The sequence below is a fragment of the Microtus pennsylvanicus genome, chromosome 5, assembly GCF_037038515.1.
Source record: "Microtus pennsylvanicus isolate mMicPen1 chromosome 5, mMicPen1.hap1, whole genome shotgun sequence".
Lineage (NCBI taxonomy): Eukaryota > Metazoa > Chordata > Mammalia > Rodentia > Cricetidae > Microtus > Microtus pennsylvanicus.
The window spans coordinates 113297674-113361625 of NC_134583.1; the positions used below are offsets into that span (position 1 = coordinate 113297674).

Sequence of the window (63952 nt, forward strand, 5' to 3'; positions counted from 1 at the left end):
ACAAATGGAAACACCAGGACATTTTATTAGAGTTTAGAAGAAAAACCATAGGGTGGGCCAGTAGTAAAACCTCAACTACTTCCCAGAGGAAAAAGGAAGCAAGAAGGGAAAAGCCAGTTACTCAAGCTGGCATGAGAACCATTTGGGAAAGAAGGAAGCTTTAGAGAAAGAATAAGGAAATTCAAACTATTGTGCATGGAGGAGAGAGAGACCAAAGTGCAAAGGAAAGCATGATTTAAAAACAAAGAGGAAAAAAGATAAAGATATGCTTTCTGAATAGTTTGGAAAAGCAAACAGGCAAACCTATATGACCCGGTATGACTTCAACCCTTGAATTTCTACTCTAGGGTTGGGGATTCTGAAAAGGAAACGCCCAGTACCTTGTGGAACACCTAATTTTTCCTCCCATCTCTTTAGCATGCCTTAAGGTGAGCACACCTCCCTTGCCAAAGTGGTTGAACCAGCTCTACTGGAATGTTAGGTCTTCACCCAAGCTAGAGACCCTATTTTCCTCACCAGGAGGTCTCGCCTCCCCAGACTCCAACAGAGGCACTGAACATGGTTTATAAGAATACAGTAAAACCTCATTATCACAGAAACCTGATTAAAGAGTGCTAAGTTAGGAGAATTCCTATTAAAGCAACACAGTGGAGCAAACTATTATTAACAACTCAATGGCTTCCAGCGGCAGAGTTTTTTTTACATGTTTACAAGTCGGTAAGTTTGTCTGCTTCTGGATAAAATCTCTTGGATTTCGGTTCAAAGTCATAGGGTAGGTTCAAGTCTGTTCTGCATATCTTCTTCCTCGAAGGAACAACTCTTGGGATTATTCTTTTCGTGATAAATCCCAGAAGAAAAGAAGGCATAAGCCGCAGTAGCTCACTTAAACCCCTACTGCCTTCACAGGGCTCATTCAGGTCATATGACCAAGCCTAATCCCACAGAATGGGTAGTTGACCTCATCTACCATGGAAGACTGCAAATAACAGGGCACAAAAGTAATTAAGTAGCCAGGAGTGAGCAATTAAGAAAAAGAATTCATTCAACCACACTCAGGTGCAAAAGATAAAATTACAAAATAGACTACAAATTAAATATCTCCTGTACTCTGTTTATATGTTGTTTCTTTCCATGACAACAGCTCTTAGCAATGTGTTTTGTACATCTTTCCATGACTATATCACAAACACCCTTAAAAATTAGGTTATCCACTTAATTTTAATCACCCAATTGTAGCATTCTGTAAATGCTTTTCTTTACCTTCATCTTTGGTCACTAAATTTATCCCAACCAGCTCATCATCCAAAGCATCATTGTAACTACCTCAAATTCATTATTAACAGAGATTTAAATGGGTTAGAATCTTTTGTAATTTTACGTAGTGGAAAATATAAGAATATTGTGTATGTGTCCATGTAGATGTCATTTGTATCTATAATATAAATAAACTATGTAAACATTATTTCTATCTATAGTATAAGTACAATGATGTAGAAATGTTGGTTTAAAGAATACATGAACTTTATAATTCAACTTTATATTGTAGCCATAGGGAGATTTTATTGTTTAGTATGAAGTACCCCTTTAATAGAATTTTGTATATTTTTGAATATTTTGTAAAAACTGACAAATGAGAACATAGTGAGGAATTGAGCTGGAGGTAGAAAGAGAGGCCCAGTTAAGTTTAATGCTGTGTGTATGTAAAGGGTTTTCTTCCTTCGCTGACCTTCCGGGAATTCACTGTATAAATCAGCTTGGCCTCAAATTCAGAAATCCCCTACCTCTGCCCTCCGAATGCTGGAATTAAAGGCCTGCACCACCACTGCCTGGGTTTCCCTTTGTCTTAGAAGCAAGGCAGGAAGGTGCTGAGGGTGTCATCAAAAGGGGACCCGTTCATTAGACTGCTACAAAGGTCACTCTGGTTGCCGCACAGAAAGCGAAGTAAAAAGGACCAACAGCAGATCATGAACAAACATGTACAACTGAGACAGGCCCATCCCTTCTTGCTGCACTCTCTGAAAGAAACCATGCCAGTTCTGGGACCTGCTGGCAAGTCCCCAAGCTGCTGGCTGCTGCAGGCACTCTTCTCTCAAAACCAGCTTTCCAGTCACATTTTTATGAGCACTGAAGTGTGACAGTGATCACCATGAAAATCACATGAAAATGAAACAATGCCTTTTATACAATGGACACGATGAGTATTAGGTCATTTTAGTAAATAAGTTTAAAATATGATTTGGTAAAATAAATACAAAAAAATTCAGGGTTCCATGATAATAACATAATGTCTATTATATTTTACACAATTTTACATGTCTTTATAGATATGGTACAGTTGTCCAGGGGAAGGTGGTTAAAATATTAAATTTAAGAACACATGAAATTAAATGTAACCCATGTATTTTCTTAACTAAATTGTGCATATGGATTATTTGTCTATAGCTAAAATAGTCTTCACTATTAAAACTTCTTTGGTCTTGGCAGCAGTGTATATACATGCTCCATGAGTTTTCCACATAGGGGTTGCCACGTCGTAGTGGGTTAACCTTTTGCAGAGGTCACATAAAAGCATCAGAAAACACAGATACTTACATTACAATTCATAACAGTAGCAAAGTTATATTTATGAAGTGATAACAAAAATAATTTTATGGTTGGGGTCACCACAACATGAGGAACTGTACTAATGGGTCACTGGTATAGGAGGTCCTTCTGTATTTGCGTTGCTTTCATTGGTTATTAAAGAAACTGCCTTGGCCTATCTCAGGGCGGATCTCAGGTAGGCGGGGAAGACAGAACAGAATTCTGGGAAGAAGGACAGAGTGGCAGACACCATGAATCTCTGGCCTGAGACAGACATAGGTTAGAATCTTGCTGGTAAGCCACAGTCACGTGGTGATATAATATTTAATAGAAATGGGTTAATCAAGATGTGAGAGTTAGCCAATAAGAGGCTAGAGCTAATAGGCCAGGCAGTAATTTAATTAATACAATTTCTGTGTGGTTATTTTGGGGGTTAAGCTAGCAGGGCATGATGGAACAAAGGGGCCCCCGTGCTCCATACTACAGGTCACAGTGTTAAGAAGGTTGAGCATCACTGAAGTAAAGAACACTGAAGTCAATCAACCCTTTTTTGTCTAACTACCTTCTACATTTATGTACCATACCATCCTGTGTGTGAATTACTCTGATAACCAAATCAATTGACTAAGACCAGAGAGCTAATTTTATTTTGAAGGGCACCTAATTTTTATATGTTTTACCAATAAGAGCCCTTTTAAAAATCTATCTTTTATGTTTATGAAATTCAACTCTTACCTAAGAGTCTCCTGAAAACTACTAAAGATCACCATCCAATCATGCCTCTGTGAGGTCATGTCAACAGTGTGGGATGCAGAAGTTAGATCACCAAGAACAGAGGGTAATGATAAAGAACTGGGGTGGAGCAGAAGGAAAATTACCATGCAATCCATGAGCTTTGATATGGGGATACATAGAAGCTGAGAATGGCCTTCTGCTTTAATTTTGTTTGGTTTGATTTTGGTTTGAGTCTGGGTTTTCTGAGATTGTCTCTATATGTAGCCCAGGCTGTCCCTAAACACAACCCTCTTGCCTTAGTCTCCCAAAGGTTAAGATTGTGTACATCACCACATTTGGCTTAGGATTTGTATGGTATAATACTGTGGCTACTTTTCTGATAAAATAAGATGCATAAGTGTTAGAGATTATGAAAATGCAAATATTATGAAGATTTGTAACTACAGAGTTCTTAAATTCTCTATGCTAATTTAATACATACCTACATTTCTGTCTTTAGCTTTTACCTTTTATTCCCTGCTATCTTTCCCATATCTCTCAGTCTTTTACATTTTTTGGAGAAGGAAAACGTATTGAATTTTGATAAGTGTATATTCCTGGCACGTCTTTTGGTGCCCAAGTGACAAAACACCTTTTCTTCAGAAGTTGGCAGACTCTCATTTGCCTTCTGGGCTTTGACATTACAGCAAAGAAATCTGAAGTCAGAATTGTTATGAACTCATATTTAGATAACCTGTTGTAATTTTTTAAGAAGTATTATGTATTGGTTTATATGATTGTATATTTTATGTTTTATCATTAAAATTATTATGCATATGCTGTTCAAGTAAACTCCTTGAAATTATATTTTACCATGATCTTTTTCCACCCCACACTAGTAGGTTTTTTCCAACTTACATGGTCTATGTCATGTATTTAAATACCTGTGTGTCCATTCTTCGTTTCAGCCCTTGGATCTCATGTGTCCAAGGAAAATCAGTTCTCTACTTCATTTGCTGAGCATCTGCCATTGGGTTGTCTCTGTGGTTTAGTGATAAACTACTTCTCAGGGTTGCTGGCATTTATTAGGATATTCAGTCATGTGCATGTTAGCTTGTAGTATCTCTATCTGTGTATTACTCTTTCCTGTGTATTTTATCTTGGTCATGTTCTTTCTCTTCCAAACAATGGCATTTTTCATTGCAAAGAAAAGTTATTCTAACATAAAAAACTGTGTAGAAAACAATACAACAAACACCTTCACTAGCTGCCCCGTAAGTGTAAACAGGGTGTTACCAACAGAATTTCTCCCTCTACCACTTCTAGAATATTTTCTGCATCCTTTCATATCAATCTCCATATCTTTCTACTTGTGAATATTCGATTACAAATGCGCTTTCACATCACACATGAGGGTGCATATTGTGTTTACATGTAAAACATTACATATGAAAGGTACCTTTAGACAGTTAGGGGTGCTGAGATGATGAGGTCACCCTATTTTGAGGGATTGGGTTGGGTTTGAGATTACATTGGCCCAGTGTAAGTATAGGAGCCTTAAGAGGTGGAGACAAGAAGATCAAAGCCAGAACTGAAAGATACAATGGAGCCAGGATTGGAGTTGTGGGTTAAGAGCCAGGGAGAGAAAACCATCTCCTAGGAGAAAAAGCTGGAAAAGGGAAGAAAGTAGATTCTCACCTGAAGTCTCCAGATCCCTCTGGTACCTTGATTATAGAACCACAACCTCCACCATGTATCAGAATAAATGTCTGTGCATTTAAATCACATCTGTGGTATTCGTTGCAGCAGCCACAGGAAACTAAACATGTGGAGGTGAATTGTCACGCCATGCAGTCCTATGCTGTCTCGTACCCTGCCCAACACTGCAGTTTAGATCTTGAAGGTCTCTGTGTTCAAGGCTTGGTTACCAGCCGGAGACGGCTTTGGGAATAGACGGCTTTGGGAAAGAATCTTTAAGAGGTAGGACTTGGTAGGAGGAAGTTAGTCACTGGAGCTGTGCCTCTGAAGGAGTCCCTGGATGCCTCACAACTTCCTCTTGTTTCCCAGGGGCATGATGTAAGAATCTCTGCCACACGTTCCTACCATAACGATACACATCACAGAAGTCCCACAAGCGGTGAGGTTAACCAATGACAGAACCTCCCCAAACTGGGAGCTTTTCCCTTCTTGCAAGTTGATCATCACGGGCATTTGTCGCAGTAGCGGAAAGCTGAGTACTGTATTCAGATATCAGCGACAAACCTTCGGAGCCTCAGTGGTGAACACCCTACACATGAAAATTAAACGCTGCTGAGGAGACTGTCTCCGCAGACAGAAATAATGGTCCCAGTCTATTAAAGCAGGCTTAGAGGAATTTTGGCTTGAGGCAGTGAAGCTGTTTGTTATGGCGATGGATGATTGAAGGGAAACGCTGCCCACCCGATGTCCTGAGTCCTCCTTACCTCACTCTGTACTGCAGAAGACTCCACTCCTGAACCAGGCCTTCAGGAACACAGGGACTCTCTGTCAAGGTAGGTTGTGCCTGTACATCCTTCTGCTTCTAGAGAGCCCCATCTCTGTGTAGCCTTTTGACCAATGTGGCTGGCCATCTGTGATTTTTTTCCCCAGTTTTTCGCTGTTTTCCTTTTAAAGATTTCTGCTAACAATGGTGGCTTCTACAATATATTTCTCAACTACAAATATTAGAATTTGGAGGACGTATTTCCAAGTGCCCCATTACAAATATAAAAATATACATTGTGATCCATATTTTTAAGTGAATTAATTGTATATTTGAGAGAATAGAGCAGTAAATAAATGGCAACCTGTTCTGGAGAAAGAAAGAAAACTATGTTGATTTCATACTATGTGGAATAGGTGGCAATGTCTGCCCATTTTCATCTTGTGTCTTGTATTGTATCTGACTGTGTATAGGGGGAGAAGCGGGAAGGAAGCAGGGCTCTTGAACCGGTAAAACTCTTTAAGTAGGCAGAAGAGTGATGAACCTTTCCCCAAGGGGCATTTACATTCACTTAAAGAATTCTACTTTCAGAATGTTCCCATTTGACCAAAATGCAGCGGGTAAACAATCCTCGGCACAGCAAAGTATCTTTGTCTTTTAGAAAACTGTATTGGAACACACAGTCAACACTGGATTAGATGATTTCATCCCTACAGACAAGGGACCTAAGAAGCCAGCCTTGCTCCTCCACACAGATTGCTAAGTGGAGAAATGAGATGCTCACTAGGCCAGGCTGATATCTTAGAAAATAAAACTACTTCAGGCTGTGATCTGTTATTGGGGTCACCTGACCCATTCTCCTTATCATAGCTTATCTGAAATCTAAGGTAGAGAGTGTTGAGCAGTCAGCTTGCTCTTTAATATCCCCCCAGCCCACAGCTGATGCTTCGCCTAATGACAATGACAATAACAACAATGAATGGTAACAACATATAAACTGGCTTCGGTGAACCAGAAACTATGCTGTGCGTCTCTACACACATAATTTCCTTTGGTTTTACAACCATACTATAAAGCCATTGCTTTATATGAATTATATATATATTAAATATATATATATTAAATTATGAATTTAGTACAGTGAAAAATTAACAAATCTTCCAAGAACCCATAACTAGAGGAAGGCGTTTGAACCCAGGTCTATTCAATTTCACTGTCCTCTGTTGTCTCTTCCACGTAGATTTCTTTGATGGAGAATCCTGTGGCTTTAGGCTTCAGTCAGTATTGCCATGTCGTACCAAACATATGCATACTCCTGTGCTTATCCCCCATGTCCATCAATCAAATTTTTTTTAAAGAAACCCAATGATGAGGTTACAGAGATAACTCAGTTGGGAAAGTACTTGCTGTATATCTATGAAGACTTGAGTTTGAGCCCTGGTACCCATATAATATGCCAGTGATTGTAATTCTGAGGGATATTAGGACAGGAGGATCTGTGGGGCTTACTGGCCACCCAAATCAGTAAGTTCCAGACCAAAGAAAGAACCTGTCTCAAAAAGGGGGTGGTGTTGACCTGGCCTGGTCTAGTCTGCTCTACCCACGGACACATATAGAAAGAAAGAAAGAAAGAAAGAAAGAAAGAAAGAAAGAAAGAAAGAAAGAAAGAAAGAAAGAAAGAGGGGGGAGGGAGAGGGAGAGAGAGAGGAGAAAGAAAGAAGGAAAGGAGGGAGGGAGGGAAAGAAAGATCTAGTAACATGCAGCATCTTTTCTATTTCCTGGCCCCTGATACACCATCACTCATTAGGTATAATTACAAGCTTGTAAGATCAACAAGGTGAAGGAGAAATTAGCTTCCCTCCAGATTTTTAAGATCATTGAGGGTGTTTTTTTATTGTTAAAATTTGTGAAATTTTGTGTTTTATTTTTTCTGGGATATATCAATGTGATTAAGAATTTGCTGCATTTTTCTTGGTGTGAAAATATACCAGTCATATTCCAGACAGTAAAACAAGGCCCTTTGAAAAGAGCTTTGGGAAATGGAGTCTGTCGGTGCTAGTGACAGGATGAGGTAGGCAGCCTGCTGATGTGTTCTAGAAGTGGGCGTGCCAGGGCATCAGAAGACAGAGCACACAAGAAGAAAGCAGTCACTGAAGATATACACATTGCTTAGCGCTCTTGGTGTGAGAAAATGAACAGCCTTTGGGAGTCCCTGAACCCTAGGAAAATGAGAGAGCCTTGCTTCCTACTTCTCCATCTTCCCTTTCAGTCCCTCCTTCCCTTTGCTCACACCAGTCTCTCTGCAGCTCAAGCTCCTCATAGTGATTTGGGCAAATGATTTTCCTTTACTTTGCCCAGGGCTCCTCACCTATAAAATGAACTAGTTGCTCTGCCAGGTCCTTGCCAGCCACAGCATTACTCAGTCCTATATCTTCATCTCTTGCAAAATCAGGCTGAAGGCACAGCTGAGTGGCATATATTTCTCTTGCCAGCTAGGAAGATTGCAGTACCTGGCACCGCAGTAACCACCCAGCACCTGGCCCTCTTCCTAAGGATTTGTGATGCCCCGTGCTGCTTTCAGAATTCTCCTACATACTAACTTTGGAAGCCACCTGAGTCTGGCTCTCTTCCCAGAACTAAAATAATCCCTTAACATTGGATACCCCACCTCAAAATGTCCAAAAAAAGCAAAGTGCAGCAAAGAAACCAATATTTTCTAATTTACTAAAGCACTTAGACATAATATCAGAGGAGGATTATAGAAACCATAATCCCCGTTTTCAACATTTTAGAAACAACATTTTCAAATAAAATATTCCACAGCTTTCAGCATGAATAGGACAAGTAAGTAGAAAGCAGCTAATATAAATAAATGCACCATGTAACATCCAAATGCATTACAGTCACACATTAGGAAATATAGTGATAGAGATGACCATTTTAGGAGTAGCCAGAATAAGAGGTGGAGTTCCAAATGATAGCATGCTGCAAACCGCCTGGCACAGACACCAATGGTCCACTTTGTCTGACTGTCTGATATGATACCATCTGCACAAACACAGCTGCAGTCATAGTTGGTTATATTTTTTCAATATTGATTTTACCTTTGATTGATGGATTGGGCTGTGGGTGTGAATTTAATTTCCATGTGAATGCAAAAAGAAACCAGAAGCATAAGGTCCCAAGGAGCTGGAGTCATCGGCACTTGTGAGCTGCCTAGCATGGATGCTGGAAACCATTCTTAGGTTCTCTACAAGAACAGCAAGACCTCCTAACCACCGAGCCACATCTCCAGTCTCTCGTAGTTACTTTTAAATAATTACAATCTTCAAACAACTTGGATTTTACAAGGTAAGAGAGCAAGCATTGCTCTAAGGTTCTTGAAGTTAACAAATTCTTGACCAAAGTTTTCTTGCAGTTAGATGTAATGTGTGTATATGTGTGTTTTTATGTATGTGTGTGCATGTGCGCATGCATGCGCATGCACTGATGTTACATGTAAAGCCTATTCCTATGGGTGAGTGGCATTGGCTGGCAGACAGCACCTTCCAATTGATGATCTCTGTAAACCTAGTTCATGTGATCTGAGTCTTAGGTTTGCATATAAGAATCTTTGAACTATGAACATTTCTGATGGCCACAGGTCCACAGGTACCCACCAGGCACATAAAAAGTTCAGCATTTTTAAAATTGGAAAACAAACAATAGGTCCCAATGACAACTTGAGGAAGATTTGTCAGCAGATACCACTACTGACTGACAAAACTTTACTATAATTTTTAAGTGAAAGCTTATGTTTTTCATACATCTGTAAACAAAGAATGCCATGTCTCCATGGTTTCTCTACTTGTTTGGCATAGTTGACCTTTGGGAGAGCTACACTCTTTGCTGTGGGGCTGCCCTGGGTATTTTAAGGTGCTTAGTGGCATCTCTAGCCTCTACCACTAGATGCCAGCAGCACTCCCCTAGCAATGACAGCCAAATTTCTACAGACCTTGCCAAATATCCTCCCTCTGGAGGGCAAGCAGCTCCAGTTGAGAAAGATTGCTCTTGGAACCTACACGATCTCACCAGAACTACCGGTTTCTGTTACATAAGATGAGGACATACTGGTGACTTTCATCCCAGAGAAATCAGAAAAGTCTTAGAATGTGATATCTGTAAAATTAATGACAAGCTAGAAAAAATAAAGTCAGATTCAATACCACTCTATATTGAAAAGAAAATTTTAATTGGCCTAGAATCAAATGAAAAACTTCTGTGAAAATATTAAAAATATATAAAGCAGAGAATTTAACCTTGGGATGAAAAAGACCAATGTGAGTGAGACAGAGATCCTAGAAGGGAAAACTTTGAGTCACTTAACTTTGAAAGATGCATAACGAAATACTTATGAAATAACTACACATCACAAGCCAAAGTTTAAAAAGAGAAAGCAAATGTGTTAACTAACTTGCAACAAAGTGAAGATCAATATCTATAATAAGGAAAAGGCTCTTTGAAACATTAAAATGTAAGTTTAGTAACTCAAAAGGCAATCCACAAAGGGACACTCAATATTTGAAATATATTAAAACACATAGTCTATGACTGTAGCTCATGAAAATGAAAGCAAAATCACCATGAGGTATTGACCCACAAGACTGACAAAATTAAAGGGACTTTTGAAACATTCATCTGCTGAAGGAAGGGTGGGGTCATGGTCATGTTTCTACCAATCTTTCAGAGAACAATTTGACAGGATCGTACAGGATATAGACTATACATACTTATTACCCAGTGTTCTCTGACTATAAATCTGTCCTATGATGATATTTTATCACATACACAAAATACACATAAAATGCCCTGAAAATATATACCAAATTTGTTAATGAAAATTAATTCCAGGGAAAAATATGCACATCTCAATCTAAGCACATCATGGTGGTCAAAGCTTTACAGAAATATGCAGTCTATAACTTTTACTAAATTATATAATTTAAATAAGGAAATGAAGTAGCATGCTGGAGTAAACGGCTTCTGGAATCTGTGATTTGGGTTCTAAAATACTGTGACTTAAGTCTAGTCACAAATTACAAATAAATTGACAAAGGTAACAAACCATGCTTATGTTTGTATCACAGATTCCTTTAGGAAAAAAGGAGAGAGATCAAGCGTGGTGACACACCTCTGTAGCTCCAGTGCTGGGGAGGTTGAAGAAGAAAACTAGTAGTTCCAGCCCAACCAAGACCACGGGAGACTTTGTCTCAAAAAACAAACAAGCAAACAAACATAACAGAAAGCTAAAATGAAGATGGGTAAAAGAGAAAGGCCAGGCCACTCTGTAAATCCCTCTAAATAGTTGGCTCCTGCCTTATCTGGCTACCCTGGTCCTCACTGCATCGTTAAACGTCAGATGGTCTCTGACTGTGAAAGATTGAGTAACTGACTAAGATCACTGGTCTAGGAAAGGAGGGAGCCAGAAAACACAATTTAATCAATGTATAGGGGAAACGTGACTGCTGTTCTCTCCATCAGAGGTGTCCTAGTACCACAAACTGATGGAGAAATATGACTTTATCTTAGAAGCATTGGGACAGAGAGTGGGAAAACAGCCACCAGGCAGCACAAACCTTCAAACCTGCATGAAACAAAACTACTGGGTGCTTGTTGTGTATCAAGTTCTCTTGCTGTCTGATGTAATCCTCCTGGCAGCCTTAGGAGAAGGCACCATTACTGTCACATCTTGGAAATGAGGACAATGAGGCTCAGGGACCGTGGGAACATGTCCCAAAGCCATCTATGAAGCAAGCATTGACATTGGTTAGATGACTCCAAAACCTGAATTAATTACTGTGTCCTGAACAGTGCTTAAATAATGATGCTTTTAGAAGCTGGCCTATGGGAAGGGAGAACTAAACTAAGACAGCAGGTGAATAGACTCCAAGATCAACGCTAGGATGCAGAGATGAAGCTGCCTATTTGGGGACTATGGAATGGTTCCTAATACCTCCTTACTGCAACAGAGTCTAGGAAAAAACATGGCGCACTGATTGGTACCGCGGAGAAGAGAATGGAAATGTCCGTGGGAACTATGCCCGTACAGGCATGTCTGACAAAACAGGGGACAGATGAGCCTTGCCCATTTGCCTGAGTGCCTCAGTGTCTCCTGAGAAGTGACCCGTGTTCAAAGCAGTGGGCTGTGAGTTTGACTCAACACAAACATCTTAGTCATTTGATCCGTAAGTCATTCGGATTCAGGTGATGCAAGAACTATGACCATGTATCAGTCAAATTGCTTCCTTGTCAAATACCCAACTAGTTTCATGGTTACTTGTAATAGCTGGAAGAATCACTTTAATAAAAGTCAATTGAACACTGATATGAGAGCCCTCTAGCCTGAGCTAAATAGACAGAATAGCTAGAGGAAATTTTGTACACTCACTAAGAAAACCAGAAGGTTGAGGGGTTTTTCTTTTGCTTTGTTTTTCAGTCAGTTTCTTGCCTGAAAGAAACTGTCGTTAGTCTCTACAGAAAGCAGAAACGTACTATTCAAAGGTAAGAATTGGCTTAGTTGAACATGTTGAAGCAAATATGCATGGCTTGTATATTTTTTTAACTAATTTTCTTTTTTTTAATATTTATTTATTATGTATACAATATTCTGTCTGTAAGTATGCCTGCAGGCCAGAAGAGGGCACCAGACCTCATTACAGATGGTTGTGAGCCACCACGTGGTTGCTGGGAATTGAACTCAGGACCTTTGAAAGAGCAAGCAATGCTCTTAACCTCTGAGCCATCTCTCCAGCCCCGGCTTGTATATTTTAAACGTATAAGAAACTCATTTTAAATCCAGAACCCGAAGAAACAACTTACACTGCCTAGCATTCACAGGCTCCTGGGTTCAGTTTTCCCCTGGTAATGAGAAGCAATTCACACAGCATGGCAGAGTTATCTGACTCCATCCTTTCATGTGGAAGGACACACTGAGGGGACTTTCCATAGTGCCGTAATATTAAACAGTGAATTAAGATATCTAGTTTTTTTTAAAGATTTATTTTTTATGTTTTTTACTTTATTTTTATTGAGCTCTACATTTTTCTCTGCTCCCCTCCCTGCCTCTCACCTCCCCTGCAACCCTCTCCCAAGGTCCCCATGCTCCCAATTTGCTCAGGAGATCTTGTCTTTCTCTACTTCCCATGAGGATTAGATCTATGTATGTCTCTTTAAGGGTCCTCATTTTTTTAGGCTCTCTGGGATTGTGATTTGTGGGCTGGTTTTCTTTGCTTTATGTTTAAAAACCACTTATGAACGAGTACATGTGATAATTGTCTTTCTGGGTCTGGGTTACCTCACTCGAAATGATATTTGCTAGCTCCTGTTTTTTATGTTTAATAATGTGCATCCCCGTGCACATGTGTGTGAGTGTGTGCAGACACAGATGCTGAGCATTGGGTAAGGTGCCCGCTAAGACCAAAAGATGGCAGATCCCCTGGAGCTGGAGCTGCAGGCAATTATAGGCCACGGGACCTCTGTACTGAGGACTGAGTTTAGGTCCTCTACAAGAGCAGAATACGCACTTCACCACTGAGGAATCTCCCCAGTCCCAATAGCTAAGTTTTACTTGTGGTGTCTCCACAATCTAGCTTCATAATGCAATCATTTAATCTTGAAATGAAAATGAAAGCCACCTCCTACCCTAAACGCTACACCTAAAATGCTGTATTTAGGTGATACAGCATTTTAAAAACCCTATAATGTCAGCCATGGGAGGTAAAATTCTCTTCTGGGATCTCGTTTTGCACAACTTTAGAGCCAGCTCAGTGCATTCCATGGAGAGGATGTGGAGTGTTGGGGCGACAGTTCTTCATTCTTGCGTTTTCCAATTGGGTCAGATCCCTCCTCTCTAACGTGTAGCAATCAACACTACTGTGGACAAACGCTCAGGCAAACCCAGACAAAGACCCAGGGCTTGCCTCTTCGCGCCTACCCAGCCTGTAAGGATGGGGAAGGATGAGTCATGCAGGCAGACGCGGTCCTACAGAGTCGTCTTTCCAGCTTTACCTTTGGCTTCTTCCCCCACTACATTCCCAGAGTCCACAAATGGGTGTGGCTGCTGTTAAAGCTGAAGACTTGATGTTAAATTAGAGAAGTTACCTTAGTATATTTTTTTTATTAACTTGAAGCACAGTCTTTACTTAAGCTAATAAATCTTCCTTCTCGGCATGCTCAATTAATAGCAGGTCCTGGAGCTGCTCTCATATTATCTCACAGTCTGCTGAACTAGGACACGTAGCTCATAAAAATAACTAGGTGCCACTCATTATTTGGGTAACTTCAGGTGATTTAATTACTAGCTATCACTGTCAACAATAACGAGTAACTACAAGCCAAATTTAAAATTTGGTATATATGTATTAAACTTGAGAGAAACGGCTAAACATAGACTGTTTTCTTATAGTTAATATTTCCACCCAGCACTAAAAATTAGAAATGTTCTTAAAGTTTCTGGCATTTCAAATAAAAGTAATTAGTCCTGCGTTGGATCTTCAGTTACAGGACAGTGATGATTGAGGCCAGCATAGGCAGATACAGAAACTTGCAGTGTGTTCTGCAGGCTCCATGACTTGCTATTCATCAAAGATAAGAACTAAGCATAAGGGGGAGGTGCTTCCTGTGGCCCTTCTTACATGGCGATGACCAACAAGTGTTTGTGAACTATATAGAGCATGCATGAAACTCCCAGTTGCAATAAGGAAAGTTGGACACACCTAGAAGCGGAAGGATTGGTGTTTACAAGATGAGTGAGGGAGGAGCAGGAGGAGCCAGATGGGATTGTGACATTCTAAGCAATGTTTGCAGCCTACACATGTTGTTTCGTTCCTATTCCCAAACCTGCTTTATCTGCTTCAGATTTTTGCCGCTGGAAAACACACAAAAGATGTTTTAAACCTCCAGGTCCTTCCCCTGACTCCAGATGTGGTTGTCACAGCCTTAGGAACAAAGCAAATGCAGATGTTGGACCATGTCAGAAATCTTGTCAAGAGCATGGACTGTTTCACACAGAGTGGAGATATGGCTTCTGATCCTGGTGGCTTATTTACTCCAAAGAAATGTGAACTCGGGACATATGCCAACAAAAGCTGCGGATCCGGAAGCATTCATGAATGTTGTAAGTTGGGGTTTTTCATGTTTGGGGGAAATGAAGAGCTCTGTGTTAGCGTTTGCATCTGTGCTGTAGCTGCATGCTATGTATTTTCATGTGTTGAGATGTTTTATGCTAGAACAGTATGGTGAAAAATAACACACTGAACTGGAAGAAAGCTAAACTAGCTAGCAGTAGGTCTTGGGGTTCCCAATCAAATTCAGTGATTTGGGGTGAATGACTTAATCTCTTCGGGCTTTAAGAACAACTTAATTTTTCCTTAAATTCTCATATTCACCCAATAAACAAGGAAAGAACCAAAACATGTGTGACCTGTCTTAGACCCTTGATGATTTTCATTCTGTCTTTGTTTTCTTTGCTGCTTTGTCCCTGACCTCTTGCTGTGAGAGCATCTGCTTCTAGTAGCTTCTCCTTACATCCTGCTCTGGATGCTAACTCTGTCAAATAGCAACGAGAGGTCCCTGATTGTGTTAGAGGAGATGTGGGAGGACGATGCACAGAGAACAGCACATCTCTTCAAAGTCTTCTGGAGAATTTCTGTGTGTATTCTCAAACCCATAGTTGGTTTACAGTACATGATCGCTGTATATTTATTATAGTGCATTTATTCCATAGGCGATATTGAAATAAAAATGGTAGAGATACAATTTCATTTTAAGTGCTCTGTCCTGAAGATACGATTATCTGTACTGTTCAAATCGGGGCACTAAGATCAAAGAGGCATTTAAACAAGTTAAACGAGCCCCACCGCTGCTACTTGGTAGACCTGCAATTTAAATTCAGGCTCACCTAGACACAGGACTATAATTATAACTACTACGCAATAAACCCTACCATGTGACAGGGTGGAGAGTCGACTTCCAGATGAGTGAGATGACTGTGCTGGATGCTCCTTGGCCTCACCTGATATTTCCATTAAGAGAGGAAACTTAATATTTGGGGACTGAAAACTCTTTCTATACAAATGTTCTTTTCTTCTAGTGCAGCCTATATTGAAGGAGTAGAAAGTTTTTGTTGTTGTTGTTTTGTTTTTTCGTGAATCCCCACGGGACTGTCAGGCTTCATCACCATCATCTGCTATTATAGTTTCTAAAGCTTACACTGTAGAGACACTCTGAGTCGACAGAGTGCAGGTATTCGGCTTCTTTCCACCATCCTACTGGTTACCTCATGTTTGCCCTCCCAGTACATTCCTGCTGATCTTCAGGAATCCTGAAAGACCTACACAAAGTTCTCCAGCATCTGGGGAGTCTCTTTGACAGAGATTGCCTTCCTGGACCAACCACTGCACATGCCCAGGAGCTCCAGCCTGTCAGGATCTCTGGAAAGAGCTGGGGTCCCCCATTGCGGGTGCCTGAAGTTGGGCTATGCACCGAGGCCTCAGAGAAATCCCAGAAAATCAGACGCCCTGGCTTGACTGAGCTGACAATCCAGCACAAAAGGCAAACTCTCAATTACTCATCGCAAGGCTGAGATCCAATGGAGAAAAGCTTAAAATAGAGAAAACTAACCCAGACTTTGGGGAAACGTTTTGTTGCCTGAAGCCAGAAGAATAAATAGGAGGAGGGGGGTTGCTGGCGAAGAGGTTGGCATGTTGAGGAACTGGAGCAGCTGAAAACATGCCATATTCAAGCCATATTCAAGATAAGAGTAACTTATCGTGAGTTGACTTTTAAATCTTAGTATTTTTGTTATAAGAGCAGTATGATTCTCCTGTACAAAACCTAAGAACTTCAGAGCCAATAACGATTAATGTGTTAACACATTCATACACCAAGCTAACCCCAACAGCTTTGTTGTGTCCTGTAATCTTCTTGTAAATTTATGAATTTTCTGAGAAGACTAAGGAACATCGCATACAATTTGCCATTTCCCAACACTTTTTTATTAACAATATACACCATGAAGAATTTCCCAAGCTTTTAAAAAAGAACATTATTCAATTTTCTGTATCACATTCTACTTTGTGGTGTGCCTGTTTCTTTCAGGTGGGATTCTCAGAGAGCACACAGGCTTTGAAGCATAATTCACATGCAAGATGTCTATTAAGAACTCTTATAGCTGGGTATAGTGGCACACACCTGCAGTCACAAGCTTCTAGGGGAAACAGAGGGAACTCTTACCCCACAATATAGCAAGACACATACACACACACAAAACAAACAAAATTGGTAAACATTTTTAAAGTAATGTTTTAATTCATATTACTGATTTTTTCCTTCAGGCAAAATTTTAAAATAGATAATTATGTTGAAATTTAAATATTAAATATGGGTTAGAATTTTTAATTTACACTTAGGAGGGCAGAAGCAGTCCAAGCTCAAGCCCAGCTTGGACTCTACAGTGAGTCTCTGACTCAAAATACATATATATTGTTCATGCTAATATCACACACACATGTATGTATGTACATACACGTTGATAGATATAACTCCAAAATGGCTATGCAGTCAAGCATGGTGGTATATACTTTTAATCCCAACACTCAAAATGCAGAAGCAAATGGATCTCTGTGCTTTCAAGACCAGCCAAGACTGCATAACAAGAACATCCAGGGTTACATAGAGAAAGAGACCTTACCACAAAACAAAAAGGGAAAATGATTGCTAAGACATCTTTGAATATCTTGGATGTGTATTTTTATGTAAACAAATTTATGTTTTAATATTATCCTGTGTAAGTTCTCCTGCCAAATACAGCCTGTTGACCATCTCTTAACAGTGTTTACTAACATATAATCCTTTTTTTTCCCTAAGATGCCCATGTCCCTAAAATCTACCTCCTAGTTTCTCTTAGGTAGTACCTATTCAGTCTTAGACAAACTCAAATTCTCTATCTTCCACAAAATTTTGCCTATCTGGTCTTGTTCATGGATTTCTCCCTGGTCAGAATCCCTCTCTGCCTTCCTTCCCTCACATCCCCCAGTCATTGACACATCACCTGCCCACCCCTATATTACATAAGCTTTCTCAGAAGCTCTCAAACATTTCATGTGTGTATCTTATCTCCCCAAGCTGACCCCAACAGCAACTCTTGAAGGATAGTCTCCAGAACAAGCAGCTTCTTCAGCATCTGAAACTTGATGGAAATTTCAATGCCTAGTCTTACTGCATCTTGATAGGCCAAGTTTACCTTGACATTCTAGGAGGCTCGCTCTTTTTCTGAAGGGAAATGGAGGAGAAGTGGATCTAGGGGAAAAAAAGTTGGGGGAAAGGAACTAAGAAGAGTGTAAAGAGAGAAACAGCAGTTGGGATGCAATGTATGCAAGATGAATTTAAAAAAAAAAAAACAATGCCAGAGATCCAGTCTAGGCTTGAAGGAGTTTGAGAATCTTGAAATTGCATGCCAAAAAATCTTATGTATAACACTTTTATAGTTTTCCCCAAATCCAAGGAGGGCTTTCTGTCTAAAAGCTTAAGAATTACTGCCTGTAAATTTAAAGCTGAAAGAGTCTGAAAGACTGTGGGGCTCAGGAATGTCCCCAAGACACCTCCCAGAACAGACGTGCATTGCAGAACAACGGCCTGATTTCTAACCTGTCCTGAGCCTAAGATTCCATATGTTCAATGGCCCTGAATGGTTCTGAGATACATTCAGGCTTTGGAATCCGTGTTCTGGTTCAGTATTTTTCAAACAGAACTCTGTGAAGACCTTTTGGAAACAAGATTACTGGGATGTAGCTTCAGAGCTCCCAATACAGTGAATTCTATAGCCATGCTCTGCCTTCCTAGAAGGTGCCAGGGGAGATTGACAGAGTTGCCCTTGACTACTGAAAGCCATGATCTGTTCAGTCTCCACATGAACAGCAAAGAAGTGAGAGAGATGGGGTACAGTTCAGTGGTAGAACACTTGCCTAGTGTGTGAGGCCCCAGGTTTGATCACCAGTACTGAAAAATGTAAAAACAAATGAAAGCGACCGATAAGGATCTTGCAACACCAGAGAAGCCACTCTTACTCTTGAGACCTTGGGACAGTGACCACGTAGAGCTGAACGGTAAACCAACTGTAAGGTTTTTGTTTCTTTCCCATAGAGTGAAATCATCAAACACAAGGGTTATCCCAGTGAGGAGTATGAAGTTGTAACTGAAGACGGGTATATCCTTTCTGTGAACAGAATCCCTCAAGGACTGACACAATTCAAAAAGGAAGGTATGGTATCACCCCAGTAGGATAATCTTCTTGCAGCCCAGACTTTCTTGATATGTAGAATTAAATTTGGTTCTTAGGGCAGTCAGTCTGAGGTCTCTTGGTTAGGCTAAAAGATAATATCAGTTCCCCCATATCATATTACATCCCATCCATACCCATATTCAACTATCTCAGACATGTTTTCTTTTCAAAATTATCTTTGATCTAGAGAGGGAGATTAGGGGTAGAACACATGACAAGCATTTGTGGGGCCCTGGGTTCAGTCACACCACGATAGATGATAGATAGATAGATAGATAGATAGATAGATAGATAGATAGATAGATAGATAGATAGATAGATAGATGATAGATAGATAGACAGATAGTAAAACCCACAAACAGAACAAAACAAAGTCTTCAAAAAATCAATTTTAATGGATTTTTAAAAGTTAAAAACACCTTCTGACACTTAATCTATCTCCAAATCCCTCCTACATAGAAATTCTAGAACGTTCCCTGATGATCCCATATCAACCATATCAATAAAGAATGAAAGCTCCAATCAAGCGTCGGAAGCTCGACAGTGTGCAATATATTCCTCACCCAAAGAGTATTTCAGATATGTATGAGGTTGCCGCCTTTTCCACGAAGGAGGAGGAGCCAGGGTCTAGGCACACCGATTTAATTTTCAGCGTGTGTTTGTCAGTTGCTTAGTTTTGTTTTTCTATGAGATTCTCAGTGGATACCGCTTTTAAACTTTCATTCTCATCAACAAAGTATGTGCGTACAGGTTCCCACTGGTCTCCATGCCTTTTATTTTCTAAACAGCAGCTACATTGCTTGTCATGGGTGCCAAAATATACCTTCTCAGGTCCTCTCTGTCTGCCTGCTGTGATACCACGTGCTTCATTTTCTTGGTCTCTCGCGTCATTTTCATTATAAGTCTGTCACACACCACACCAGAAATTCCATTCTAACGCCTGTTTTATATATTATATAAAACAACATAGTCATTAGAGTGCAGCCCATGATTGTTATGGAATATTATTTTAGGATGTGTTGTTACATGTATTTATGCTGTAGAACACTTGTTTTAGGGATGTAATTGTATTCTTTTATGCTGTATTTGTTTAACTCTGTAAAAATGTGCTACTGTACCTGTCTAAAACACCTTATTGGTCTAAAAAAAAGAGCTGAATAGCCAATAGCTAGGCAGAAGAGGGATAAGTGAGCTGCCAGGAGGAGAGATTAAATGAAAGGAAAAAAAGAGAGAAAAGAGGAAGGCGCAAGAACAAGGAAAGGAAGACACTAGGAACCAGCCACCCAGTTACACGGCCAACCATGGAATAAAAGTGAAAGTAAGGTACACAGAAGTAAGAGAAAGATAAAAGTCCGGAGGCAAAAGGTAGAGGGGATAATTTAAGCTAAGAAAAGCTCGCTAGAAATAAGTCAAGCCGTACATTGTAAGTAATAGTAAGACTCCGTGTACAATTTACTTGGAAGCTGGGTGGCAGGTCCCCAAAAAAGCCAAAAGAGAAAGAAAAAACCAACATGTTCTTAACAAATACTGGGCAATCATTATTGGTCTTTGATGTAAAAGTCCAGAATTCTGTTTATCCCAATTTGTCCTGGGATAGCCTTTTGAAAATGACAGCCTATTTACCACATGTTTAACCTGATGCGGCTCTACTTGGGTTCCACCCCACTGCCTTTGAACTTACAATTCTGTCTTTGCAGCTTTCCAAGACCCTTCTTGTTCCCTGACCACCTTAGTCAGAATGCAGCCTCAAACCAGCTGTTAACATCCGGCCTCTCTCCCTCATACTTTCCCTCATAATGCCGAAAGACATTCCATACGGTAGCTACTTTCTAAACAGGTTATTTTCTCCTCTACCAGAGTGGAAACTCAATGAAAGCAGGGACCTCTATTTCATTCAAGGGCTGGGCAACAGCTAACACGATACTGAGACTCAGCTAGGTGCTGAGAAGTTTATTTGTGACATGAGGGAACGAAATGTGCAAATAAATGAATACCCGAGGAACAGACTTTTCACTAAGTTCCACGAATCCTACAGGCTTGGTTCTTCCAGTCAAGTGACTGTATTGATTGATCAGTATGGAAGAGAACATGGGCACCCCTCCAAGGGTCAAGCATTGAAAAAGCCTTTTTGCCCAGTTGGTGTGCAATACAGCCCCCTAGTGGCTGATATTTGTACAGTTCCCTTTACTTCCTAATGGGCTGTAATTGATAACAATTATTTATTTAGGTTTTGACAGTGTCTTGATATGTTGCCCTGACTGACCTCAAAATCATAATCCACCTGAATCCTGTGGATACTGCCTCCGTCCTGGTATTGCATGTGTATGCCACCACACCCTGCTTATATCTTTATTCCGAGAGGCACATTTTTCTGAAACGAGGGTCCTTTTTACATGTAGTAGCCTTAGACCATGATATGTGTGTGTGTGTGTGTGTGTGTGTGTGTGTGTGTGTGTGTGTGTGTGTGTGTGTGTGTGTGTGTGTGTGTGTGTGTGTATGTATGTGTGCTCGTCATTATTTCTTCTGAAACAGCCCAGATATTTTCTGAGGACCTAATACTAACAGTGCTGTAATTAAAGTTCCTTTGATAGGCAGTATGCTGCCTGTTCCCTATGCTGTATCTTATTTATTTATATCAAAAAAAACCTGCTTTCTGGTGGTAAAGAAATTAAAACACAAAATAGCTTTAACAAGTCTAAAGATAATCCAACTAGTAAGCGGCAAAAGAAAGATCTGCACATAGATTTCTGGCATGCAAGTCCTTGTTTGTAGAGAAAGCAAGAAGAACAGAGAACATTTCACCCCAGTTGAAATTTTCTCCTGTCTGCAGGATCCAGGCCAGTGGTGCTACTGCAGCATGGCCTTCTTGGGGATGCTAGCAACTGGATTTCCAACCTGCCCAACAACAGCCTCGGTTTCATTCTGGCGGATGCTGGCTTTGATGTGTGGATGGGAAACAGCAGGGGAAATACCTGGTCTCGGAAACACAAGACTCTCTCTATAGATCAAGATGAGTTCTGGGCTTTCAGGTACAAGAAAACTTTGAGGCTACAGGTGGCCTGGAAGAACTGGGTAAAGAATCATGACTTGTAGCATTTGGATAGCTCATTTAGTTGTATCACCAAAATCCCAACTTGATATTTCCCCGGGTTTTTCTTTTTTACCTATCTTGTGATGCTTTGGGTAAGAATGGAGAAGAATGGGTTTCCCAAGGTCTGGCTAACAGTGGGGTGAGAACAGTGGCTGGTGTCAGATGGTTGAAACTGGAATGAGAAAATTGTAAGTTTATTTTTGTGGGAGTGAGTATCTAGGATTAACTCCCTCCTATGTGTCAACATGGCTGATATCTTCAGGAGAGGAGACCAAGTGTCATTAAATGGGGATGTATTAATCTTCTTATGCCACCAACTTAACTAGTGTCTCTCATAACTTCACTCAAGTTCCTAAGGTCCTCACTTACCACTGATATTCAACCCGTTCTTATCCACTTCATCAGACAAGAGTTCTGTTCCACTTCCAGTATCTGTCCTACAAAGAAATCTGCATCTCTCTGTGCGGTTCTGCTTATGGGGTAGAACACTTCTCACATTAGGAGGTGGCTTGTGTGTCCAAAATGATTTAATAATCATCACTCTATTATAGTATCTAGAGAGAATGACCTTTCTATCAGTGTGTGGCCTCACAGTGTCACTACAGGTTTGGAACAAGTCCATTTTGAGGGTTATGAGGAGCGCAGGAAGAAGCTAGCAGAGCTGACACTAGGGCCCTTGTTGGCAGAACCTGGGCATGGGAAGTGAGTGATTTTGACTGTGCTCTGTTTGTATCATAATTGTCATCTAACTTTGCTTTTTCCCTCTTGTAGTTATGATGAAATGGCTAGGTTTGACCTTCCCGCTGTGATAAACTTTATCTTACAGAAAACAGGGCAGAAAAAGATCTATTATGTTGGCTACTCACAAGGCACCACCATGGGTAGGTTCCCAGGAAAGGTTTGTATCTGCAGAAGTATGAGCCTGTGACCAAAACTGTGGCTGGGCTCAGTCAGTTCCTCCCCTCACCTGGCCTTCTCCTCTTCAGTGGCTCTAAAAGCTTCAGGGAACAGAGGCTGAACTGAAGGAGGCCTGGGATGTGGCAGAAAGAGCAATGGTATGCATGCAAATGCCGTCTCTGCCATGCTTTAGATGATATCCCAAAGCAAATTCTTTAATCATGCTGGTCTCAATTTCATCTTCCGCAAAATGGAGATAAAAATTCTCTCTTAAGGGTATTCTAATTGGACTACTTAATACAATAATGTATGTTAGCTCTGCGAAGGCCAGTATTTTGTCTACAACACAGTTGTAATAGAAGTGTGTCGTCCTGGTATACACTCAATGAATGTGTTCAGTGCTGTTCAGGGCATGAAGTCTTGAGTTCAAAGTTGGCCTCTCTCATCGAGGGACAAACAGAACTGACGGTATTACCTCAAGTTCCTCTCTTCCTGTTAGTATGTAATGCTTTGAGTGAATTTGTGAGAGACGTACCTGACAGTCCCTCAGAACAAGAGGGGACGTGGGGATGGTGACTGTTCTGGTCTCATCAGACCCAAATCAATGAGAAAACACTATTAGGCTTGCACCAGGAGGAAGAGCTGTGTAACAAAAAAAAAAAGGGTTTCAAACCTGGGACTCATCAGGTCTCTTTTTGTTTTGTTTTTTCCTAAGGCTAAATCTGGGTTGAGAGCAGAATTACAGTTTTTCTAGGGAAAAAGATATTTTTTATTTTTATTTTTTTTAGTCAGGGAAGCTGTGTCTAACTACCAAGACAGGGTTATACTCTTTAGAAAGATGAAGCTAAGTGGTTTCAATACCATCTTTGTAATATTTTAGCCTTTTGTAATAATGATAATTGCCTTATAAGAAAGTTTACTAACTGCTTGTCCTTAGAAATGCATCATTTTGCTTCATCTCTGAACAAGAATTTTTGGAAAAAAAATCATATCCCCATTTTCTAGATGAATGAAAGAAGTAGGACTTAACGGTGAACCACTAAGCCAATATCTGCACTTATGCATGTCAAATAACTAACATGCCGTGAGGACAACACATTGAATGGGAAGTACACGTGCACACACACACACACACACACACACACACTCCTCAGCTCCTACAAGAGTCTCACTTCTATCTTCACAACCACTGAGGATTACTAAATCCAATCTGTCAAGGAACCCACATGGATTCCTTTGAAGCCTGCTATCCTACTAAAGCATTATGAACTCAAGCTCATAGACCTCACTCAGCGCTAGCTTAACTCATAGGATTCTTGCTGTTGTCTTAACTCAGCAATATACCACGATGCCAGTAGACCGTGCGGTCACTCTGGCTGTGGGTATTGACTCTCCAGGTGGTCCCTTTCTGAGAACGTTCTCATTGATCATAAATGGTGTCACCAAACTTGTCTTTTCACTAGCTACAATTTTTCCCAATGAATACAAAGGTCATTTACTTTTCTGTCCTCCCTTTACGAAGGCAGAGGTGCCAATGGCAAGGCTAGATGCTGTTTTGAGAGGAATGACAAGAAAGCATGCATTAGTCTAATGGTAAACCATGGGGCTGTCCAAATAAAAACCTCGAACTTGCTTTGCATGATGAGAAGTTTTCCTGGAGAGGTCGTTTAGGGTTCTCAGATCTTAACATTTGAGAGGAGGTCTAATCTGGTCAAAAATAAATCTGTTCAGGATAGGCCATTTGTACCCAGAGCACAGCTGAGCGAGCGAGAGAGGGTAGCAAGTCTCTCTTGTGCTTGCCTTTGTTACAGTTAGCAAACCAATCAGGACTATATAGAAAGATTCTGTCTTCTCTCCAACCCATTCAGTTTCTGGGAACTGAACAGAGGTCACAAGTTGACTTTTTCCTATCCCATCCCTCAACCTGGAGACATCAGCCTAAATACAGAATTCGCATACATACATTATTTCAAATGTGCATATATACATGATTTCATGGGACAACATTTCTCTTCCATAGATTCAGCAGAGGTCTTCGATAAATAACAGTATTTGGGGAAAAATGCTCTTTCTACTCTGGATGTACACACTGAACAATTTAACTCATTGAAAACACACTACCTAAATACAAATATGAAAGGTGTCATGTGAAACACTAGAGTTTTCGCACTGAGCACACACCCTCCCCCCTCCCCCGCACCCCATACACACATTACATCCCTGAATCCTACAAGTGCAACAGAAAAGGTTGAGACATGGTCACACATAATTATTAGAAGATTTTGACAAAAGCAAAATGTACATTTTATGAGTTCTTGGGCATTCCATACCCACAGTGATTAATTTTTCTCTCTTCCAGGCTTTATTGCATTTTCCACGATGCCAGAGCTAGCTCATAAAATCAAAATGTATTTTGCCTTAGCCCCTATAGCCACTGTTAAATATGCAAAAAGTCCTGGCACCAAATTTCTGCTGCTGCCAGATATGATGATCAAGGTATGTGACAGCTCAGCTGTCTGTCTGCAGGGAAATCTTTCAGCCCAGTTTCTTAAAATGCATATTAAATGGAGGCCGTTTTTGTTCCTGGGTATGTTGCCACGGACATTATTTCATCTCTGATCTTTACAGGGATTATTTGGCAGACAAGAATTTCTGTACCAGACTAGATTTTTCAGACAGCTCTTTATCTACCTTTGTGGCCAGATGATTCTTGACCAAATCTGCAGCAACATCATATTACTTCTGGGGGGATTCAACACGAACAATATGAACATGGTGAGTAGGAGCTTCATTTCCTAAGCCAAGTTGAGAGTTCTTAGTCTCAGTCCTTGAAGATGAGCTAACGCCAGCCAAGGGTTGGAGACATGGTGTGTGCAGCATGTAATTTGCGATTTCCTAATTGTAAGAAAGTGTTGGGCAAGCTTGCATTGCCAGACTCTAACTTGACAGATCACAGGCAATGGTTGAAAACCTACAGGAAATAAATGCATGGAGAAAAGTCACCAGGAAGCAGGAAGACAATCAACCTGACATTATTCATCTCTGCCCTCCACGTGAGGACTTTTGATCTGCATTTCTGTGACAGAAATGGGAATTTCAGCTTGCCTTAGGTACAGCTTCAGGTGGCATCACCCAGCGAGTTCTGTAGCATGGATGAATTGAAGATGATGTGACTCTTGAGATAATTCCTAGAGAAGGAAGGGAAAATAGATAAAAAGTGGGGCTATGAAGTAATTTCAAAACAAACTGATGTTGAGTCTCTAGAACAGCGATTCTCAGCCCTTCAGTCATGATCCCCCACAGAGGTCACATATCAGATATTCTGATATTTAGATTATGATTCATAACAATAACTATGAAGTAGCAACAAAATAATTTTATGGCTGCGAATCACCACAACATGAAGAACTGTATTAAAGGGTGTCAGCGTTAGGAAGGCTGAGAACCTCTGCTCTAGGATTTGCAATGGTGGACTAGTTATATAGAGATGATTATGAAGAACCCTTTGGCCACAGCATGGATCATCGGGAGGGAGAGCTGACGAAGGAGGATTGCCCTGCCTGTAGCATCCTCAATGACTGGAATAATGCCCTTCATTCCTAAGAAATTGTCTTTTTAAAGAAAGAAAACAAATAATTAATATATATATATATATAATTATATGCACCATTTAATAGGCATCACTACTGTGCCAATTTAAATTGCTCCTGACAATAAACCCAAGTGTTGCAGGAGGGCCCACTTGTTTGTCCCGGCTGCCCAGCTAGCTTAGCCACAAAATAACCACACAGAAACTGTGTTCATTAAATCACTGTTTGGCCTATTAGGTCTAACATCTTATTGGTTAACTCTTACACCTTGATTTAGTCCATTTTTATTAATCTATGTATTGCCACGTGGCAGTGGATTACCAGGAAAGATTTGGCATGTCTGATTTTGGCGGCTCCAGGGTGCCTCTCCCTCTTGGCTTTCTTCCTCCCAGAATTCAGTTCTGTCTTTTCCGCCTACCTATTAGGCCAAGGCAGTTTCTTTATTCATTAACTAATACAAGCAACACATGGATGGGACTCACCCAAGAAACAAGTGTTATTAATGTCTCCACTGTCCAGGCTAATGTACTGAATTCAGGGTTTAGCTAACTTGCCAGATCCACTGCAAAATCGAATAATAGAGCTAGGGCCAGGACTCCAGTCCTTATTCTAAATTTCTCTAGTAAAGTTACTTATTCATTAGTGTTTGATCTATTTTTGCAGTGCTAGGGCTGAAACTTGTAAGGTCTTTTTACTGAGAACCCATTCTCCAATGAACAACACGGTTTTACCGGAAGGCAGTGGCAGTTGCTGTACACGCTCGTATTTTTCTGTTCAGTAGATTATGGCTGCTGATTTAATGGTGCTCCCATGTCTTAGCCTGACACCATGGAGGTTTGTTCTTGACAAGACTGACATCTGGCCTTAAAGTCATTATGCTTTGTTACAGAGCCGAGCAAATGTCTATGTGGCCCATTCGCCTGCTGGGACATCTGTGCAGAATATTCTTCACTGGAGCCAGGTAAGAGTGTCCAGCTTGCAGCCCTGGGGAAGGACCCTTGCACATTTTGTCTGGGATAATCGTATATCCAGAAGGTTTCTGTTTATCCTGAGTTAGAATCTGGCCACTGATATTAAAATGTGAACTGATTTGAAATTCCCAGTGATAGGAGGCAAGGGCAGAAAGTGGCTTAAGCCTGCCTTTGCTGTATCTTGAGAGCAGTGTGATTCAACTGAGACCCTTCTCTGTCTAGAGTCAAAGTTGCAAAAGTTCTGTTTCTAACTGGCCTTTTCGACTTTCAGAGCAGCACAGTCAAGCCAGAACAAAAACGTTAGGGTTTGCCAAACAGCAGAAAGAAAATTTCACAGGAGTTCTTGGTGTAGTAAGCATTACAGTCTCAGGAGAGAAAGGTAGGGGTGTGTGGGTGTGGGTGTGCACACACACACACCCCCACACACACACGTGGAAAAAGAAAGAGATGGAGAGTAGAGTTAGAATAGAAAAAAGAAAGGGAGGGAGGGAGGAGGGAGGGATGAGGAAGAGAGGAAGGAGGGAGGAAGGAAAGAGGGAGGAGGAAGAGAGGAAGGAGGGAGGAAGGAGGGAGGGAGGAGGAGGAGGAGGAAGAGGAGGAGGAGGAGGAGGAGGAGGAGGAGGAGGAGGAGGAGGAGGAGGAGGAAGAGGAGGAGGAGGTCTGTAGAAAAGCTCTGGGCACTGTTTCCCATCCACAAGGCATTGCACAGGTGCAGTGTGCAGTCCTACCATTGCATCTGGAATTGTACCACACACCCATCCACACTGATACACCAGAGACGCACTTCCTGCAATAGATGCAATGGCAAAGCTCTGCTGCACGCCATATTTCTCCCTAAAAGAGCCAGAGTTTTGCTTTGCACTCTTCTAAAAGGACTACCAGAGTGGAGTGAGACAATAGCCCAAAGAGCTTTGTTCTCTGCTTTTCTCACAACCGAAGATGGAATGGAGTGAGCATTCAAATAACCTATTTCTCCCTTTTAATGCACCCCCCCTCTCTTTCATTCTAGGCAGTGAATTCTGGTGAACTCCGTGCCTTTGACTGGGGAAGTGAGACCAAGAATCTGGAGAAATGCAACCAAGTAAGACTGTCAAATACCACCTGCTAATTACATCACCCTTCAGAAACGTGTGAGAAGGGGGTTGCAGTAGCATGTTATTCTAGAGATAGGAAGAAAACACAGAAATTCAAGCAGGAGAGATGATAGTTCACGTCTAATTGCATCTGAAAATGGAAAAGTGCACAGCTTACCCAGAAGCCTCTTCATTTCTGCAAGGAGTGGGGGGCCTGTTTCATTGAGCCTGTCCCAAGAGCAAGGCACCACGGCTTCTTGGGAGCAAGATGGGGTCGAGTTAGGCAGGGATGAGTGCATAGTAAACTGGTCCTTTTAGGACCCAAACAAACATGCACATAGAGATGCTATGATGGTGTAATGTGACATAGTAAGGAGAGCCTGAGGCAGTAGATGGAGATTCCTGTCTGGCATGACTCTGTACCTCAAGCCCGTGGGATTGTGGGTAGGCTGCCGTGATTCAGGACTTACTCTCTGTAAAATAGAAACCATTCTACATGCAATCCTTTAGATGCCTTTTCAGACTGGGGAGATAGTCCTCAGGTAAGAGTACTTGCCGTGTAAACATTAGGATCTGAGTTATTTCAGTACTTACATTAAAAGCCAGGCATGACCAAGCCTCTCTATAATCTCAGTGTTGGGGATTAGGTTTGAAGATGGGGGATTCCTGGTGCTTACTGACCAGTCAGTTTAGCCAGGAAAATAGTGTATGCCAGGTTCAGTAAGAGCCCTGTCTCAAGGAGACAAGACAAGCTGTGGTAGACAAGCTGCCCCATGCTCCCCTGGCCTCCACCCATGCACACAGTGCCTCATATACACAGATAGATACAACACACACACACACACACACACGTGTGCACACACACAAGTGCTTTCTGATTATACTTTCAATGAATATAATTTTCATCTAAAATACAACAGAAACACACAAATGGTATTATATTACCAGGAGTATGAAATAGAAATGTGGAGAATCAGAATTGAGTGAGTATGCTCTTTTAAGTAGAAATGTCTCACTGAAGATCCCTGGTTATCATAAATATAGATATAAAAACTGTTTATACGCAGACTACTACTTCTTTGGGGGTCTCACATTATACTTAACATCCAGTGCGGTAATCCACCCAGATTTAAAATGTTGGGAAATTGGATGAACTGTGGGGTTGCCCTTATTTAAGTCACATTTTTTTCAACTACCTCTTTTGAGATTGCCCTTGACTGTCTTCAGAACCACGGCTTTAGAGAAAACATTCAAGTTCTAAGATGTTTTTCTTTTATAAAGATTTGGTAGGCCGAGTTCTAGAGCTGATGATGAATGCAGACAAGGCATGAGAAGATGGCAGTGAAGGGAAGAAAAATAAATGTGTGGGAAGATGCCACAGATGGTGTCAGCTAGAGCTAGGTGGGGTATTATGGGTATCTTATTACCCATCGGATGAGAAAGAGCATTACCACACCAGAGAGTGTCCTTCTGCTTGGAAGACAAAGGAGCTATCTACGATTGAAACTGTGGCTTGCAGTTGATTTTGTGCTAAGAAGCCGGCCTCCCTGGTTCTGTTACAATTTCTGAGTGTTGACTGATCTTGAGGGCTAAGACTGCCAGGAATGTCTGCCAGCATTGTCTGAGCAGACGTTCCCTGGATAAAGAAGACTTCTTTGGATAATTTAGGGTGAAGCTGGGTATGGGGTTGGGACAGGTATTTAACATTATGCCCTCCTTAGTTTAGAGCAGCTGAGTGCCTGAGGCTGATCTGTAGTTTCTCCTGGTCTGGGAGGTTCAGTGAAGCTGAACCTGCACTGTGTTGGGGATACACAGACCTTGGTAACAGGATCCCTTTTCTTTTCAGTGGAGTGTCTCCAATTTTGTCCCATAAACTGTAACTAACAAGGACATTATTTTAAAAGAAAATTTACATACAAAATGTTTGATAAGAAAATTACACATTATTCAACGTCTAAAGTACACAATATAGGGTTTGCAGTGCAGCTTAGCTTTAGAACATGTGTTCAACATGCATAAAACCCTGAGAGAAATCCCTATAGACATACATACACACATGTGCACATGTGCACACACACACAGAGGCATGGGGATGGGCTCATGCACACCAAACACACACAACAAAGTTGCATCCCTTCTCACAGGATCTAGTAAGGTTTTAGAGCTGTTATCTCTATTTCACAATAAAGACACTAAAGTTGAATCATGTTTTCCTTAAAATTGGACCTGGAACAGAAGCTCTTAGCGGAGTTCTACGTGACTCTAACTCCTATACACATTTTTCATCACAAGTCAGGACATGTGCATTCTGTTTACTTGAAATAGAAACTATGAATTTAGATGTTAAAAATACTATGAGGAGTTCAAACTATTCTCTTTTATCTAGCCCACTCCCATAAGGTACAAAGTCCGTGATATGATGGTCCCCACAGCAATGTGGACTGGAGGTCAGGACTGGCTTTCAAACCCAGATGACGTGCAAACACTGCTTTCTGAAGTGACCAACCTCATCTACCACAAGAACATCCCTGAATGGGCTCACGTGGATTTCATCTGGGGGCTGGATGCCCCTCACCGTGTGTACAATGAAATCATACATCTGATGAAGTGGGAACCCAGCCATTCCCAGGGAACCTGCAAGGTCACATTGTGAAGCTCTTGCTGTTGGCAAGCCTTGCAACAGCATCACATAGCGTGTATCCTGGAGTGCTCTGGAATCCTTTCTGCAGTCACCCATGATAGCGCAGCACCAGTTGACTCTGGGGAGTTCCATCAGGGCCTCTTCTTTGTCTGCTGGCTCTCTCTTGACTCAAATTCCTTTCTCCCTCTATCTCTGCTTGGTTGTGGGCGGAGTCACAAGAGAAGGATTTTTTGAAGGAATTTCTGGGCTTGGAAATGTGCTGTATCAGTTACACAGAAGGACAGAGATGCGGGGATGCCAGAAGACCTGCCTGTCCAAACAAAACTTCAGGCTTCTTTGTTGGATGCAAAAGCGGATGCTTGCCCTTCTTTTTCAGTTGATGACGCTAAGTTGGTGAACATAGGTTTCCGGTGCTCAGGATCTTCTGCCATCTTGCAGGGTAGTCGTTACTTGACCGACAGAAAGTTTCTAGACATTCATTATATCATTCACCCTTTCCGAACTAATTTCTGTTTCTGTAAGTTAAATTTTGGTGTGGTAAAGTAAAAGGAAGAAGTGGTACATAGATTAAAATTGTAAATCTTTGGACTGTTGGCTTGGATAAAGTCAACTGGACATTGTCTTCTTATTGCCAGAAAGACAGTGTAGTGCTTCAGGAAGCCAAGCTATTTGGACAACAACAGAAAAATGAAATTATGGTATAGGTGGAATCTAAGCTAAACAACCTTAGAATAGAGTTAAACTGAATCGCAACGATTATTTTGTAGGATATTTATGAGTTTTTCAATAAAAAATTATGTATCTCATAGAGCATATCTGTGTGTCAGTACTGGGATTTTCGGCTGCTATTAGGAGACCAGCTGGTCCAAACGAAAGCTATGAAGAAACATTAAATGTCATGAGGAGAATGAAATAAATTGCTGTATATTTTATCTTTTAATCAAAACAGAATCACTCATAGATAATCTCCCAACTCATTCATGAATCTGGTTTTAAGTCCTTAGAAAACGCTTTAATTTTCACAAAAGTTCAAAGATGGCAAGTTGTAAATTATGAACACCATTTGGCAGTCTACTCTGAAGACAAGTCAAAGCTCCATTGTGCCTGCGGCAGGTACCCAGCAGGTTGGGACTAAATGGGTATCCATAGAACATGTATTAGATGGTGAAGCTCATCTGGCTCCCCAGATCACTTGGTAACTTAGTCTAGTGCTGATGACTCTGACGTTAGTCCCTTAGAGACCTCAGAACTCTACATGTCCCCTCAGAGTCTGTACATAGGTCTGTAAACATTTCCAGATTGGGTTTTTATTGATCCTTTTTGCATTCAAGGAGAGTTAATCTTTCGTTGCTAGCTGTTTTGGCTGCAGTGTGTAGTGTGCCTTAGTCCATATCTACAACTATGCCTGGATCATCTGGATTTTCAAAATTCACTAATGAGTAATTTATTTCTATTCAGTATCATTCACAAGAGAAGGACAGACAGTTTGTTATCCTAATCACTCACTTAGAAATATAACCCAAGTACTTCTGTTTCTATAAAAAAAAATAAGACCTTTAAACAAAAAAAAAAATCATGGCATTTTAAATTTTGTCAATAAAACCAAACAAACCTGGGGCTGAGGGTATCGCTTAATGAAAGAAGACACAACGGTGTGAGTGAGGCCTTAAGTTGAATTTCCAATGCCACAAAAAAGGAAAATATATAAGTAAATAGCAACTAAATTGTGTTCACAAGAAGGTTCTTTATTTTTTGGTGTTGGGGATCAAGCCCAGGGTTTTGCGCACAACAAACACATGCTCTACCACTGAGCTACAGCTTCAACCCCAAAGGACTCTGTACAGACATTTTTGATACTTTCATAACTTATAGACTGAAAAAACACTTATTTATAAACTGACGGCGAAATGTATGCTGGTAATGTAGGTAAACCAGTCCCCAGGAAACAATGACAAATACCAGTTCTGCCGTGGAGCATGTGCCAATTTCTATGGTTTGGACAAGCTCATAACTGACAGCTGGCATGTTTTTACTGAAGATTTTCCATCAATGGGACATTCATGCTGGAATCTCTAACTCTCCGCACATACATGCCATGCTGTCCGAGTGCACATGCTTTCATTGTTTGGCTGAGTATGCCAAGGTGCCTGTGAAGAACCATTCATCTCCCAGGACAGGATGGAGGGCAAAGTCTGCTGAAAGATGTCACAACCAGGAAGAGAGAATGCAACCTCAGGCAACTCTGACTTATCTTTAGAAAACACTGAATTACAATGTTTTTAAATTTTAGCTTTGACAGTAATAGCGATTCCAAGTGTCATGGGTGCTTCGGAGATCGTGGCCATAGTGACCTCCACCGAATAAAAGTCATTCTAAGTCCAGTGCTTATCACAGGGCGGATGCATCCAGCTTGAGTGCCCGTAGAGTAACAATTATCCAAGACAGGGGCAACATCCAGTCCTTCAGCTGTGTCTCTGTCACCACATGAGAAGTCACAGGACTATGAGGCTTTCTTGAGCATCGAGACAATCTGGGAAAATTTTAGTCTCTGTGCGATATCCAGGGAACTCTCTCCATGCTGCAGAAAAAAGAAATCAGTGTCAATGAGGACTAGTCAGCCGTTTAGACAGACTATTCACTCAGGCTTTGTAGAGACTTTAAAAAGCCTTTTGTTCAAATAAATAAAGAAAAAAATAAAAAGAAATAAAAAATAAAAGACTGGAAAACATTCAGTACCCTACATGGGCAGCTGAATGATACCCTGTCTCAAAATTTACAAAGCAAAAGGGCATTGGTGATGGAGTCTATATTAAAATATTTAATCCTAAATATGAAAAGTACTAATACTTTTTAAATTCAAAAGTAAAATGAGTATGATCCTTCCTTCCTTAAGATGAGCAATTAATTTCCTGTGATTTGCCGGCGAGACGGTGAACTGAACTTCTACAGAAGGCCCAGATTAGAAAAGCTTGCCACTGGGTGGATCACAGTTGTTAGGTCCTTACCTTGTTCCTGATCATGGGGTCTGCATGGGCTCTCAGAAGCAGAGGGATGAGAGTCTGGTTCTTCATCTGGCATGCATAATGCAAGGCAGTGTAGCCATACTGAAACACAAAGGACCAACCGTGTAGTTCATTGGTCAGGCTGACCATAGACCTTGGCCCTCACTGCTAGAGCAACTGCTCACATTTTGTAGGAGACAACTAGCCACAGCCATTCTGTTAGCCAGTTATGGGCAGCTGTATTTCTTGTACTACAATCATTTTCTTCTCATCCTCACTATGTATATAAAAATCCAACAAGTCGTTGTTATCTTCTCCTTTCTTATTTTCTATTCTAAACCAAAATGTGCAACTTATAAAAAGATATTAAACTCATCTTCATTTAAAATAAGTAAAATATTATATTAAATAATGTAATCAATGGAAACAAGAATGAGGTAGACGTTTATCTCAGAACGATGGTAATACCCACAGAATACGTTAGGCATCACAAATAGGAGTTCAATTCTTTCTAAATCAAATTTCAACTTGCGCTTTTTTGATAAAACATGGGAAATCTAAAATTGTATCTAGCCAATATAAGAAAATTAAATAACAGGATAATAAAATTTCAGCTGACCCTGATCTTTAGCAGAAGTAAATCTGGAGTAAACAGTGAAAATAAAACCTTTCACTTCCTATAAGGAAGGAGCAAACTGATGGTATCTTGGTTATAGTGGCTCCTACCAACATTGGGGTATTTCTCTAAACTTTGACCTTATCTCCCTTCCATTTGTGAGAGAGACTTCTCTTTTAGTGATTATAGAGTCATGACTGGGGCAGCTATGAACATGTACTGAGCACTGACTACAGCCTAGTCATGCTTCTGAGGACTTTGCAGGAACCTGCCCTAGAAGGTCAGTACTAATGTCCAATTTACAACTAGGCAAATTGGGCAGGTGTGTAATCCCAGATATTCTTGGGGCTAAAGCTGAAGGGTCACAAGATCAAGGCCAGCCTAAATAACATAACAAAATGTTGTCTCACAACAAACAAACAAACAAAAAATCAAATTTAAGGAGGATATGTATATACCTAGCATGTATGATGTTCTGAGTTCAGGCCCCAGCACAATTTGTTTTAATCTCCATTTTATAGATGAGAAAATTGAGCCAGATTTTTTTTTAGTGTTCCAAGTCTACTTAACTAACAAGTGACAAGATTAAATGTGCAAATAGATTGTACCTATTAAATGAACCTAAAGCCACTGCCAAACTGTTAAGGGCAGTGTTTTTGTATCGTTTTCCATTGTCACTACAGTCCAATGCAGATTATTTTTAAATTCTCCTATTTTACGTTCATGAGTTTAGCGAATAATAACTTTGAAGTTACCTGATGGCAACGAGAAAAAAGAAAGCAAAACTATATGTCAACATCCAGAAAAATAAAGCTTGCAGCTATGCCAACAGCAAGTATTCTACCCAGGCATATCCTTTGAGTATTATTTGAAAATACAAACATACGCAGTCAGTAGCATTCACATCGACACCAGCATCAAGGAGCATGCGTACAAGATTCTCGTTCTGCTTCGTCTTTGATACCTGTTACAAACAGCAAGTAAAGAAGGTGTTTCAAGCCGGGCAGTGGTGGCTCACGCCTTTAATGCCAGCACTCGGGAGGCAGAGGCAGGTGGATCTCTGTGAGTTCGAGGCCAGCCTGGTCTACAAGAGCTAGTTCCAGGTCAGGAACCAAAAAGCTACAGAGAAACCTTGTCTCGAAGAATCAAAAAGAAAAAAAAAAAGGTGTTTCAGAAACATTTTGTACATCTTGCTTGGGACTGTTCCAATCAACTGACTTCAGGTTAATCCTAAATTCCTACTTCTTAAAACACACACACATGTATGCATGCATGCATATGCGCTTGTGAGAGAGCGTACATGCACACACACACACACAAACTACAGTATCAATTAAACCACAGTACTAAAGCTGTGCTTCATAAGACAAGCTTCAGAACCCAGGAATATGTTCAGAATTCACAGTCACAGGCCTAACCCTATTTCTAACACATCTTAAATGACATCTAGTTCCCGTCTTTCCCTTGTTGGCTCAAAATGTTCATAAATTCCCATTATTCTGGGGAAAATAGCTAAACTCTTGAGTGGCCCTAGGGCATATGGCCTTAGCATTTTTACATGTTTTACCTCCTGACTCCTGTATTCAAGTCACAATGGATTTTGTTAAGTCTTCATTTCCTACCAAGTGTCCTCCCTGCAGAGAATCACTTCATAGAATATTTCTTCAACTGAAAGTTTTCTTTGCATAGCAAACGTGTTTGTGATGTTCCCAATCCACAGCCCTCTTCTGTTGGCCAGGTGAAACCCTTTTTTTCTAGGCTTTTGTAATGTCTGTACACTCCGTGTCCCGGGCTTCAAGGTGATTTCCTACAAGTCCACGCATTTGATATCAACCAACTTCCCATCATGCTATAACTGATGAGGGAAAGGCAACTGCCCTTGCATTTCCCCCCAACTCCTGGCCTGTACAGAAGGGGTCATGATAAACATATGCTAAAGGACACAGGAAGTGAATGGCATAAGCTCAGGCTCCTTAGAAATGTGCTTTCTAGCTCTCTCGAGCCGGTTAAGATTCTGACCCCATTACAGTAGGAAACTCCTCCGACAGTTGGTCACCTGAGGAGACAAAGACCTTGCTGCTCACGCAAGCAAAGCCTGACATTTTTCCCCGCGCAACCTCAGAAGCTCCCCTTGGATGTCTTCCCCACCATGCTGTCCTTCCCTGTTGCCTTCCAAATTCTTTCTGCCTTGACTCTTCTCTGGAGTGACTTAGTCCTTTCTAGTCCATTCTCCTATAATTGTCTCATGCTGCCTATTCCTTAGGCAACACAAACTTACAATCCCAGGAACCATTAATATTGTGGTTCTGCAGTTACAGCAGGGCTACCGGTTACAGTCAGTATCTTACAGAGGCCTCCAGTTCCTAAGCCCTATTTACAAGCAGAGCTGTATAAGAATAAATTTGGGGGGGGGGGGGAAGCCCTAGGCATCATCTTGGAATGCTTTTCTTTAAAACTTCTTAATTGTAAGTGAATGTCAGATTCTTCATGCCCAGAAATTGCAAATGTTCAAATAATGTAAGACACACATTTTTTTTCAAAGAGCCTTCAAAGATGTGTGTTCAAATGGTGTGTTCAGAAGTAAATTAAAGAATTCTCAATATGTTTCTTAAATTCTATATCCTTTAAATACAAAATAACATTTTTAACTGGCAGAATTTACACTGGAACTTGTGTGTTAATAGGAATAACTAATGTCTATTGTCTACTAGCTATGTAAAGGAGACAGCATCGTCATTTCTTTATGTCGGGTAAGTGAAGCATTGTTTCAGGCCTCTCCATGATGGAAGTGCTCATGGTGGGCCCCAGATAGGAGAAACATGAACAAAGCAGTGTAGACCAGTCACCATGTTTGAAGAAAACAAAAGAACCAAATTTGACCTTCTTCTTAATAATTCTCACACTACCTATCTACTCATTTATTCAAGAAAATTATCCTGCCAAAGACCCATGCAAGTGTGATTCAGTTCCTTGAGGTGAAAGATTGGGTCAGAACCTCCAAAAATACCTTCTGTGTTTGCCAGCTTCCAAAGGCAGAGGACTTGGGATTTTTCCTCCAAATCACCACTAAGGTGCATCCTTAAAATTCAGAAACTTGGGGAGAGATGACATAAAGCAAAAATTTCAGCCAGTAATTCTGAGACTCTTGTGCTCTTAGGCGATGGAGGTGAACTCCCACTCCCAGTGTGACCAGCTGGTCACACCCTATAACTATTCTAGAATGCACAATGATGCTAAGACATGGCGTTTGTTAGGCTGACTAAAGCAAATGCATTTCTACCTACAATGTTCTCATTTATAAGAGGTCTGTTGAACTAGGACTCTACTGTGAGTCAAAGAACACTTACACAAACCAAAGGCTAATTTTATTGCCATTTCTTTACATCACACTGCCAAGGGAAACTTGATGACTCATTCCATGGCTCTCCTACACATCTGCCCCTTTGCCCTAGCAACAGTACTCACCATGAGGAAATATCCAATGAGCAAGACAGGCATTAAAAGGATAATGAGGAGATAATCGAAGAAGGTAAACCTCTTCTTCACAGCATAGTGCAAGCAGGTTCTCTCCTTCTACAATTAAGAAAAGGATTCTTTAGTTTAAATTTCATAGTTTTTAGATTACCATACAAAAAATTTAGTTCATGCATTTTTTTCTCATTTCTAAAGTAACCATTTCAAGTAGTGCAGAGATGATTATTGACATTGTGCCATATACCTTCAGGGATATATATATATATATATATATATATATATATATATATATATATATGGAGAGAGAGAGTGAGAGGAGAGGAGAGGAGAGGAGAGAGGGGGGGGGGGGAGAGAGAGAGAATTTTTAACTCAGGGTTTTGTTTACCAGAATGTTGAATTTGTGCACTATGAAGGAAAAACTAGGGAAAATCCAAAGTAAACAGCAGAGATGAGTATACATGCAAACCATCACCCGACAGATCCTCATGCTTGTTTAAGACAAGGATAGATAGATGATAGATAGATGATAGATAGATAGATAGATAGATAGATAGATAGATAGAATGATTGATTGAGGAGAGGTGGGGAATGTGCACCTCCAGGACCTCATAATTAAAGTAGGACAGAAATATGAACAAAGTATAAGGCCTACAGGCCGACATTGTTAGCTGGATTGCCAACCAAGCTAGCAGAGACAGAAAACAAGAGAGGTGAGTGACCACTGGGAGAAGCACTGTTCTCAAGTTATGTCTTATCTGTAAAAGTGTTGGTAAATAGTCAAGAATATAGTAATAGACTTTAAAATTATCATTATTGAACAGCCCAAAGTTTATTATGGACATTATGCTATTTTTCCTTTGTCTTATTAAATAAAAACATGCATATTATTCATTCAGTATTTTAATATTTCATATGTAACACTATATGCTTCTTTCATCTGTTTTCAAATGTGTATTTAGAATATATATATATCTTCCATGCCATCGATGTACTTAAGCATGAGTTTGTAATGGCTACTTGGCTTCTATCAAATAGCTCTTCTAACTTCTTTAGTCATACCTACTAGTAAGACTTTTCAAGCTGTTAAACTCTAAGTTCTACAAAAAATATTACCTAAATACCCTTGTTTACAAAGTCTTGTCAGAAATTCTAATCTGTTCTTTGCATAAGTTTCTATAAGTTGACCCCTGAAACAAAGATATAAGTGTGTATCACATAATGCTACCAAATTATGCTTCCGTGAAGTGATGATTTAAACCTCCTTCCCAGTCAACATTCCCAGTCAACATTCCTGGTCAACATTCCCGGTCAACATTCCTGGTCAACATTTCCTGTCAACATCCCCGGTCAACATGCCCGGTCAACATTCCCAGTCAACATTTGGCTTTCCTTTTTAATCCTAGCTGTTCCCCTTTGGTTCTGAAGCCTCCAAGACCACTGATAGCGCTTCCTTAAACACATCCTCTATGTTCCTGCATGCCTTCACGGAGCTTCTTCCTCATTAACTTCTTTGTCTCCAGCAGGTTTCATAGTAAAATCCTTAGGTTCACTAAACACACTCTACAATCTTCTGAAGACCTAGACATTACAACAGGATGCATCTGAATCTAAATATTGGAAGATGGTGGAGGAAATACAAGAACTAGAATCTCAAGGGAATGAACCAGGGAATGCTGAATAACAGCTGTCAAAATAGATGAATATGCCCAAAAATCTCTCATTTCTGTAGAATAAGAAAATAGTAAAATAGAAGCTTTACAAGCAGAATGGGGAGAAGTCCAGGGTCCACCCCAGGGAGATTGGTACGGTTAAGGGAGTTCTTGACCATCAATGAAAGGTAATAAGACAAAGCACTGTTGGACCAGAGTCATAATGTCAGACAGAGTTCAGAAAATCTATTCTACACTTTCAGTTATAACATTTTGTTAAAAAGAGGAAAAAATTGAGGAAAGAGATAAAAATTAAATGCCTTGCATCGGCAATAGAGGAAAGTGGGGTACTAAGAAAACCATCTAAGCTAAGCACTCGGGCACTTGCCCAGCAGAACCTCTAGCTTGCTAGGAAGACAGACCATCAAAATGGTACAGTGTTCAGCAGTGTAGAATTAGAGCCAGAGTCTGTAGAGGAACAGAGACAGAAGTTCTAAGTACATATCAGACTTTAGGAAAGACCCCCTGAGATGGCTAAGCATTCACAAGGGCACCTGTGAAGCACTTCTCACTGATGGCACCAGCTCCCTCAAAGGCTACACTTAGGGGTATGATTAGATAGATTTAGGAGTCCAATAAAAAATACTAAGACTCTAGGGTGGGTCAACAAGCAGGAAAGTGACCACGTTCAGAATATCCTTGTCCAGCTGTCTCTTTCTCTTTCTTGACCTTTATTTCTTTTTTATTTGAAGTCCAGTGTCAATTTAGCATGCCAGCTAAACAGATCTGTCCTGTTCTGTTCTGATTCCATCCTCTTGTTCTTTTTCTTTCTTCTGACTACACATACATCTTGCATGCCCACACACACCAATAATTAATAAATAATAATAATTTTCACTAATAAAATGAAAAAATAAAATGAACTGATGAAGCAAGAATTATATTTAAACAAAAAAGCAAGAAATATGGACAAACTGTAAGCTTCTCACGATGGACTGTGCCTGTAGCTGTAGACCCTATCCTCTGCAAAATAGTTTTTCTGTCAGCATTGATCACAGAGAACAGAACTAAAATTGCAAACATTATAACAAATACTGACAAAATTTAGAAAATTTATGGGTCATGAAAAATTTACATTCCACTGAAATGGAAAAATAGAAAAGAAATATAGGAATTTCTGTATTCTACCAAAATTAGACCAAGATGTGTTAAACAAGCGCATTTATAATAAGCAATGAGCTTGAAGCAATAATTTAAAAAAATAAATCTCTTGTCCAAAGAAAGACCTGACACACTTCTGTTCTGCATTTATCAAACATTAAGAACAATGAAGACTAATACTTCTCAAATTAGTCTCTAAAATAGAAAGGAAACACCAAGCCAGTATTATCCTGTTAATTAGACCAGATAATGATATCCCAAAAAAAGATAATTACAGGTCATTCTCATTGATGAATGTAGATGCAAAAGTCCTCAACAAAATGCTTGGAAAACCGGTGCAAGAGCACATCAAAAAGATCAACCACCATGATCACCTTGGATTTATTTCAGAAATGGTTCAATATACAGAATTAATAAATCAGTCCAAGGTCAAGAATCACATGACTACTTTAATGGGATGCACAAAAGGCTTTTGACAAAATCCAGGATCTCTGCATGTTACCAAGTCCTGAGGAACTAGAAACAGATAGGATGTATTCTCAGCATAATAAAGTCTACATGCCACAAACCTATGGCCAGCATTGTACTAAATGGGAGCAAACTTGAGTCAGACATAGAATTAAGATATCCACTTTCTTCAGTCTTATGCTGTAGTGCTTGAAATCTTGGTAGAACAATAGAACAAAAGAAGCAATAAAACGAATATAGGTAGGAAAGGAACAAGTCAAGGTATCATTATTTGCTAATGGTATGACTCCATAAGGAAGAGAGCCTAAAGATTTCAATATGAAGCTCTTAAGCCCAATAAGCACTTCCATTACAGCATTGTAGCAGGGTACAAAATTAATGTGCAAAACTCAGTAGTCTCCCGACCAATCAATGCCAAATATGAGAAAAATATCAAGAAAACTATCCCACTTGCAATTGTATAAAATAAATATTTGAATAGACCTAACAAAAGAATTAAGAGGTCCCATCTGTGCTCTGCATGGTGCCAGGGATTCACTCAACTTGGGGGTGAGGGAATGAAGCATAGATAGACACACATACAGAAAAACTGGGATGGTGAGATCTGGGCTCTTGAAAAAGAGAAGCCACAGCAACCCCAGAAACTCAATGTGTTTATTATACACTGTTGAACATGGAAGAGGGGTTATTGCATACAGCTAAACAAGGAGGCAGGGTTGTTATATACAGCTGAACAAGGAGGCAGGGTTGTTATAAACATCTGAACAACAAGGAGGCAGATTTAGTTCATCTTGGTAGGAGCAGTCTCTGTAAAAGAGCAATCTTCAGTTAGTGGTGCTGGGAGTTATTGTGGACATCGTCTGTATACTTTGTCAATATCCACAGCTGGACTTAAGGAAGGTTTTGACATCCTTCCAAGCCTCACTACGGGAAGGCTTTGCCACTCTACTAAAGCACTGATTGGGGTCTTTGACATGGCTGTACCAACATCAACAATATATATATTCATTTTCCCCTCCCCCTGTATATATTTTACATACAAACTTTAAAACACTAGAAAGAGACGTTGAAGATGACACAAAGAGATGGAAAGATCTCTCATGTTCATAGAGTTCATTGTGACCGTGATATGTATCATATTGTATTATGAAAAACAATTTATATATTCAATGCAATTCCCATCAAAATTCCAATGTCATTATTCAAATAAACAGAATACAAATCCTAAAATTGAAATAAAAGCACACACACACACACACACACACACACACAAATCTCAGGCAACCAAAGCAATTCTGAGCAAAAAAAGAATAGTGCTATAGGTGTCACTAAACCTGATTTCAAGTTATCCTACAGAGCCACAGCAAAGAAAGCAGTATATGTGGTACTGGTATAAAAACCACCAAGTAGATCAATGGAATAGAAGAGAAAGTCCAGGGCTGGAGAGATGGCTCAGAGTTCAATTTGCAGCAACCATGTGGTAGCTTAGAACATCTACATGGTGCTCCTGTGCCCTCTTCTGGTAAGCAGCCATAATACAGGTAGAACATTATATACTTAATAAATAAATAAACCTTGAGAGAGAGAGAGAGAGAGAGAGAGAGAGAGAGAGAGAGAGAGAGAAAGAGAGGGTTCAGATACAAATTCCCACAACCACAGATACCTGATTATTGTACAACATGCAAAAAATATACAATGGAAAAAATACAGCCTCTTCAACAAATGGTTCTGGTAAAATTGGGGGCATACTTACAGAAGAATAAAGCTACATTCCTGTCTTTCACACTGTACAAGAATGACATCCAAAGAGAACAAAATACCTTAATGCAAAAGAATTTATGTCATAATATTCTAAGTGGTAAAATGCTGTGGAATACTCCTTCTGTACACTGTGAAGATTTCTCACTCGAATTGATTTAATAAAGCACTAGGCAGGAAGAGATTGAGTGGAAACCCAGACTAGGAGAATTCTTGGAAGAGGAAGGGCGGAGTGAGGAGTCACCAGCGGATGAGAGAAGCAAGATGGAAATGCCCTACTGAGAAAAGGTGACCAGTCTCAAGGCTAAGCATAAACAGAAATATGGGTTAACTTAAATGTAAGAGTTAACTAGTAAAACACCTGAGCTATTGGCTGAAGATTTATAAGTAATATTAAGCCTCTGTGTGTTTATTTGGCACTGGGTAGACAGGACATGAAAACTCTGCTTACAGTAAAGTAGAAAACACACCTTAATATGTAGACGTAGGCAAAGACTTTCCAAATAAGATTCTGGTTGTGCAAGAACTAATGACAACAATTGACAAGTGGGGCCTCCTGAAATAAAAGCGCTTCTTCATGGCAGAGGAAAGAATGGATCAAATAAAAATGCAGCCTACAAAATGAGACTGAGTATTTTTTTTCTAACTCTACAACTGACCGAAGATTGATATCTATAATTCACAAAGAACTAAAAAACCAAAATGGTAAGAAATTAAACTACTCAATCAATAAAGGGAAAACTGAAAAGACAGACTGTTCTCAAAAGATGACTTATAAATGTTCAGAAAAAAGTGTCACTAGCCACAAGAGAAATGCAAAGTAAAATTCTATTAATGTTCTATCTCTCTCTGTCAGAACAACAGTCCCTAGGAATACAAATAAGTAACAATAAATACTGGCAAGGATGTGAACAAAAGGGAACCCTAATACAGCATGGGAATTGTACCTAGTCTAGCCACTGTGGGAAGTCAGTATACAGGTACTTACTCTCTCAAAACACACACACATAGCCACATGGTCCAGCTAACCCACTCCTGGGTATTACCTAAAAACTCCAAATCATCACAGGTACAGTGCTTGCACAACATGTTTACTGCAGCACACTTTATGATAGCTAAGTTATCAAACCAAATGAAATGCCCATCACCAGTGGGACAGGTGAGCCAAATGTGCTTCATACGCGTAATGGAATGTTACAGCCTTGAAGGAAAATGAAGTCATATCATTCACAGGGAGATGGATGCCACTGGAGAGAGAAGTGGACTAAGTCAGATGCAGAGAAACATCCCACTTTCTCACATTGTGGGTCACAGATTTATGAAAATACATACAGCTGTGTACAAATATTTGAGATGAAAATAAAACAAAATTGTCTTGGGGAGCAAAGGAGAGGAACAGGGGAGGAAAGAAGGCAGGATGGAGAATGTGCTAAAAGACACAACAGACGAGTGAAAATGCTCTCATGTTACCCAGCACCAGGTACATGAACACGTCAGTGAAAAATAAAAATTAAAAATAAACCCAATCTATATTAAAACAATGGGTAAAAATCTAAATAATGACAGGCACAGTGTTTCATTTCCTCCATTATCTCTGTAATACTGAGGAGAGCAAGGAGACAGGTTGGAGGGAGCAGAACAGGCCAAGTAGAAGCTGCTTACAGCTTCTGTCCCAGTCCTGTCACAAAGTCCCCCGGTTCTGTTTGCTTGCTTCGGTTTATTTACGTATTTTAAACTTATTTTATTTGCTCTTCTTTTGATAGACACCAGATAATAGAAGAGAAACTACATTGCTCATTATAGTCACACACTCTTTTTTGCTTTATACAAGTTGTAAATATCTCTATGTGGATAAAATGTTCGGCTAAAGGCATATTCCAGAATGTTGGTGTGTATTTTTCCAGGTTACGGCTATAAGAAATTATATAATGGAAACTCTTCCAACCCCATTAGGCCATCATCACACAGCAAACTCACCAAGTTTTTCAGGTTGACATCAGCATTTCTCTTTAAGAGGAAGGAGACGATTCTCACGTGGCCTCGCCTGCAGGCGCAGATGAGGGGAGTGTCTCCGTTGAAGCCATCTTGAACATCCACATAATGGTTGTCTTGTTTTACCCACCTCCACACTTGCCCCAAGTCGTTCTGGTAGGCTGCCTGGCAGATGGGCTGAGTCAAGAAGAGCAGAATAGTTCGTGAAATACGGGCATGAACCACTGAGAAGAACAAAAACAACAACAACAACAAAAACCACTACTCTAAGTGTACAAAACATCCATGAAGATCTGCTTACATTTTCCAAAATGGCTTGAGAGGTGGAATAGACAAAATGCAAATGGACAAATGAGTAAATAAAAATGGGTGAAATACTATGAATCTTGTTCACAGAGGAAGCTTTTATGTCATGACTGCAAATGAAGAAGAGCTTTTCAGAAAAAGCAACTTCTGGCTAGAGTAGAATTATGCATAGGGAAGGAAAGAGTTCAGGGCAGCGATGGGTGATGAAGATCCCAAGTGACTTTCTCTGCAGCTGGTAATTTGCCACCAAGCCTGATGACCTGAGCTCTAACCTAAGAATCCACAGGAATAAGGGGAGGACCAGCAAGTCATCTTCTGACCCCTATCCACCCCTGCCCTGTAGCGTAGGTTGCTCTCTCACACACACCAATAAGTCAACATAAAAAATAAATGTGGACTGCAGACTCTCCTGCCTTTGGATGAAGATTACCACAGTATCTCTCGGGGGACGTCTAGACCCTGGTCTCATCTGGGGCTATATCATCGATTCCACCTGGCATCAAATTCCTTGAGCTTAGTTGGCACTGGCCTCCCAGGCTCTGCAAACCTACAAGCTGCCACTGTGGGGCTTTTCAGCCTCTGATTGTGTAAACTAATCTAATAAGAATCCCCTTAAATATTAGGGATGCATTCTATTGGTTCTGTGCTTCTGGATAACTAAGTCTTCTCTGAAGAGACTGGGAGCAGGTAACTTGGAAGGTATAACTCTTGTCAATTTTTAAAATAATTTTACAACAGTTTACCTTCTTGCTTCTCCTTAAATTATCATGGATTTCCTAATGCTGGGCTGTATTCCAAACAGGACACCAGCTCACTGGTGATTAGTGGCAGTTGTTTCCAATTCTCCATAATTCCCACAACTCCTCATTATACCACACCTAGTCCACTTCAAATATTCATGTTGCGTGCCTGGCTCCAACTTCAAAGATGAAAATCCCTCTTCTTGGATTCTTTAAAAATCTTTGCAGATTAAAGATAGGAAGACCACGAGACATAATTATCTTGAGAGTTACTAGGGGCTTTCTCAGTCTGCATAGGGAATATTACTTAAATATGGCCTGCTCTTACCTTTAGCCTCTCTTAGGCTTCCTGTAATCCGAACACAGTTTCTGTTTTTTTGAAAAGTAAAGCGTTAGATAGAGGCCAGGAGTAGCTCATTGTTCGAGCTGAGGCTGAATGTATGCAAAGCCCTGGGTTCACTTTTGTGTGTGTGTGTGTGTGTGTGTGTGTGTGTGTGAGAGAGAGAGAGAGAGAGAGAGAGAGAGAGAGAGAGAGAGAGAGAGAGAGAGAGGGAGAGAGGGAACAAAAATAAGCAAACAAGCAGTGAAACAGTTCCCTCACTATGATGGTTCGAATGAGAACATCCCCCATAGATTCACATATTTGCATACTTAGTCCCCAGTTGGTGGACTATTTGGAAGGATTAGGAGGTGTGGCCTTTTTTGAGTAGGTGTTGTAGGAATGTGACAGACAGCCTTAATCTGATGGCACTGTGTTATTGCCTGCTCTGTCCCAGTCAATTAGTGACACTCCCTCCAGAGTGCTCAGACCTGGGAAATAACTTACACATAACTCCCCTGTGATGGCTAAAGGAACTTAATATGGTACCCGGCATCCCTAGGAGCCCTGCAATAACTGGGAGATCCTATGACCTGCAGGTAGCAAAAGACTAGGCTAATGGTGCTCCTGCTTGGGGTATCTAACCCTGCCTATGTCAACATGCTCTTTCACTCCTTGCTTATGCCATGGGACTGATGTAGGAGGGTCATCGGTCTATGTGTTGCTTTCATTGGTTAATAAAGAGACTGCCTTGGCCTTTTAATAGGGCAGAAAATTAGGTGGATGGAGTAGACAGAACAGAATGCTGGGAAGAAGGGAAGTGAGGCAGATGCCATAGTTCTCCTTCCCGAGATGGACGCAGGTTAGAATCTTTCCTGGTAAGCCACCACCTCGTGGTACTACACACATTATTAGAAATAGGTTAATCAAGATGTGAAAATTAGCCAATAAGAGGCCAGAACTAATGGGCCAGGTAGTGTTTAAATGAATATAGTTTCGGTGTAATTATTCTGGGGCTAAGCTAGCCGTGCGGGAGCCGGGCGGGATGAAAAGCAGGCTTGCTTGCCTCATCACTACATAGGACTGGGGTGAAATGGTCTTTTTATTACTATGCAAACAGAAAGAGAAACTACTGAGGGAAGTAAAAATATGTTCTTGCCCAGCTGTGGACTCCATAGGTAATTGTAATGTACACCTTTGATATCCACCTTTATAAACCCCTCCTTTAGCCCCCTTAGGTGTGGCATATTGTTCGGCTCTAAAGCTGCTGTCCTTCTGCTAGCAGGAAGAATAAATTCATTTAATTTAAATTTGAATAGAGTCTAAGACTTTGGTCTTTTCCAGTGGATTCAAACTATGGCCGTGTGGCCTTATTGGAGGAGGTGTATCCCTGGCAACGGCTTTACGAGGTTTTCTCTCTGCCTGTTGCCTACGTATCATGATGTAGCTCTCAGCTGCTACCCCAGAGCCATGCACACCGCCATGACGATAAGGGACTGACCCTCTGAAACTGTGAGCAAGCCCCTAATCAAATGCTTTCTTGAGTTGTCACAGTCATGGTGTCTCTCCACAGCAATAAACAGCGACTAAGACACTCACTGTTCTGTATGGTTCAGTTTGGTCTCAAATGAGCCAGATTGTTAAGCATGTAGTGAACGAAACGAAAAGAACAAACACGCAAGTAGCAGACAGAAGCAGGGTGTAGCTAGCAAAAGATTAAATCAGGAGTTCACGTCCGAGATGGCTGAAGTGGACTGATCGAAAGAACAAATCAAGGTCACTCTATGGCAAAAAATTGACTGAAGAAGCTCCCAACTGAGCTCTCTCCCCACAAGTGAGCTTAACTTCCGGTTTCTGTTTGTTTCCCACCTATGCGAAGGCATTTTATGCCATGGGGATAAGCAACAGTAACTTCTTATGGAAATTATTTACCTTCTAGTTGTCCTCAAAGACACCATGTTTAATCCGTGGCCTGTCTTGCTGTTCTTTCTGTGATAGAGCCAGCTGAGCCAAACTGTCCCTGGAGTAGGGTTCTTGGAGAACACTTAGGGACAAGTGTGGGAGGGTCAACCCCACTTCAGGGGTCAGCTCCTCAATGATCTTAAACAGCACCGGTAATTTTCAGCCACCTAACTGAAATCCACAAGAACCCACAAGTAATCTCCAGCATGAGCGCCCCCTTGCCCTCCTGTCTAACTGCTTCTCCTACCAGTTCCTTACCTTCCCTTTTGGTCCAAGTTAATCAGTTCTGTTTGCTGTGGTTTAAATGTATCCTTCACAGTTTTTTTTTTTAATCAGGAATATGATCCCCAGTGTGGTAGTTTGAATGTAATTGTCCTCCTTAATCTCCTAGGGAGTCTCACTATTAGGAGGCGTGGCTTTGCTAGAGTGGGCATGGCCTTAGTGGAGAAAGTCTATCATTGTGGGGGTAGGCTTTGAGAGTTCCTACTCAGGATACCACTGCCACAGTCCACTTCCCGTTGCTCAAAATCTCAGTTATTTCTCCAGCACCACATCTGCCTGCATGCCGCCACACTCTCCACCATGGTGATAATGGACTGAACCCCTGAAACAATTAGCCAGCCACCCTGACTAAATGTTTTCCTTTATAAGAATTGCCATGGGCATGGTGTCTCTTCAAAGCAACAGAAACCCTAAGACACCCAGTATGGTGATGCTGAGCGATTGGCACAAATTTGGATTTTTGGGTTGCGAGGACGTGATGCTCGTGGACTAGAACTGTTACTTCCTTATTTTGGCAGTGGGTTGGTTCCTTATATTTTAAAAGGTCAGTCTGCTTCTAGCTTGTTCGTTCTCCCACCCTATCTTTATCTTTCTGCCATGGAACAATGGAGTCCTCATCAAGTACTAACCCCTGACCATACACTGCTTCCTTTTTCTAATGGTGAGCCAGTTCATTGTGAATTACAAATCTGCAATTGTCACATCACCTAAAAACAGACCATCGGTGTCCTTGGCAGTCATCTCTCCAACTAGCCTGCTAGCAGCGTGAGCGCCATTACCGTTGTCCACACTTTCTCGTTGCATTCCCAGAATCCGCAAAACCACCCTCTAAGGTGAGCAGCATTTTTTGTCCTCGCTGCACACAGGTGAAACTGGGAGAGATTGTTTTTGTAGCCCAAGTCTCACAGTTCATAAGTGATAGAGACATGAACCAGACTCTGGATCATAACTGTCATTCATTCAGCCTCTAGATATTGCCATCTTAAGTGTGTCTCTGGCTGTAAGACTTGCTGACAAGAGTAAGCTTCAATTTGCACCCTCAGGATTTTCCTAACAAAAACACTTCAGCCAAGCTACAGTTCTCTCTACTGAGAACTGTCCTCTCAGGCCACAGGTCTGCTAGCATTTGGCTGTACATTCAAAGGCTTTGCCAAAACTGACCTAGAACTAGTCATGTCTGAGATAAAAAGATATGCTGGGTATGGAGGCATATGTAATCATAGGACTCAGGATATAGAAGCAGGAGGAACAAGAGTTTGAAGCCAGACTAGATTCTATAATAAATCTGAAGTCAGCCTAGCTACACAGAGACCCTGTCAAAAAAAAAAAATACCCTGTAGTAGAAACCAGAAACAGATACAACCTAGCAAAATAGGAAAGCCTCAAGAAACAGGTAAGATTTAGAATAATTTAGATATACTGATCATTATGCAATCATCAGTTTCATATGTCAGGGCAGGAACCATCTTTGAACAACTAGAATCAGGGAGAGGAAGTTGCAATAGGAAAACAGCCAGCAAAAGCGAGTAAGTGTATAGCACATAGAGTCCAACCAGAAATCTGCACATTTTGGTGAGACATGGTGTTGTCCGGTGATTACAAATCCAAGCTTCAGATGTGAACGTCCTGTGTTCTAAACTTCACTCCCCTACTTAGCAAACGTGTTATTTGGACAGCTCACCTGAACCCTTTAAACACTTGTGCTGAGTTTCCTCCATCCACTAACCATTCCTTCTGCATAATGCTACAGAAAGAATTAAACCTGACTGTGTGGACGAAGCATTTTGCTCAGGACTGACTCACCCGAAACCCTCAATTAGTGCTAGATACTTTTCTAATTATTGAAGCATACGGATCCAATTAAGATGAGCAGAAGTGATTATGAAATAGGAGATGATTGCTGAAAGAGAGTGCAGAAATAACAGGACAGGGGCAAAAATGGATTAGCATGATGACCCAGAAGGAAAATTCTGACTCCAAGGCCAAAGTGATGGAAAAAGGACAGATAACTCAGTAGAGAGAACTGTAGCTTGGCTGAAGTGTTTTTGTTAGGAAAATCTGGTTTGGTCACCGCATTTTATTGTAATAGGTATTTGTCTTAAATGTATAGATTGGTAAACATAATTAGGCAAAGGAATAACATTGATGTTTGCCTAGATGAATGGGCTAATGACATAGGAGTTAAGGGTGGAGACAGGGTAGAAGAGACTCCTGGACCATGGGGCCAGGGAACTGGTGCATTCCTAATTACTAGTGTCTGTTTGGGCTGAATGAAAACTGGAATGGCTTTAATCATCAGGAGTAGAATCACAGTCGTAAACGACAGCTGACTGGGCTGGTGTGGCAGTTTCTTCAGCAAATCTATGGTTGGAGAAGGGTGGAGTGAAGGAGCCTGGAGTAGAGTTGGGAAACCCGTCTGTCTCATGGGAAAATGCTGGTTTACCATTTTATGCGTAAATTAGCAATGTGGAGAAGGGTGGACTTGCAAGAAAGAAACCAGCAGAGGGGGTGAGAGCAAAGTTAGGCCTAGCAGGAAGGGGAGCAAGAGCAAGGGGCACATGCTAGGAAACCATGAAGCCAAATTTAAACTATGGAGGAATCGGCTCTATGCTTTCCTTTGAGACATACCAAAATTAATATTGTCCATAGGAATTAAGAGACTAGGAGCTAGACAGATCCCCTGGTAGGCAGAGGGATGGGTAAAGCGCCAATGATTAGGTAATAAAAGTGACAAATTTCCAAGATGGCTGACTTCCTCCTGAGATAAAAGCCTGCCGCCTTAAAACAAGACCTTGTATGCTTTTGTCTCCCGCCAGCAGACCCCCTTCTGTGACCTGGCTCAACAAGCTCAGAGCAGACCAGGAGTTGTTACACAACAGCTGTGGGCCAACCAACCATCTTCAGAGACTGTCAAATGACCCAGCTGTTGAGGAGGGACTGGATTCTTGGCTTCCCAAGCCCCACTCCTCCACGTCCCCTCCTGCCTGTCCCCTTCCCCACTGTGTCATCACCCCTCAAGACCCTCATCTCTCCATTCCCCATCCCACCTCCCACCCCCCAATTCCCCCACCTCCTCTCTGCAGAGGGTCTGTTTCTCTGGCTGTTGGCTACATGAGCATGGATTTTCCCTTGAGCAAATGCCTTCCTACAGACTCTGCTGCTGTTTGTGGTGTTTGGGATGTCTCACCTGTCACCTGTTGCACTCGGGATGTTTCCTGCCTTTTAATTCTTTAACCAGCAGAGAAAATGAACCCAGTCCAGACCCCTACACTGTGCCAACACCACACCTTGCCTTTCTTGTAGCAAACTGCAAAATTCTGACCAGAATATTTTTCATTGTCTCTGTGTTTCAGGGGTTCTCCAGTTTGATCATTTTGCATAACAGAATAAAATAGACACAGAGGGCACCAGTCCCTAGGTGTGCATAAGATTTCTTTCCTCTAACAACAAATAGGCTATTCTAAGACAACGACATTCTTAAAATTAAAAATAGATAGATAGATAGATGGATAGATAGATAGATAGATAGATAGATGATAGATAGATAGATAGATAGATGATAGATAGATAGATAGATAGATAGATAGATAGATAGATAGACAGATAAAATTTGTTGAAAAGTTTAAAGTGGAAGACCACTCCGAAGGTTTTCCTAGACACAAACTATTTTGTATTTAATGTAGAGAAAAGTTAAGAGGAGAAAAATGGCCAGTGTTTTAAAGGACAATGGGCTTAGGCTAGTCTGGTTTTAGGGAAATCTGTGGGGCGCTTTTTATATATTCGCATTTGAGGAATGAACAAATCTCTGAAGAGCTGGCTGAACTATGGTGGTAATTGTAAAACATAGCTCGAGTCCCACTATTGAGCCATTAGTTCAGAATACTTGGGAATCTGGTGAAAGCACTGTGGCTGTCTCGAAGTTCTCTAGGAGATGTTGGTGCTCAGAGGGTTGAAAACCCCTGTAAGGTGAGCAGAACGGTTTCCATAACGGAAGGGAGCAATGACAGAACACCACAGCTTGTAAAGTCACACCAGCCGAGGACTGTTCAACAGAGTTACATCCGCAGCCCCAGTATCAAGTGAGATCTCTCCCCTGACATCAAAGAGAGATTCTACAAGTTGAGAAATCACTTGCCAAAATCAAAAACATCTTATTTCTGCAGTGACTAAGATTTCATCAGTGACTTAAGGGCTTCAGACTGCCAATCCTGAAACAGATTACTGAGAAAAATAACAGGGAGGGGCCTAAAACCTGCCTCCCCTTGCAGTACAGCAAGAGTATTTGCTTCAGCCATACTCCACACTGTTTGCGATTAACACTAATTTGAGTTGCGTATTATTGCCTATGAGATCCTTCAGAGGTATTTGTATATGGATATACTTTAGATTACATAGAGAATTTCGTGTTAACATAATTATTTCCTAGTCCTATTCCCTTGGCAGTGAACTAAATAAATCTTTCTTTAAAAAAAAAATTTTACAGCAGGAAAGTAAAAACGAAGCTCCTATTTATTTTGTCCTTGAGATGGCTGAAGGGTTAAGCATTGAAGTGACTTTGCGAACTGTTCGCACTCCTCTACTTGGAGGTAGTTAAACGTGCCTGCCTTGGCCTGTACTTGCCTTGACCTAACTGCTTGACAGAGCAGCACCAAACTGACAGGCGATTGCACTGCTTTGGTCTCTGATAGACACTCAACAAACCACAGCCGTTCCCATGACCCAGGCTACTCACAGTACCATTTCATAACCATTGCCATATTCACAGAATCGGAGGGCCAAAATGTCTGATCTTAACCTGCCTTTGCACAAGACTGGGGTTATCTCCATGCAAGTAAGAGTCTGAAAGACATCCTCCTTAAGCAAGAGTTCTGTCTCTCAGGACAGTAGTGAGCTAGTCACACCCACCGGAGTTATTTGGGATCCCCCTCTTCAAAACCAGTTTTCTGAACCCTACATGAGCAAGATCAGAACTCCGGAGTGGCTGTCCTAGAAGCTTCACTATAAATAAATTTCTCTTGCTCACCCTTAAATAATTTACCAGAGTGGAGCCTTACTACTTTGTATGTTTTGCCGTCCTCACGTATATGTGACCTCTTCATGAGATCAAAATTACTGAGCAAGACTTTCCCAGAACAGTGAGATGGGCAAACTGTGCATTTACTCAAGAAACACACACACCTACATGCACACACTCATGCTCACACACGCACATTTGAAGTGGGTGCCAAACAACTACCTTTCAGGCCGGAAGATCAACTCAAAGAGGTTCCTCTGAGTTTGGAGAATGGAATGCAGATTAGCAAGTTGATTGTGTCAGAGAGGGAATGAGTTGTGAAAAATAATATAATAATAATAATAATAACATCACTGTACCTCTGATACTCTTGTTCAAACATCACCCTTTGAAGCATTACAAATGTATTTGATTGTAGTAAGTTACTTTCAATGTGGGAAAATGTCACGTCTATGAGTTATGAAAAGGAAATAATCAAAATATCAAAACTGCACTGCCTGTCACCTCCTCTCCATGGTGATAATCTGGATTAATAATTGCCAGAGGTGAACTCCTTTCACACACAAGATTAAATGGTTTATGGATTCTAGAGAAAAGTCTGCCAATTTTTGGCTTTTTAGGAAATCCAATTAGGTACAAGTTCCTCTTGTCCTCCGGTGTGAACCGAGATACAACATAACTGCCACTCCATTTTCAAGGTTTCAGATGACCTCTGCAATTAATATATATCCCATCTAGCTAAAACTTTAGTATTTCAAACTAATTTGTTTTAAAATATTAAAAAAATACTAAAAATCCTAGCACACAGGAACTTTTCTGACTTAACACTCACAAGGAAAGTTAAAGAGAATTGAAAAGAAGGCATAAAGACAGGGTTAGAAAGTTATATGTAGCCGCTTTGGATCTCTATGTTCAGAAAGACAACATACCTCAGAATACAGGATTCCCATGCCCGTCCTTCCTGCCTTTGCTCCCCGTCTACAGTGCAGTAGTGAATCTTCTGGAGGTGGTTTCAATTCACATTAAGTTTCTTCCCGGAAAGAAATGTCCCGAGAAGTCCAAAGCGGTGGCAAGCCCTCTCTTTCCACACCTGGGAGTGCCTTCCCAGCCGTCTGTGACAGCAACACACCTTGCAGAGAGACTGGCTGATGAAGCAAAGGCATTGGCTTACTAGGTAATGATCCCAGAGCCCTATCATCATTACAGCCAGGGGAACCGGTTTCTGAGTCATGTGGGCTCTGCCCGTGGAGGCGCCCAATAAAGAAGGAAGCAAAGGTGGGGTGCTGGGAGGAGGAACTTCTCAGACTAGCAGGAAGAGTTCAAAATAGGACACTGTGTTTAGGAAATTTCTTAGTTGCAATCTAGCGTTCGGTGGCCATTACAGCCAGTCAACTTTTTACTGAGAGTCACGGCTAGTTGGACAAACAATTCTCAAATTCCTCAAAACTCATAGCTAGCATGTAATACCCTTTTCTAGCCGCTTAAAGAGTCCTATACGCTAATAAATTAAACTTAAATTATTAATGTTTAATTTTAATTGACATGTGGCAATTACATACTTTTACACGCAGTTCTATGTGATAATTCAAAACAAGTATTATATAGAATGGTCAAATAAGAGAAATTAGCATTTTCACAGGTTTCAATGTAATTCCTGTGCATGGAGAACCTTCAAAGTCCTCTCTTCATCTTCTTTATAAGGATGAAATGCATAATAAGTCACTCTGAGGTTCTCGGCAAACTCAGGCTGACTCCCTGCATAACTCTATTGTGATACCTGTGGCTCACCCGCCTCCATCCCCGCCAACACCTTCCCGGCCAGCAGTGGTCACTACTCTGCTCTTACTGCGGTGTTGTTGAGACCAACCTGCTCTAAGTTCTTTGTGTTGTGTAAAACTGCCTTGCCAGAGAGACTTCCTTTTACAAGAAACATTTGACTCCACTGTGAGAAGGTGAACGACTGTTCATCTTGATGAACACATAAGCAGCACCGTTGGTGCAACTCTACTGAGAGGTGCAGACTGATAAGTAGTTTATTCCTGCAAGGAAAGATGTCATTCTATACAGTGGTCACTGTGAACTGGGACTGCAGAAACACTGGGCGTGTGGAGATCACGGCAGGAAGACGAGGCTGAGGATTTAGCAGACGCTCCAAACTGAGGAATGGAAGCATCTCTCTCACCTGGACAGACGGTGATGCCTCATAGACCCTTCGTCTGCCCTCCTGCCATGTTCATCAAGAGCCCAACAGAAGAGAACTCATGACTCCCCCCACACCCTGTGCGCAAGACTTCAGCTCAGCTCAGTCCCTATCCTTGCTGGCCAACCTCAAATGTCTATCCATCCATCTCCTGGATCTTTTTTCCCTCTCCAGTCACTGTGGTCCATGTCCCATGTTCTGAAGCTCAACTCTGCCCCTACAGCCTGTTTCACCCATTGCAGCAGCGGCCCTATCTCCAGCAGACTAGTTGCTTCCTTCTTCCTGCAGAGACCCTCTGATATCAGAGATATATGTTGTGACATATTAGGTGTGATCTGAGAATGAGTATTAGTAATTAAGATTGGAGTGAAAGAATCTGTACTTGTCTCCTGGAAAGGGGAACTTTCTGGCAAATTGCTGCCGATAAAACTGATCTATGGTGGGAATTTGCTGTTATTAATGAAGAATGACATTGTAGAAAGACACTAATGTATTCATCTATATTTCTGATATAATATGCTCATGGCCCATGAAAATTTTTAAATTGTTTAAATATCTCAATATTGTTTTTAAAAATCAATTCCTGAATTACACATCTAAAAATTGACTCATCAATTATTTTGCTAAATATGCTAATATGCCAAATTCCTTAAATATCATAAACATTTTATGTGCTGTGAATAGTATCAGTTATTCACATTTCTCTTGGAAGTACTGCTTCAGACTTTTACAGAATTAAACGCCCCTTTCCACACTTCCCCACATACCCATGTAAGAGACAGTGCCACAAGCTCAAGCAGGTTCATATGGTTTTCCCAATCATCTGAGGGTATTTAGAGGTCAAGGGGGTCTGTGCCTATACCTATTTAGGGAAACTCTTTGACTCCATTGGTGGATATATTGCAACTTGAAGAGGAGAGGTTTTGTTTGTTTTTGTTTTTTTTTGTTTGTTTGTTTGTTTGTTTCTGCAGAGCCAGTGGATACAAACCAGTGCTTCCTGCATGCTAGGCAAGCGCTCCACCACTGCACTATAAACTTCTCCCTCTTGAGTTATCTTAATGATTGTGATAAGAATTACATTCCTCTGCTATGGAGTTACCTTTGAAGCCAGTTTCCCAAGACGTTCAGGAAACAGATGCCTTCCATACCCACTCGTGATTGCTGCTGACTTCCTCTTCCGTGTGGTCTGATTTTGTGTTGCTGTTGTTGCCTGATACTCTCAAGCATCTTCACTCACCCTTTCTCCACCGGAAAAGTAATTCTCTGAGGCAAAGCCTTTTGTAACCCTGTAAGGACCCAGTTTGTAGCTTCCTTGCTGCTCTCCTTTATTCCCGAAACATTTAAGTATCTTATCATGGGCTTAGAAAAAGCCTTCGCCCTGTCCGAAGCAAGTCTTTTGTAACCCTGTCACAACTCCTTGTGGGTTCTTTCTACTGATCCGTGAAGGAAGAACTCTTAATTTCCCTGGCCCACTGTTGCAGCTGTCTCTGGCTTTCCTCCCTAACTGAGCATTAAAGGTTTAATTAAGTGGTTTCCTAAGAGCACCACAATTTATCTAGTTGGAGTCTCCATGCCTTGTTAATGCCATCTTGTGTGAAAGGAACCTGACACGTTTTATAACTGTGAACAAAGTAACTATTTCAGTGTGGGATTAACTTTGAAACAAAATAAAAAGACAGTGATCCACTATAATTTGTAAAACTCACGAACACTAGGACACTAGATGCCAACAAAAGGACTACCAGGCCCACTAAGTTAAATGTAAGCTTCAACTGTTTCTGAAATTACATGGAAGGTTTTATGCTAAAAGGTACTGTGTTGGGGGCTGGAGAGATGGCTCAGAGGTTAAGAGCACTGACTGCTCTTCCAGAGGTCCTGAGTTCAATTCCCAGCAACCACATGGTGGCTCACAACCATATGTAATGAGATCTGGTGCCCTCTTCTGGTCTGCAGCATATATATAGGGAAAACGCTGTATACATAATAAATAAATCTTTTTTAAAAAAAGGTACTGTGTTGTTTCATTAAAAAGCTAAGGACTTTTGGTAATGCTTGAAGATGTTTTGATGTCACACCTAGGGCCTGCGAGGTTGCTGTATGGCAGGTGGAGGCTAAACATCCCGCAGCACACGAGACAGCTCCACACTGCGACATCTGTCCAGTCCACAACGGTTGTCAGGTAAAACAATCGACGTCTAAGCTAATGAGTCAGAGGGGAAGGAAAAGGATTTGAACAGTGATAGGGTTAGAATACAATATAGAAACTGATCTCAGAATAAAGCCTGATAAAATCACAGCTATTAAAGAAGCAGGTGGGCTTCATTTTGCCAAGCTGAACCCATTAGTACAAAATCTCGTGAGAAAAAGAAGTTCCAGAAATATTTTCTGTCTAGAAGTCCTGTCTGAATCAGACACTAAGGTCTTAAAGTTTGAAGCTCCCATCTGATTCTGTCTATAGAAGAGGACAAACTTGGCTGCCCAGCAATCACTTCCCATGAAGAAAAACAGGCTCCTGTGGTACAGACGCACCCCCCCCCCCAGGCTGTGTGGCACAGACCCACAAGAGAAGTTTAGTAGAGCGCTCACAGACACTCGCGATTGTCACGAGTTCTCCAGCATTGTCTAATGACTCCCACTAGATAGGATTAAGTACAGGAATGTGCTGATCAAAAATTAGTCATATCAGTAAAGTCTAATGTCAGGGTGACTGCAAGGCCACTTCTTTCTGCAATTCTCTTTCTTATGGATGATCTATATTTTGTCATTTAACTGAAAATTAAGTACAAGATCCAGAGGCCAAATTACAATAACAAACCAACTGAAGCCCCACCCTTAATCCCAGCACTGGAAGCAGAGGCTAGAGGAGCTCTGTGAGTTCAAGGCCAACCTGCTCTACAGAGCGAGTTCCAGGACAGGTTTCAAAGCTACACAGAGAAACCCTGTTTTGAAAAACAAAACCAAAACAACAACAACAAAAAAAAAAGATATGCAAACTGAGGGGCTGAAGAGATCTCTCAGTGTTTATGAGCACTAACTGCTCTTCCAGAGAACCTGGGTTCAATTCCCAGCAACCACGTGGCGGCTCACAACTGTCTGTAACTCGAGCTCCAGAAGATCTTGCAATTTCGTACAGACATACTTGCAGGTAAAACACCAGTGAACAAAAAATAAAGAAATCTTAAAAAAAAAAAAAAAAAGCAAACAGAGACACAATGCAGTTTTAAAAACTTCATTTAAACACTGAGCCTGGTGGTACAGGAAAGTAAGCCCAGGTTCTCAGGAGGAGACTGAGGTAAGAAAAAGGTAAGTTCAAAGCCAGCCTCACTCGGCTGCAAAGTGAATTCAGGTCATCCTGTACAAAAGACTTAGACCTTGTCTCAATAAGATGAAAAGTTAAAAAAAATCAATAAAGCAAGGGCTGTGGTTCAGTGGTAGAATGTTTGCTTCTGGCTTAGCACACACAGGGCTTAGGTTTAAATCCCCTACAAAAAGAAGAGGGCGGGAATCGTTTCTGTCAACAGTGCTTGCTAAGCTAGGCAGCTACAAGTCAGAAATGGTTCAAGGAGCCCTTGCAGGGCATTCCAGGGGGAAGCATTCCTGCTGCACACAGAGAGATAATAAAGTAGCGATTGGTGGCAATCATACAGCTGCCATGTGGTCTGTCCTGTGGGGAAAGTCTACGGTTAAATAATGCATTTAGCCATTTCCAATGTAGCTGGCCTTCAATTTTGCTTTTCTTTACAGTTAGAATCTATAAGACATATCCCAATCTAAATGTTATTTCTGTGATAACCTTCAAACAAGGTTATCACTACTTAAGAGGTTCACAGGCTATTTCTATTAAGGCATTCATCAGTGCTGGCCTACATTTTAATGCCATATTTTAAATGTTTCCAATTTTAAAAGCCTTGCTAATATTTAAATTAACTTAAAAATTTCCAGCTAAATAAGGAAGTGGGGGAAATGGAGAATTAGCAGTTGTCAACCAGCACTTAAATCAGGAAATATCAACATTGTGCGTTTACATCTGAAGTAGGTCACAGCAGGGTTTAGCACTTAAGCGACATTTACTTGGCCCTGTGGTGTGTTCTATTCTGTGTCACAATCTCCTGAGTATTCTCAGTATCAATCATGGTCATGTGCGCTCAGGGAAACACAAAAAGGACATTCATATTTAAAGACCCCTGCTCATTGGAGTTTATGATTTGTATATCCTAATTTGTGAGATGTCAACGTAGCTGAGGCAAGAAATTTCATTTGGTTTAGAAAGAAAAAGGAGACAGGCATCACACCACACCTAGAATCCCAGCACTTGGGAGACTGAGGAAGGAAAATCAAGAGTTCAAGGCCAGTCTGAGATACTGAAGAGTCTGTCTCAAAAAAACTAGAAAAAAAATAGATAGATTAGATAGATAGATAGATAGATAGATAGATAGATAGATAGATAGATAGATAGATAGAACAATACTAGGAAGTAACTATTAATGATCAGTTTTTTTTTTTTTTTTTTTTACCAGATGGCGCTTTCTGGAGATAGGTACCTACAAACGCGATTTTCTCCTCTTGTGTCTCAGGAGTTAGTTAGATGACCTAACACCTTAAACCTGTTTCCTGGGAAAGTGAGTTCCACAGCATGAGACTCAGTGTGAGTTTACCAGCTCAGACAAGGGGAAGAGAGAGCTGCCTACTGTATTTGTTGCATGATAGTTTTTCCTCACTTCTGGTGCCCCCTACATTTGAAAAGGGGGTGATGTAACTCAATGGCCTGACAGGGGCTCAGTGGTCATTGTTTACATTGTCTGTTACTTTAGAATAAAGAATTATTTAGAGATTTGGGGAGAAAGAGGGTTGCTTTTTAAAACTTGGCTCACTAAGGTCAAAGCTGTTAGTTTTGTGCAGGTTCCTTACTTTGCTCTCTTGACTCTGATCTACTTTCAGTCCTTGGCAAAGCCTAAATCTTCTCAACTAACTACAAAGTAAGAAGTGGTGTCCTGAATTATTCTATCCAGTCAGCAGGCCTTTTCTTCTCCTTTATCATTCACTAATTCATCAGGTGAACAAACATATTCGCTGACTCACAATAAAGCATTTTATCATGTTCAGAAAAATTGCTTTCATGGTGCTGAGCAATAAAGCATCTGAAATATTTGAATAAGATAAGCCAGTTCTTGATTCATGGCCTCCATTTTATAAGGAGCTTAGCCTACTGACTCATGTTGTACCCAGATCATGGAGTGCCCCCCAAACCAACTGAAAGACCAAGTCTTTATTCTTGGTTTGAACTTGGACTCTCCATGTGTCCAATGTATTGGTGCAATCAGAGAGCCCCAAGCTCAGTTGGGAGGTTGGGGTGAGGGAATTCTAAGGTTCAGGACCCCTAATTGGCTGATATTTGTCTAAGTGTGCTCTGGTGAGAAGCGATGGGTGTGTGCTGGCAGGTGATCCTAAGTACAATGGTTGGAATATTAGGAATTTCCTTTGGATGGTCTGTTCTGGGTGGTACCTGAATGGTCTCAGTTTGTGATCTTTCTTGGAACCAGGTATTAACTTAGGGCAAACTACTGAGACTCGGGCCTCTATTGAGCTTGTCATTCCTGGGTCCTACAATTCACAGAAATTTTCTTTTGTTTTTATTGATTGATTAGTTGCTTTGAAACAGAGTCTTACTCTAGCTCAGGTTAGCCTTGAATTCACAAATCCAACCTGCCTCAACCTTCCTGAGTGCTGGGCTTGCAAACGTGAACCTCTGTGTCTATCTAGAAGCTTTCTTTGGTGTCCTTAATCTCTCTCCCTTTCTTCTGAAGTTTACTTTTCTTGTCATTACAAATCTGACTAGAGCTCAGTGTGTGATGAAGAGTTTAAACAGGCTCCTGAAACTGTGGCAGAACGGAAATCTACATGACACCTGAAGAATAAAAACACACACTTTTATTTTTGGGGCAGATGTTTTATTTAAATTTTTATTTGTGAGTGCTGGGGAGTGTGTGTGTGTGTGTGTGTGTGTGTGTGTGTGTGTGTGTGTGTGTGAAATATGGGTGTGAACTGTGAGCAAGAATTCCTGGAAAGAAGCTGTGTCTGTAACAACTGGTTGACTAAAAGAAAGAGGTTGGGATGTTGCAGGTCCAGAGTCTAACTCACTTTATCTTGCGCCAGCTTTAGCCCCCCTGACAGCCACTCCTTGGCCACTTTCGTGTCAGGCTAACATTATGTAACTGACAAATAAAACAATCTTTTGCAATCTGTTAACTTAGCATACTACTAATTTACATCCCCCCAAAGCTAAGAATGTCATCATTTTATAGGAGAGATGCCCCCACCCACTCCTACCTCGCTGATGTTTCCACCAGCGTACTTTGAGAAGCCTTGGTTTACAACTCTTTAGTCTGTTGTTAGAAAACTGCTTCCACATCAGAAGGTTATATTCTGGGGACACCAAGATGTATGTGACCAGGCCATGGTCACTCATATTCCTCCTGAATAAGTCGTATCTTGTATGCCTTTGAGAAGACAGCTGTTTCTTTCCACAGCAGAACCGACATGTGGAGGTCGGAGGACAACCCTTAGGAGTTGCTGACACAGGGTCCCTCCTTTTGTTTCCAGCTCTGTGCTGCACACTCCAGGCAAGATGTTCCCCGAGCCTCTGGGTGATTCCCCCATCTCCATCTCCCATCTCATCATAGGGATGCTGAACCACAGATGCTTGCCATTGTATCAGACCTCTCATATGGGTTCTTGGAATTGAACTCGGCTTGGCAGGCTTAAAAAGATAATGTTTCTATCTATGAGTCTTCTTTCCAACCCTAAACAAGTATTTTGAGACTTGTATTTATCTGGGTTTCCCACAAAGGGACATACCAACCAAGAGAAAGGCAAAGCATGATCAAGAGGCTGCGATATTTTAAAATGGGAGGTGCAAGCACACAGAGGCAGGAAGTGAAGTTCGATTTTGTACTAATGAAGGTGGCAACTGTGCATTTCCCCCATTGGCTAGAGTCCAGCTCACAGTTTTTCCCAATCATTTCATGAGTTGATGCAAAAGAAATGAAAGAAAGGGAGAAAGTGGAGAGGCTCTTAAATTCAAAGAATGCAGCAGGGCCTTTGTGTAAACATACATTTTACCAGGTAGAAAGATATAAATATTTTATAAAGAGTTTAAAGATGGGGGAGATAAAAAGATTTTCATTAAAGTCTTACAAAGTAGTGAAGATGAAAAGATTTGAATTGCTTTGTTTTAAGCAAACATTTCAGTGTTTGACAAAAAAAACACTAATATTTAATGTTTCTTACACTGGAGAAATACAAAAACTTTTAATATCTTTATCCCTTTATCATCATCATCATCATCATCATCATCCTTGTCATTATGCAATGTGCCTATGAATAACCCCAGAGTTGGTAAAATGAAAATCCCTCCACCCACATCAGAGGTGATGCATCAGTCTCTGAGCTAGGTCATGGAGACATAAAACTAGGATTGGGCAACTTGGGGTTCGGGGCAGGCAATCTTTATTTTTTTCTTTCTTACAGTAAAGTCTGGAAGGAGGGAGCCCAGTGATAATCCTAACAGTTTACCTGGCTTCAAACGTAGTTTTGCATTTGTATCTAAATGTGCTGGAGTTTAAGATTCTGAAAATACTTCAAATAAAACAAAAGAAAGTGAACCATGAATG

General features: G+C 40.9%; 2 protein-coding genes across 2 annotated transcripts; one reads left to right on the forward strand and one right to left on the reverse strand.

Annotated features, from left to right (window-relative positions):
• The first annotated feature begins 14611 nt into the window (after positions 1 to 14611).
• Positions 14612 to 32764, forward strand: LOC142850378 (lipase member M). The gene is made up of 9 exons (XM_075973861.1): positions 14612 to 14912; positions 18938 to 19055; positions 21907 to 22105; positions 22939 to 23048; positions 25424 to 25560; positions 25693 to 25839; positions 27544 to 27615; positions 28635 to 28706; positions 31085 to 32764. The coding sequence occupies exons 1-9, from the start codon at positions 14766 to 14768 to the stop codon at positions 31349 to 31351; spliced, it is 1269 nt and encodes a 422-aa protein (XP_075829976.1). The 5' UTR covers positions 14612 to 14765; the 3' UTR covers positions 31352 to 32764.
• Positions 32765 to 32941: 177 nt separating this feature from the next.
• On the reverse strand, positions 32942 to 55249 carry Ankrd22 (ankyrin repeat domain 22). The gene is made up of 6 exons (XM_075973862.1): positions 55012 to 55249; positions 45445 to 45636; positions 38423 to 38530; positions 35844 to 35921; positions 34345 to 34443; positions 32942 to 33917 (listed from the first exon to the last, which is right to left on the reverse strand). The coding sequence occupies exons 1-6, from the start codon at positions 55030 to 55032 to the stop codon at positions 33840 to 33842; spliced, it is 576 nt and encodes a 191-aa protein (XP_075829977.1). The 5' UTR covers positions 55033 to 55249; the 3' UTR covers positions 32942 to 33839.
• Positions 55250 to 63952: the final 8703 nt, after the last annotated feature.

Coding starts and splice junctions, on each gene's coding strand:
- LOC142850378 (XM_075973861.1), top strand. CDS start 14,766: ATGTCAGAAATCTTGTCAAGAGCATGGACTGTTTCACACAGAGTGGAG. Junction 27,616..28,634: donor ATATTCTTCACTGGAGCCAG/GTAAGAGTGTCC, acceptor CTTTCATTCTAG/GCAGTGAATTCTGGTGAACT. Junction 28,707..31,084: donor ATCTGGAGAAATGCAACCAA/GTAAGACTGTCA, acceptor TCTTTTATCTAG/CCCACTCCCATAAGGTACAA.
- Ankrd22 (XM_075973862.1), bottom strand. CDS start 55,032: ATGGGAATCCTGTATTCTGAG. Junction 38,531..45,444: donor ATGTCAACCTGAAAAACTTG/GTGAGTTTGCTG, acceptor TCTTAATTGTAG/AAGGAGAGAACCTGCTTGCA. Junction 33,918..34,344: donor ACCCCATGATCAGGAACAAG/GTAAGGACCTAA, acceptor TTTTTTCTGCAG/CATGGAGAGAGTTCCCTGGA.